At 37.8% G+C, this 72,089-nt stretch overlaps 2 protein-coding genes and 1 long non-coding RNA gene across 4 annotated transcripts; all 3 read left to right on the top strand.

Annotated features, from left to right (window-relative positions):
- The first annotated feature begins 33,714 nt into the window (after positions 1-33,714).
- On the top strand, positions 33,715-45,563 carry LOC133778888 (uncharacterized). The gene is made up of 5 exons (XM_062218902.1): positions 33,715-33,819; positions 40,363-40,422; positions 41,456-41,643; positions 42,574-42,705; positions 43,235-45,563. Exons 1-5 carry the CDS (start codon positions 33,715-33,717, stop codon positions 45,561-45,563), a joined length of 2,814 nt encoding a protein of 937 aa, XP_062074886.1.
- A 7,716-nt stretch (positions 45,564-53,279) lies between these two features.
- LOC133780282 (uncharacterized) lies at positions 53,280-66,679 on the top strand. 2 transcript variants are annotated; one of them, XR_009869206.1, is made up of 3 exons: positions 53,280-53,491; positions 53,621-53,746; positions 66,436-66,679. It is a non-coding gene; the product is annotated as an uncharacterized LOC133780282 (long non-coding RNA). The 2 variants fall into 2 exon arrangements; XR_009869205.1 differs by lacking the exon at positions 66,436-66,679 and having other exon boundaries at positions 53,621-53,908.
- Positions 66,680-69,451: 2,772 nt separating this feature from the next.
- Positions 69,452-71,868, top strand: LOC133834529 (rust resistance kinase Lr10-like). The gene is made up of 3 exons (XM_062264175.1): positions 69,452-70,282; positions 70,542-70,568; positions 70,662-71,868. The coding sequence occupies exons 1-3, from the start codon at positions 69,625-69,627 to the stop codon at positions 71,756-71,758; spliced, it is 1,782 nt and encodes a 593-aa protein (XP_062120159.1). The 5' UTR covers positions 69,452-69,624; the 3' UTR covers positions 71,759-71,868.
- The last annotated feature ends 221 nt before the right edge of the window (positions 71,869-72,089 follow it).

Here is a 72,089-nt window from a genome sequence, read left to right as displayed (position 1 = left end):
GTTAACGACAACGCTGTTGGAGGCATTCCTATAATTTATTTTTGCTTTTGTTTTAATTTTATTTAATTTCATTTTGGAGTTGTAAAGATTCATTTTTATTTTATTTTTATAGTAAGTTGTATTTAGGAACCCTAAAAATCGTGCAAAATGACTAATGACTGAGAAAAAAATCGCTTTGGGGGCAAAGTCGCGACTTTCTTAAGTAGAGTCGCGACTCCTGGGAGTTACAAAATCATAGGAAAAATCAGGAGTTTATGAAGGAATTAAGGTTGTGACTTGCCTTTATAAGTCACGACCCTTGCAAAAGTCAAAGAGCACAGATTAGGAATGGGTAGAGGTGGGTCACGACTTGCCCTTATAGGTTGCAGTGCGCTTAGAAGTCAGAGCCAATATGCTTTTGGAAAAAAAGAGGTGCGCCACGACTTGCTAAAGCTGAGTCACGACCCCTGGGAGTTATACAATCGAAGAAATTTTTTGGAATTTTTGTAGGAATTAGGTCGCGACCTGCCCTTAGAAGTCATGACCCTTGCAAAAGTCAGAGAAAATCCCCTTTTGAATGGGAAGACGCGGGTTGCGACTTGCCCTTATAAGTCGCGACGCGCTTGGAAGTCAGAGACAATCCCTTTTTGGATGAAAGAGGCAGGCCACGACTTGCTACAGCTGAGTTGCGGTGCCTGCAATTAGGAATTTGAAAAAAGATAGGCGGGTCGCGACTTTCTATAGCTGGGTTGCGGCGAGCCTCCATCAGGAAAAGAAAATTCAGTATAAACCCAATGTTTCTTAAAACACAACCCATATTCCGAACATTTCCTCCTTCAAAACCATTTTTTTTTCTTTCAAATTTTCTCCCATTCTCTCATCTTCATCCTCCCTAAAACAACCATAAATGGAAACCCCAAACCTTCATAGATTCATCTTCCATTCCATTCCTTTTTCTAATCAAAACCCTACATAGCCTCACATGTGGCATTGAAGAAATGAGGAGTATTTGAAGATTGTGAGCAATATCAACAAATCAAAGGGAAGTAAGTCTCTAATTTTCTATGTTCTTCAATTTCTGGGATTGAATTAGTTTGGTGATTGGTTGAAAAGAGATTTCATTGGAATTTTGGGACAAATTTCTAGTATATACTGTGTTCTTTAAGTTGGTGTTGTGATTTGCCTAATTCTGGGGTGTTTTTCATTTGAGGGAAGTAAGAAATTTAAGGGGATGTGTTGCTGGATTTTTCTTAAAAACAAGAGTGAAAAAAATTAATTATCATGGGGCCAAGGAAGAACCCAACTAGAGCCGTTTCATCGAAAAAAGCTTCACGACCCTCTTCATCTAGTACCCCACCACCACCAGAAGCACAACCACCTCCACCACCTCAGGAATATGACCCGACTAAGTTTATTAGTATGGATGCTTTTGAGCATTATAAGAGGTTATGTTTATAGTCGATGGTCCAGGAGAGAGGGATGGTGTAACGACCCAAATTTCCCTAATAAGGTTTATGACCTTGATTAGGAGGCCGGGAGGGCCATAATTGATTTATTGTGCTATTATGTGATTATATGCATGATTATGTGGGTCATATTATTATATGATGATAAAGGCATGCATGGGGTTATATACTCTATTGTGAGGGTATTTTGGTAATTTGGCTCATTGAAAGTGTAATTGCATACTTGTGTGTATATTGGTAGGCTAATGTTGAGACCACATTATTATGTGGGTATGTCTGCAGCTTGTGGCTCGAGGCGATCCTATCAAGCGGTATAGCGGGAAAGTCACAGCGGGAATTTATACTCGGCTCGGGGTGAGCTTGGGGATGTATTTGGGAATTTGGAGAAATATAATTGGTAATTAGTTGGGTATTGGAAAGTAAGCGGTAAATATTAAAGACATTAAGGGAATTAGCGGGAATTGGGAGTAATGACCAAAATGCCCTTAGGATGAATTAAAGGTTTAGTTATTATTGGGAGGGCAAGGTGGTCATTTGGCTTATTAAAGGATATACTATATTCTGCTTTATGATATTAGTGGAGGTTGTAGATAAACTCAGAAACTTAAGATAAAGAACAGAAGAAGGAAAGAAAGAAAAACATGACACTTAGTGTTATCTCTCTCTCTCTCATTCGGCTAGGTCATCTCTTCACCATTCTTTGTGAGTTTTGGAGCTGGAATTCCAGAGTAAGATCAAGATTTTAGCTTAGGGCTAAGGACCTTGGTGAATCTAGAAGAACTAGCAGGATTTAGCCAGTCAATTGAGGTAAGTTTTAAGGTTTCCTGATGTGATTTTTTGGGTTTTAATGTGATGGTTTCTAAGTTTGAGTTTTGGATGGAATAAAGGGATATGAACCTGAGGAGTTGAAGGGTTTGAGGTTGGTTGGATGCTAGGAATAACCTAAGGTCGAAATCCTCCATAGAAGGTAACAAGTTCTGGCTTTGATGTTCTAAGTATCTAAGTTTCTAGTTGAATCTTTCAGTTCCTGGGTTCAATGTTTGTTTTTCTAGTTTGATGATGCATGTGGTTAGGTCTTGTGTTATTGAGTTGTATGGGATGAGATATAGGTGATGGTAGACTCAATTTGGTGAGTAATTGAGGGTTGGAAGGGTTCCAAGGGGGTTTTGGTTCAAGGAAAGTGGAACAGGGAAAACAGGGTGCTGCTGGTCTGTGACTAGCGCTGTAGCGCTAGCCTTTGGGCGCTACAGCGCTAGGCTAGGGCTTTCTGGGCGTTTTGGTTATGCTTTTAGAGCTATAGCACCCTCCTTAGAGCGTTGTAGCGCTACCCTGTCTCCAGGAAGGGGTTTTTGAGTTTTTCCTTAGGGTTTTCGCCCGGAGGCTTGGGGTTTGGTTCCACCACCCCGTTTGGTGGAATTAGGGCTTCCCGGGGGGCTCGGGATTGGTCCCGAGGCTAGGTTTTGGATTTTAAGTTTGGTAGTGATTCTGATCTATGGCTGTGACTAGGTACACGCTAAGGTTCAGATGGGATCGTGCTTGAGGATCAATTTGAATGAGCTAGCGAAATCTAAAGGTAAGAAAGTTGCACCTGATTATGTGGTTAGGTTGGGACTAAATGTTCCCTATGTTTATATGCATTGTTATGTGAGTGTGATTAACCATGTGGACACGATGGGACTAAGAGCTCCCTATATTTGTATATCATGTCATGAGATGGTATTATTATGCCATGGGACATGCGATAACCGACCTAAGAGTGTCGGAATCAATATTTGCGCACAGGGCGCGGCTCGGCCACTGGTAGCTGAGGCAGCTTATTTATCACTGAGCTCGGTTAAGCTGGCCGGAGTCAGTGAGTATTACACTGGGGGCGGCCTAAGTGAGTCGAAGACAGTGTATTAAATAGAGGGTGCGGCTTAAGGGCACTGACCCTGAATATTATTTGATTGATGTGATAAACTGTTGATTATGAACGTGAATATTGTGTTATGGATATGATTGGTTGACTGTCGGGATGATAAACTGTTAATCTGCTGAGTGTTATCCCTGATTGGATAAATGTTCTGAATTGTTGAATTCCTGGTTGTGCATTGTGGAATATTTGATTAATGATGTTGATCTTGCTATGATATCACGCTTTCTTGCTGGGCCTCGACTCACGGGTGCTACGTGGTGCAGGTAAAGGCAAGGGTAGGCCGAGTCAACCATGAGTTGGAGAGCTCTGGGGGGAAGGTGTACATTGTCAGCTGCTCGGCCGCCACAGTCGAGGAATTGTACAGGGACGGAAACCTAAAATGTATATTTTTCCATTAGAGTGGCTTGAATTTCTTATAACCTTCGGAATTTGCTGTAACTATGTCATTTAAACCCTGTTTTAGGTTGCCATGTATTAAATTGTCATTTCTAATGAAAATAGCCTGTTTGTAACAAAAATCTTTTATTCCTAATCTGTTGATGACGTTGGATTCACATTTTGTCTAAATGACTTGATTAGCAAGTCTTGCACTATTTAAAACACACAGTGTAACGGTCTTGGTTATCCAGGGCGTTATAGATGGAGTACCAGGATACCCCATACCCTCAATATCCCTATGACCTAATTCGCGCTGAAATTCAACGAAGAAATTGGAAAATTTTTGTAGATAGGAATATGACGAAGGCCAATTGTTCTTTGGTATACGAATTTTATGCTAACTTCCCGGGCCAAGTGAATAAGAAAGTGTTTGTGAGAGGGGTAACGGTGGAATGCGACATTGACAACATCGATAGATTATATTGGGTACCCATGTTGAGAATCAAAGATGATGAATATTATCAGTTGGCTTTTTGTAGTGAGGTTGATTGGGATGATGTGGCTGAAACCTTAGGCATTCTTGGCTCACGGTTTGTTTTCAATGAAGGTGAGCCTAAGTATTTAAAAAGGTATCAAATGAACCAAATGGATAAGGCTTGGACTGTATTTGTGAATGCTCGCTTAATGCCTGATACTCATATTTCCGAGGTTGGCCCCGATCGATGTCTTTTAGTATATGCGATAATGAAAGGTCTTACGATAGGCATTGTTCGGGTGATCCGCACGAGTATCAAGGATTTGTGTAAACTCACCACCACAGCAGGCTTGGGGAATAGTTCCATGATAACTGATTTATGTAAGGTGTGGGAAGTACTCATCTACCCTAGTGATATATGTAGGAAAGCCACGAATCCTATATCTAGAGCTACTTTACATAATTTTTCAGCCACTCTCATTATTGACACAATGAGAAGACCCCGTGAGGCCAGAGAGGCAGGCGATGACTACCAAGACCATGAGCAAGCAAATGTTCAACTAGATGAGCCTCAACAAGAAGAGCAAAGGAAAGCAGAGGAGGGGAGGAGAGAAGCTTACCTTAATTTTTGGCAATTGAGGCACCACCGGATCCACACTTGGCAAAGTTGGATTACATTATCTGGCAAAACCAACACATAGATAACTATTTGGGGGAACTTCACAATTATCATCAAGCCCAAGCAGACCGACAAAATGAGTTGGTTTACCAGTGGTCTAACCAAGAAGCAAACAAACACTATTTTCTGTATCCACCACCATGGCATCCTTTCCAAGACCCGCCTCCGTTTTGACATTCATAGCAAGGTATGTTTTTTTTCTTTTCTTTTTCTTTCACTTTTATTGTAACATTGGGGACAATGATTAGTTTTAGTTTGGGGGGAGAGACTTAAATTTTCTTACAATTTAGTCGTATTAGTTTAATTGGTTTTGTGTTCTATTTTGTGTTTGTTAGTATTGAGTATAATGTGAATCTATTTGGACAATGATTCCTGAAAAAGATAAAATGAATGTTAAGTTGTATAATCCAAAAAAAAATGAATTCATTAAAACCTGTGTGCTTGGTTAGACTCCTTTTGTATTCCACTTTAGTTAGTCAATATCTTTGAATACCTTTTTTATGATCTTTAAATATTGCACTTGAGTTGTTTATGCATATTGAATAGGTTTGTGGACTGTTTTGGTAGAAATTTATAAATTCTAGATCTTGCTTACTTGTTGTTTGAAGCGAAATAATATATTATGATTGCTTAGAAAAATGATTTAGGCCATCAATTGGATCGCTTGCCTTTCTAGCCGACCTTGCATTTGTTTATCCTTTAATTACCATTTTTGAGCCGAAAAATTAAGACCTTTTTATTCTTTGTCATTATCTAAGTCTTAATGAAAAATATTATTAATATATTCATCCCTAATGTATTATAAGCATATGATTTCAAAATAGTTGGTTGAAGAAAAAAAAAAGAATGGAGAGAGTATATAAAAAAATGAAAGAAAAAAGTTCAATCAAGAACTACACTCCCAATTTGAATATTGAAAAGAAATGAGTTTGGGGGAGTGTAGCTACTATTATATATATATATATCTAAAATAAAGAATAAAATAAGAAATTATTGGGTTCCATATTTCAGGATTGACGTCGGGAGTAGTTTGGTCTTATGGTATTTTTGAGCTAAATTTAATTCTTCTCATCTACCCTTACCTAAGGCTAACATTACAAGCTTATAAAGTCCTATTGATTTTTAAGCATGTTTTTTATTTATATTAGTGGAGAATGACAAGTAAGTGAGCATATGGAATAATTGGTCAGTTTGGTTTGTTGGACGAAAATTTGGTATGCATAAATGAGTTAAGCGTTTTATTTGTTGAGCATGACTAGGTAATCTTGGATGTGAATAGTTTAAAGTGGTTTAGAGGAGTAGTTTGATTGAAATTCTGGGTTGTGCATAATGTTTAGTAGTTTTCTGAGAATTATGTGACCTACATTCATGATTTGGCAGTAGTTTTTGTTCATTGGGTTCATGTTAAAAGTGCTGTGCTATTTTTGTGTCATGTGAGTTTGTGTTTTTTTCTCAAGGGAGAGCAAGGATTGAGTTTTGAGGAATTTGATAAGTCTAGTTTATGGTAGTTTTAGAGTATGTTTTAGTCTTAGTTTCGAGTCAAATTGTGAGTTTTGTACAATATTATGCTTATGTTAGTTATTTTTTCAAGTTTTTTCTATGACTTTGAGAGTGGAGAGGAAATGAGCGGATTTGAAGATGAAAATGGATATTTTGGGAGTCTTTGGCCAATTTGTGTGAATTCGGGAGAGCTGGGAATATTTGGATGACTCTGGTCGGAAATGAAGGTGAAAAAGGTGAAATCAAGAAATGTGGAATAAGCAGTCGCGACTTGCCCTTATAAGTCTCGGCTTGCATGAAGACAGGGCGATTCGGTGAACGGGATTAAGGACAAGCGGGTCGCGACTTGGTCTATCAAGTTGCAGTACCTGAGCTTCTAGAGGAGAAAGGAATTCGCAGAAAAGGACATGGGTATCGACTCAGGAAAGGGCAAGTCGCGACCCGCCTCACTAAAATTTGAAAAAAATGTGTTTATGTATGATTTTTTAAAATCATTTATAATCTTGGATTCAGGACTAGTAGCTGTTTGACATTATTGATCTATTTTTCTTCACTTTTCTCTTAGTTTTTAGTAGTTTAATTTTATGTTTCTTAACAATTATTTTATGATTTTAGTCATGTCTGATATGAACTAAACATATATTCTAGGGTTTAATGTAGTCACTTGGATATTTGTTAATTTTCTATGAAGTTTATATAATTTCTTCTTCTTTCATCCTTTATCTAAATGATTTGTGCTTAATGCATGTGGATAATTGATCACTATTTACATGATTTATGATTTTGATTCGAGATCCGAGAGGGGAGAGTTGAATATTCTATAATCATATAGACATAAATTGCATATAGGACGATAGTACCTATAAGGTTTGTGTAGCGTTAGGGTTTCTATGCTTCATGCCTGCTATATGTTAAAACTCATCACATATATGTAGAAAGTTTGCATATAGGTTGAGATCTTTTTATCTTGAAAAAGAATTATGATTGTTTTAGTTAACCTGCTATTAGGATAAAAATTGAAGAATTATATGCGTTGATTAGTAAGATTAACAAGCTGAAAAGTTGATGAAGTTAATACCCTAGATTTTTTAATAATTGAATTAATTTTTATAATTGCATAGTTTATTTCAATTTTTCAGTTTCATCACTCTATTTTTGACAGCTAAATAGAAAGCTAGAATTGGTCATTGGTACTTGATTGATAGTCTCCGTGGGAACGATTCTTATTTACTATCTATATTACTTGAATTGATTGCGTATACTTGCGCATTATATTTTCGCTATCACCTGCGTGCTTGTGGGTAAAATTTGATACTACCCATCTTAGAGGTACCGTATTGGCATGGTACCAACGTGTACGTGGAAAACGAACCTTCACTACCTGGACAGCATTTTGTGCCGAGATCGGTTTGGATTTTGGACCACCCCTCAGCATAACACCATGGTATTGGCAATACGTGATTGACATGCACTTTCAAGCGATCATGGAGATCCGGGGAGAAAGAGACCCTCTTAGAGACTACGAAACTGATACATAATCTAATTCAGACATAGACATGTTGGATGCTTAGGATCGTAGAAGTGTTTTCTTTGAGAACTTTCCCTAACCTCAAACTATGTTATTTGTCAGTTTTTCTGGTGTCTGACTAGGGTAGGTCTGGTAGAAGCCCTAAGTTTTCGAATGGAATTTGATCTCCTTCTTATGAACTTTTTGTAAACTTCTCACAACCTGGCATTCATTGTTTTATAAAATATTTTGGTTTCTATCTATTGATGCTTTAAATTTCTTTATGTTATGTGGTTGTGTTATTAATGTTGTTTGTGGTTGTGTAACGATTGTTGTTATGGTGTGGCTATTTCATAGTTAGCGTTCTATTCTTGATTACTTACTTTGAAACTTGGATAGGTGTAACATATGGCACCTCCGAGGACTAGAGCTGAGCAGGAAGCGAGATAGGCCCCATACTTAGTAGCATAAGTGGCTGAGATTCGTAGAGCACTAGAAGTCAAATTGCTCGTATCGAGCTGGGCAACAAAAGACAAGTAGATTTGGATGCCCGCCAAACAGAGATGTTTCCAATGTTACTCCAATGCCTCCCAGCGACAGGTGGAGTAGCAAACCAAGTTCCATCGGTTAATGAGGCATGAGTGAAACCACGGGTTGAGGCACCGGAGTTGGCTCAATAGAAACCCATTTCTGAACATTTCAGCCGACAAAACCCACCCACTTTCGCCGCTACTACCAACCCTGTAATAGTAGAAGAATGAATAAGTATACTTGAAAGGATCATTGATTTCATTGAAGAGACTGAGTGTGAAAAGGTGGTCTGTGTTGTGTACATGTTAAGAAAAGATGCCTGCATTTGGTGGGACACCACAAAGAAGGGGCGTCAGGTAGCAGCGATGGAGTGGCAGGAGTTCCTTGCTCAGTTTAACGCAAAATACTATAATTGGGCGGTGGTGGACCATAAAGTGATAAAGTTCACCCATTTGAAGCAAGGGACACTGAGTACACAGAATTATGTTCAGAAATTTGCCCTGCTATCTAGATTCACGTCAGACATGATTAGTACCAAATACATAAAACTTTGAAGATTCATGAGGGGTCTACAAGAAGATCTGGCAAAGATGATGGATAGCAGGAAGATAGGTCTGGAGACATATGCTGACGTAGTGGAACAAGCTATCCGCTAAGAGTCTTGGCATGGAGTGGATAGCAAGGAACCCTAGAGCAAGAAGAGAGGAGGTTGACTCCTTCCAACTCAGGACAGTTCCAAACCACTAGGAATGGGCCAAGGGAGAGTTTCACTCTAAGGACGAATTAGAGCTCGGGAAGATCAAACAACCAGGGTGGCTCTAGATGCACCAAGGATGGTAACAATAAGAGAAGATGAGGACCTTATAATTTCCAACCAACTTGCCCTAACAAGCAACTAAGGCATGATTTCGAACAGTGGCCAATCTGTAATAAGTGTGGTCATCGCCATCAGGGGCGATTGTAAAGCTAGATTATGCTACGCCTACGACAAGCTGGGTCACGTAGCCAGGGAATGCCCTAACTCAGGTAGAAGGGGTATGAACAACCAGCTGAAGCAGATAGGAGCCCCGCCACGAGTTTATGCACTGACCCAAGGCAACGAAGGAGCCGGGCCATCTAATATGGTGTCAAGTTAGATCCCTATCACCCAAACCACATCATATGTATTAATGTACACTGGTGCATTACATTCATTTATTGCTGCTTCATTTGTCAAATATATCAATAGAATGCCTGAATCTATGCCAAGTGTATGTGGGGTATATTTGCTTTCGCGGGTTAAATCCGTACCATTTTGGGTTGAATGGTGAGAATTAATAGTTGATTTGTTCATAATAGACTTGCGAAATAATGATGTATTATTCGAAATGGACTAGTTATCTAAGTATGGCGTAGTGGTTAATTGCAAGAAAAAGAAAGTAGTCTTTCATTCGGCAGAAGAGGAACCGTTCACTTTTCAAGGAACATCCAAAGATAAGAGGTTTGTCATGGTCTCAACAATGAAGGCAAGTAAGATGTTGGAGGATGAATGTATTTGATATCTAGCTCACGTTGTGGATATGGACAAGGAGGATAATCTAAGATCGATGGATGTGCCAATCGTATGTAAGCATCCCGAGGTATTTCCTGACGATCTTTCAGGCATTCCACTAGACTGAGAAATAGTTTTCGAGATAGAATCGGTTCCTGGAATGACACCTATCTCAAAGACTACATATCGAATGGCGCCAGCTGAACTTAAGGAATTGCATACCCAACTCCAAGAGCGACTGGATAAGAAATTTATAAGGCCGAGTCATTCTCCATGGGGATCCGAGTTCATTTCATAAAGAAAAAGGAGGGTTCCATAAGAATGTGCATAGGCTATCGAGAAATGAACAAGGTAACAATCAAAACTCGATATTCGCTTCCCAGAATCGATGATATATTCAATAAAATTCAGGGACCATTAGTATTCTCCAAGATATATCTTCGATCAGGATACCACCAGCTTAAAGTTAAGGGGTCAGACATACCCAAGATGACGTTTCGAACTCGTGGTCATGTCGTTTGGACTCACCAATGCACCGAAAAAATTCATGAACCTCATTAACTGAGTATTTAGAGAATTTTGGATAGATTTGTTATTGTGTTTATCGATGACATTTTTATATACTCTAAGAACCAAGAGGAACATGCAGTGCATCTGGAAATGGTCCTCCAACGTTTGAATGAGCATGATGTTAGGAATGAGTTTCCTAATACACAGCGGAATGGTGGTGGGGTTGGCCAGTATACAACAAATTTTTTGTAACATATTTAAACTACCTTTAAATATGCGGATCCATTAATATACATACATTAATCATAAGCAAGTTAGGAATAGAAATCATACATCTTGAAGCCTATCAAGTGTCCTTGCTATCTTTTCGTAATAAGGAGGATCTTCCTATCCAAGTTGCTCCCAGGTACTCACACCAAGATCTTCCACAACATTCTCTACACCGCAAGAAGTGTGTGGGCACTTAGGGAATAAATGATAGTTTATTTGTGATTCTACTTGATGTACTCAACACATGAGATCAAGATAATAGGCATGAGAATTGGTTCTTTATCTTTTCAGGGAGAAAAAAATATCGTTCTATTTTTCACAGAGCGAATGACTGAGTTGTCTGAGTTTTCTGTATATTTTATGATTAGTCATACTTAAAATAAAATATTCAAATTTAAAAAATAAATCTGTAACCAACTTACAATTTATCTTTTAATTAATTAATTATCTTATTAATGAAAATATCCAAAAACTGGCTTTTTGAATTATCCATTAATTAATTAATTAATTAAATAAAATTAAAAAATCTGTTCCTGAAAATAGTTGTGTACCACCCTAATTTTTAGGGATATTTATTTTTCTATTTTTATTTAATTATTTATTTAAACTACTTTGTCAAATAAAAATCTAACAACCTGATAACTAATTCAAATTTAAATTAAATATTTTTTTAACTAATTATCAAATATAATTAATTATTTGAATAAATATCAATCTTTTAAATTCAAATCCAATTTGAACTTATCAGATTATTATCTCCCACTCAAATAAAGATACTTAATTAATCAATTAATTAAATCCAATAATTTTGAAAATTATAATTAATTAATTAATTATTTAATTAAATTTCAAAAATTATTTAATTATTTAATATAATTTAAAAAATTATACAATAATTTAATATTAATTAATTTTGATAATCACAAATAATTTGTAATTAATTCATTAATCACTATCATCATATAATTGCATATTTGGCCCGAAGAACAAATTTCTTCTTAAATATGTTTTTCAACTATTTTTCTTTTTATATCAACTCTTGCCTTGAATAGTGTTGATAGAGCCTCTGTGAGGATTTATGGACCTATAATTCCAAGCTCCAATAAATTTGAGATTATTAATTAAACTCTTTAATTAAATAATCTTAATTTATTAATCTCATGGTTATTCCACTATAAATATGAGATTGCACTCTTGTAAGTATATACATTTAATTTATTGAGTACTTTATAATGATAAAGCGTCCATTGATATAATCATTGCATACAAATTGACCATCTAATAATGGTTCATAATTAATCGGGAATAAAATTACCGTTTTACCCTTTTAATTATCTCTTGTTTCCATAAGTACCATTGACTTTACTAATGAAGGTTAATTCATAACTTAATTATGAATTTGAGCTCAATAACCTTTCAATCCCAAAAGTCAACCATTAAGAGAACCATTATTCAGTCTCTTGCGAGAAGGCATAGATTCCATATCTGTATACTATGTCCCCAGCCATTTACATTAATGAGTTCGCAAAACAAAAGTTTCTAGCCTGATCATTCTGACAGACCCTAACGAGTGAATCAAAGAATTCATATAACATAAACAGGAGTTCATAGTAACTTCAGGATTAAGATCTATTTGTATATGATCACCAGTTGATATATTTAATTAATACTTCGAAACAGTATTTAACTAAGTATTAATAAACATATTTGGTCTAGTTCTATATATTCTCTAATATAAAGCACCTCCACTAAAGTGTCCTATTACACTAGTGATCCGGATCTAGATCACATGTATTCATAATACTAGTGGACTGTACTTGCAGTAATTAATCTAAAGATTCCATAACTTTATTTTACTGCAAAGTATTCAAGTTCATTTATCTCAAACACAATCTTCCCGTACCAATATGTGTTTGAGATCAAATAAATGAACTTAGGAATTTTTCTGATATTTACATAATATTATCACAGAATAACAAAGTCCATAAAATATATGTATAACAAATTCAATTTATTTATTTATTTCATAAAACAATGTTTACTACATATGCTTTCATGGCACAATTCTCAACACATGAGCTTTATGCTAAATTCTCCAAGTGAGAATTTTGGCTAGAAAATGTAAGCTTCTTAGGTCATGTGGTGTCAGAAAAAGGGATATTCGTGGATCCTACCAAGATAGAGGTAGTGAGTCAATGGAAACCCCCAAAAACTGCTCAGGAGGTGAGGAGTTTCCTCGAGTTAGGAGGGTATTAAAGGCAGTTTGTAGAAGGGTTCTCGGAGATAGCTACACCTATGACCACCCTTACCCATACAAATTCTAAGTTTGTATGTACTGAGCAATGTGAAAGGAGTTTCCAAGAGCTGAAAATGAGACTGACCACCACCCTAGTGCTGACTATTCCTAGCGCGACGGAGGGATATGCGATTTACAACGATTCCTCAGGACAAGGATTGGGGGAAATTCTGAAGAAGAATGGCAAGGTGATCGCTTATGCATCGTGACAACTAAAGAATTATGATAAGAACTACCCAACAGATGGCCTAGAACTGGATGTTGTGGTTTTCGCACTAAAAATCTGGAGGCATTATTTCTAAGGGTAACACTGTGATATTTACACCGATAACAAGAGCTTGAAGTACTTCTTCTCTCAAAAGGAACTGAACTTGATGTAGCGTCGATGGTTAGAATTATTCAACGATTATGATTTCAATATTCTATATCATCGAAGAGGCCAATAAGGTGGCAGATGCTTTGAGTCGGTAGCCGACGACATACGTGATGACGGTACGAGAAATGTCATCAGAATTATAAACTGACATCTCTACGTTGGATCTCGACGTGATAGTAGGCAGATTAGCAAATCTTTCGACGCAACACACCATTATGGAAGCCATACAATTAGGGCAGCTATTGGAGCCCTGGTATAAGCATATCGAACATGAAGTGAGTAAGGATATGTGACCAGGGTTCCACATATAGGAACATGTGGTGTTAAGGCAGAATTTGTGTTCCCAATGATGCAGAAATTAAGAAGCAAATATTCTATGAAGTGCATGATGCCCCCTACGCAATGCACCCTGACAACACAAAGATGTACCATGATCTGAAAAAGTACTTCTGATGGCTAAAAATGAAGAAAGAAGTAGCGAAATACGTGGTGCATTGCCTAACTTGTCAACAAACAAAGGCAGAGCATCAACTACCAGTTGGGTGGCTACAACCATTAGAGATTCTAGAATGGAAATGAGATATGACCACGATGGACATTGTCACTGGCCTGCCCACCAACCCAAAAGGTGAAGATACCATTTGGGTCATTGTTGACAGACTGACCAAGTCGGCACACTTTCTGCCAATTAAGATTTCATACTTTGTGGCTAAACTAGCAGATTTGTACATCGCAGAGATCGTGCAACTACATGGAGTACCTATATCTATAGTATCGGACCGAGACAGAAGATTTACCTCAGTATTTTGAAAAAAGTATGCAAGAAGGTTTGGGACCCAGCTTAAGTTTAGTACTGCTTTCCATCCCCAAACCGACGGTTATAGTGAACAGACGATCCAGACATTGGAAGATATAGTGAGAGCCCGTGTGCTCGATTTTTCAGGTACATGGAATGCAAAGCTGCCATTTATAGAGTTTTCTTATGCCAACAATTATCGCGACTCCATTAAGATGGTGCCATATGAAGTCGTGTACAGGAGAAAGTGTCAATCGCCAATTCATTGGCACAAAGTAGGTGAGAGACGATTCGTGGGACTAGATGAAGTCGATTAGGTTACAGAGGATATCAAGAAGATACGGTAAAGATTAAAAATCGCAGTTGACCGACAACGCAAATATGCAGATCGACGTCGGAGACCTTTAGTGTTTGAGGTTGGATATAAATTATTCCTAAAGGTAGCCCCTTTAAGGGGAGCCCTTCTGTAACGCCCCAAACTCCAGGGACCGTTACGGTGTGCCTTATAAATAGTGCTAAACTCGCTAATTGAGTCATTTGGCCAAAATCGTGTAGCTAAGTATGATTAGCGGTTTAGGGATTAAAATTTTTGGTTAAGATATAACGTTTGATTAGAACATTTACTGTATACATTGGGATCCCAAAAATATAATTTATAGGTCTATTACAAGAAAATATTTACAACAGGCTGATCTAAGCGGCAAACAGGGTTTAACCTTAGTTCCTCTTTCAACCCTCGGCCAGGTCGAGCAGCCGCATATGTACACATCGTCACCTAAGCTCTCCAGCTCAAGGATGGTCCAGCTTTCTTTTGCCTTTACCTGCACCACATAGCACTCGTGAGCCGAAACCTAGCAAGAAAACTTAATATGCTCATGATCAGTAATAACATGTCATCAAATCATAAGGCACAAATCAGGCAAACAAATTCACGTAATGATGGGTATCCAGGATAAGGAATCCTGCTCTCCTGAGTGGATGACTATCAAATCAATCTCAATCAGATAAGTGATTTAACACTACTGGTTCCGGTAACCATACCGGGCTGATAGCCTTAAATAGAAGAGTGACAGTTGTAATAGCCACTAAGGTGGGTTCCGTTCCCAATAGCCATGTGACGATAGGATCATCAGGGCTTTATAGATAAGTGAACCTTTCACTAGCTTAAACAGGATAGGTGCATGATGACTAGTCACCAACATAACCTTCCCTATGACCATAGAGTCATAACCATGGGATACTGCTCCCTAGCCATGTGACAAGCTGCCACCTAGGCCTTTGGCCTTGGCTCTGAGTAACTAGTCTTAGACTAGACAAGTGCTTATAATTTTCATCGAACTTAAGGTCGGTCAAGCATTAATGCTCCTAGAGTCATTCAATGTTGATATCGATCAGATCTAATCTTTTATCGACCCTACGTTCATGACGCTTATGCCGTTCTCGGCTCCTAGGTTAGTGATACGCGACCAGTGCCGTTCCTGACTAGTCAGTGCCATACACAAGTAAGCAATGCTACCAAACATATATCATATGTCAAATATCCAACACAGGGCATTCAACATGCTTACTTAACAATTGCTAGCACAATTAGGATCATGCATAATTACAGAGGCTCAAGCTCTGACCAATCTCATATTCAATATTCATGGCATGCCCTAATCTCATGTTTCTTGTGCATTACATGCATTACATTTAAACATCCAACATGCATCATGAATGACCATGCATGTTACATATACACTGGGTGCAGTTTTCTTACCTCTGGTTCTAGGAAGAATTTAAACAAGAACGACCCATGAGAACGATCGATCCTTAATCCTTTAGCGGTCTCCTAGTCATAACCAAATACAATCTCCGATTGATGAAAATCAACAAAGATAGGGTCTTGATCTACACGCCACTCTCGGGACCCCGAAATGTACCCACACAGTGAGTAGATTTAATCCCGGTCCTTAAGGATTGAAACCCCGAGCCGAAAACCCTTAAAAACACTTAAAATGGGGTTATGAAGAAACAGGGTAGCGCTGTAGCGCTACCCTCTTAGCGCCCCAGCACTCTTCACATAGCCAAACCGCCCCAGCACCCTCTTCAGGTAGCGTTGTAGCGCCCCATACTGGGCGCTATAGCGCTACCTCCAGCCAGACACTACCCAGAAAATTCTTCCTTCGATTCCACCATTTCTAACCCAAACCAAAAGCTTCCAAACATCAAATTAAGTTCCAAATGAACCCAAATACCATCTCCACATGTCCTAGGCACCTCAACCCCAAGAACCCTAGCTAAAACTCTAATCAATTCCCAACTTTCCAACTCAAAAAACCAGCTGGAACTCAACTAAGAAAACAGAGCAAAAGCAAGAGTTCCAATGGATAAAAACTCACCTCAATCTTAGCAACACACCCTCTTCAATGGTGGAGCATAACCCTAGCTTATCACAGCATGGTTCCTTGGCTTGGTTCCTCAAAAAGGACTTGAAAATTCAAAGAAAAATGAAGGAGAAAACCATCGGGAGAGAAGGAGGATGCAACACTTTGTTTTTGGTAAGCTTCTACAGCCTTAATGGTTGATATAAATCTTTAAGGGTGAAAAGACCTAAATGCCCTCAAGTCTAAAATAAACCTTAATAGCCACCATGGGCAAAATCGTCCTTTCGCACCTATTTCGTTAATCATAATTGACACCCTCCAACTCTCTCTATTCTCAATATTCTCAATTACCAATAAATCATATCCTGTTACCCTTTAATTCCTGGCAACACTCTAATCATTAAAATCACCCCGAGACTCACCCCGAGCCTCGAACATAAACCCGTTATGACCAGACCGAACACTTTCATTTCATGATCGTCTCATGCTGAAAGGCTCGAACAAATCCACATATAATGTGGTACCATTCATTACTCACCCACATGCACGAAAATACACAATCACGCCCTCAACGGGCCAAATTACCAAAATGCCCTTATAATTAAAATAAACCCATATCCATGCATTTATCATCATATAATAATATAATTCACATAAACATGCATATGATTGCTTAATAACATAATAAATCAATTATGGCCCTCCCGGACTCCTAATCAAGGTCCTCAACCTTATTAGGATATTTGGGGCATTACAACTATCCCATCCTTACAGAAATTTCGTCCTCAAAATTTATCTATACAGCCCAGAAAAAAAAGGTTCCGCACAATTGATTCCAGTTTCCCAGGTCGCTTCCTCGACCTCACTGTTTCAGCAACATACCTTAATTGAAGGTACACTTTGTTCCTCAGAACTTTATTACTTCTGTTACAATATGAACTGGCTACTCCTTACCAGAATACTTAACCTTAACCTTCAGATTCTTATGACTCAACTCATGAGTTCCTTTAACCCATGTCCCCTGCATAGAAATACATAACACACTATATTCAACCGAAAGTGCCAACGATGAGGCTGATCCAAAGTCAACCTAATCAGTCCTATCCAGGACTCAACTGCCAAGATAATCTAGGGTTTAGCTTGCCCTTAACTCCTCACCCCTTTCCATGGTGATACCTTAAGGAAGATACACTCTTCTACTTGGAACTCCATGTTCCTACTTTTCACTTCAGTAAAACTTTTCCATTTATTCTGAGAAGTGAGCATCCAAGCTATATCCTATAACAATCTCAATGGTCCCCTGAACCATCTCATGATCCATAATCCACACCTCACCATTCCCTTCCAATGAACTGGTACTAAGCATTCTCAAACATACCTTATCTCATAAGGTACCTTTCTAATACTGGATAACTTTCTTTCTTTCTTTCTCTCTCTGATTTACCATCAGTCTGAGGAGAATAAACTGTACTGAATTCCATCTATATGCATTCATCCCCTTCTTTAACCCTTCCAAGACCTGGAAGTAACAAAAGAGTCTTCATCTGATAAGATAGACCTTGAATTCTATGAAGGCGCACTATCTCTCTCACATAGAGATATAAATTCTGATCAGCTGTGTTATTCATCCCTGCTGACAAAATAAACTTACTTAAGACACTGGTCCATAATGACCCAATCCAAATCACGCTGACCCCTTAACCTGGGCAACCCCACCGCGAAATCCATCGCGATGTTTCCTTCTTTCCATTATAAAATAATCAAAACTTGCAATGACCTTGCTGATTCCTGATACTCTGTCTTGACCTATTAACAGGTTAAGAAATTTATCATGCATTCCATTATGCCCCTCTCCGTCTCAGGCCACCACTATAAAGTTTTCAACGTTTGATGTACTATCACAATGCCTGAATGAAGAGAATAGGAGAATAACACGAGACTCATCCAGAATCTCCCAATTAATCCCAGTGTCCATCGGATCCCAAATCTGATCCTTATACCATAATAAACCCATATCCGACAATGCTTAATCCTTAGCTAATCCAGCTAAGACTTTGTGCTTCACTTAATCATCTTTTCCTTTGATCTTCCCTGAGATGGTAATCTCAAACATAAATCTGGCCACCTGGCCCACCAGAAACTCTACTCTAGTTCTGGTCAGATCCTTTAACCAACATATTACATAGACAATCACTTTTCTCTGCCACTGAGGTGTCATAAAGACCCCTGAATTTATTTTGATCTGCAAGAAGACTCAGAATTAATTCCCAAGGCACCTGAAATATCTTTACCACCCAAGGAACTCCTGCCCCTAAGGTGTTCCTTGACCTTGGCAAATCTCCACAGAGAAAACACTACAATACCATCATCCAAGACGATCACAATTCCCATTCAAATAAACCTTTGAATGCTTTATTCATCTAATTCACAAACACTTGGCATTAAACAATTTCCCAAATTATAACTCAGCACTCCCAGTGCCCTTATCTGTTATAACAGCAGACTTCTGCATAATCTTTTCCTTGATCTCTAACTGGTACTAATAAGATCCAAGATTCACCTTAGAGAATACCATGTTACTCACTATTTGAGCCTTTAATTCTTACAACTCTGCTAAGCCATTCAAAACAGTGCCCTAAAACCTGAATCCATCCCTGGCACCAATCCAATCACCATACTATCTCTCCATATAAAAGGAATCCTGGTAACCCCCTGGAAGCCCATCCAGAACTCACAGAATAATCCAGTATGTTCTAATCCCACTGGCACAATCTATATGGTATCCACCACACTAGCTAAGAGTTTCATGCATCTCTTTGTCATAAAACTCTAGCTCTCAATACAGATGTCATAAACATATCAAATCCATGCACAGTGCCAATTGTCACATGACTTTCTGCTCTCAAGCCCAAGAAATACTATTCTTTCCTTGCAATTTAAAATTGCCTCACATTTACTTAACTAATCCATATCCTGGATTAAACCCAAAACTAGTCAGTCATAACCAACTCATCGAAACCACCGATGAGTCCTTTCTACAATAATTCACCTGATCTCTTAAATTACCAATACAGTAACACTTTTCATCATAACATAACCATATGACCTGTATAGCAACTTTATGCCTCTCTATATGAAATAAATAAAGAACACCATGGCACCAAATTAGTTAGCACAAAATAAATATCAGGACGAAAAGCTAACGTGCCACCCCCGAGGAACTAGTCTCAGTCTCAGACTCTGACTGCCTCGGAATAAACACTCGAGTTGGAATCGAGCTGTCTATCCCCTTTTGCTCACCCTCTCTTAGCCTTGCGCAATTCTTCTTACGATGTCCAAACATTTTACATGAGAAACATGCTCTTGCTTGGCATTCTCCTGGAATATGCCTTTTACATCGAGCGCATATTGGATAAGTCTTCCGGCTTTCACTCCTGCTTGCTCCAATAAGTTGAAGTACCTCTATCTGAGCTCTGTGCTCCCTAGCACTCTTCTTCTCATCTCTTATGCTCTCAACAGCAAGAGCCTTCTCTACCACCTGAGCATAGGTAAAGACTTCATACACTGGGAAACTCTAATGCCCTGAGCTATTCCAGGGTTCAATCCCTGAAAAAAAATTTCTTTCTGAGCCATATCTGTGGGTACCAACTCTAAAGCAAACTTGGCCAACCCATCAAATCTGCAAACATACTCAGCTACTGTCGCCTTTCCCCGAACGAGACTCATAAACTCATTCTTCTTAGCAGTCTTAGCTGAGTCATAGTAATATATTTCATTGAACAGCTGCCTAAATTCTTTCCAGTCCATCACAGTTGTATCCCGTGTCTGGGATACTATTTCCCACCACGTTCAGGCATCATCCCGCAATACATATGTCGCACAGATCACACTATCGTGACCTACCAGTCCCATACTATCAAGAATGGAACTAATCATGCCCATCCATTGCTCAGCTCCGAATGGATCTAGGCCTCCCTCGAAGACTGGAGGGTAATACTCCTGGAATCTTCCACAAAGAAATTCCCATCTGTTCTTAACCCTAGGCTGAGCCAAAGCTGGTGCCACTCCTAGCATAACAAAGGAAGAGGTGCTCCCCAATAGATTCCACTGTTGATTCAAACACCTAATATCTTCCTCATGCCTCTGCAACCTTGATTGCAAATCTGTGAACATCTGCTGAAAATTCATAGGAGCAGGTGAAGAACTGAAACCCCGGCTGTAACTCCCAGCCTCTGTATAACCACCACCAGGCCTCATTATTTACCTTGAATATAAACCTACTGATTGAATTTGTAGTCAATGACTTGACCCATTAATCATGATGAGCATATCAAGAGCTTTCCCCACATAATAAATCTTACCACACCACATTCATTAACCACCTGCAGTGCTATAAACATGCCCATGGCATTCATACATCAATCATGATCCCTGCTCTTTGAACATTCACACCATGCCTCCAACTCAACCATGCAAATATTACAATTATATATATTCATGGAGTAGGTAATCATATGATCACATTCATATAAATATATTCACGGAGCATATAATCATATAGTCAAGAGCCAGGCTCTATCAGAATCTCATGCTCCCTAATACAATGTGCAAGTAAAGCATTTACATTCTATTTAAGAAATTAAGCACATAACTAAAGAAATAGTTACCATTCCATGAGTGAAGCTATCTTCAGTGACGGGTGTACATGCCCGGCTTGTCTTCAGGAACCATAAACCTTGGCTCACTCTGATACCAAAGTTGTAACGCACCGAACTCCAGGGATCGTTACAGTGTGCCTTATAAACAGTGCTAAACTCACTAATCGAGTCATTTGGCCAAAATCGTGTAACTAAGTATGATTAGCGATTTAGGGAGTAAAATTTTTGGTTAAGATATAACGTTTCATTAGAATGTTTACTGTATACATTGGGATCCCAAAAATATAATTTATAGGTCTATTGTAGGAAAATATTTACAACGGGCCGATCTAAGCGGCAAACAAGGTTTAACCCTAGTTCCTCTTTCAACCCTCGGCCATGGCGGTCGAGCAGCCGTATATGTACACATCGTCACCTAAGCTCTCCAGCTCAAGGATGGTCCAGCTTTCTTTTGCCTTTACTTGCACCACATAGCACTCGTGAGCTGAAGCCCAGTAAGAAAACTTAATATGCTCATGATCAGTAATAACATGTCATCAAATCATAAGGCACACACCTAGCAGATATAGCCCTAATCAATCAGGCAGACAAATTCACGTAATGATGGGTATCCAGGATAAGGAATCGTGCCCTCTTGAGTGGATGACTATCAAATGAATCTCAATCAGATAAGTGATTTAACACTGGTGGTTCCGGTAACCATACCAGGCTGATTGCCCTAAATAGAAGAGTGACGGTTGTAATAGTCACTAAGGTGGGTTCCGTTCCCAATATCCATGTGACGATAGGATCACCGGGGATTTATAGATAAGTGAACCTTTCACTAGCTTAAACAGGATAGGTGCATGATGACTAGTCACCAACATAACCTTCCCCATGACCATAGAGTCATAACCATGGGATACTGCTCCTTATCCATGTGACAAGCTGTCACCTAGGCCTTTGGCCCTGGCTCTGAGTTACTAGTCTTAGACTAGACAAGCACTTATAATTTTCATCGAACTTAAGGTCGGTCCAGCATTAATGCTCCTAGAGTCATTCAACGTTGATATTGATCAGATCTAATCTTTTATCAGCCCTGCGTTCATGACGCTTATGCCGTTCTCGGTGCCATCCCTGACTTGTCAGTGCCATACACAAGTAAGCAATGCTACCAAACATTTATCGTATGTCAAATATCCAACACAGGGCATTCAGCATGCTTACTTAACAATTCTTAGCACAATTAGGATCATGCATAAACAGAGAGGCTCAAGCTCTGACCAATCTCATATTCAATATTCACGGCATGCCCTAATCACATGTTTCTTGTGCATTACATTTAAACATCCAACATGCATCACGAATAACCATCCATGTCACATATACACAGGGTGCAGTTTTCTTACCTTTGGTTCGAGCAAGAATTAGAACAAGAACGACCCTTGAGAACGATCGATCCTTAATCCTTTAGCAGTCACTTAGTCATAACCAAATACAATCTCCGATTAATGAAAATAAAAAAAGATAGGGTCTTGATCTAAACCCCACTGTCGGGACCCCGAAATGTACCCACACGGTGAGTATATTCGATCCCGGGCCTTAAGGAATGAAACTTCAAGCCAAAAACCCTTAAAAACACTTAAAACGGGGTTCTGAAGAAACAGGGTAGCGCTGTAGCACTGCCCTCCTAGCGCTGTAGCGCTACCCTCCTAGCGCCCCAACGCTCTTCATAGAGCCAAACTACCCCAGAACCCCCTTTAGGTAGCGCTGTAGCGCTACCTCCAACTAGACACTGCCCAGAAAATTCCTCCTTCGATTCACCCATTTCTAACCCAAACCAAAAGCTTCCAAACATCAAATTAAGTTCCAAATGAACCCAAATACCATCTCCACATGTCCTAGGCACCTCAACCCCAAGAACCCTAGCTAAAACTCCAATCAATTCCCAACTTTCCAACTCAAAAAACCAGCTGGAACTCAACTAAGAAAACAGAGCAAAAGCAAGAGTTCTAATGGCTAAAAACTCACCTCAATCTCAGCAACACACCCTCTTTAATGGTGGAGCATAACCCTAGCTTATCACAGTTTGGTTCCTCAAAAAGGACTTGAAAATTCAAAGAAAAATGGAGGAGAAAACCATCGGGAGAGGAGGAAGCAATACTCTATTTTTGGTAAGCTTCTACAGCCTTAATGGCTGATATAAATCTTTAAGGGTGAAAAGACCTAAATGCCCTCAAGTCTAAAATAAACCTTAATAGCCACCAAGGGAAAAATCATCCTTTCGCACCTATTTTGTTAATCATAATTAATACCCTCCAATTCCCGCTATTCTCAATATTCTCAATTACCAATAAATCATATCCCGTTACCCTTTAATTCCCTGCAATGCTCTAATCATTAAAATCACCCCAAGACTCACCCGTTATGACCAGACCAAACACTTGCATTTCATGATCGTCTCATGCCGAAAGGCTCGAATAAATCCACATACAATGTGGTACCATTCATAACTCACCCACATGCACGAAAATACACAATCACGCTCTCAACGGGCCAAATTACCAAAATGCCCTTATAATTAAAATAAACCCATATGCATGCATTTATCATCATATAATAATACAATTCACATAAACATGCATATGAACACTTAATAACATAATAAATCAATTATGACCCTCCCGGCCTCCTAATCAAGGTCCTCAACCTTATTTGGAAATTTGGGGCATTACACTTCCGGTTTGGGTAGAAATGGAAACTAAATCTGAGATTCATTGGATCGTTCGAAATATTGGAAAGAATTAGAGAAGTAGCGTACCGATTAGCTCTTCCACCCGTTTTGGCTTGGGTGCATGACGTATTTCACGTGTCTATGTTAAGGAAAGAAGTGGAAAATCCTACTCATGTACCCACTTAAGAACAATTGGATGTAGATCCGAAGTTATGGTATGAGGAAAAGTCGAGTGTGCTTTTGGATCGGAAAGACAAGGTGTTACACAATAAGACTATTCCATTGGTTAAGGTACAGCGGTGAAACCATGGAGTAGAAGAAGTAGCCTAGGAACCGGAGGAGAAGATAAAAGATTATACCCACAATTTTTTTAAGTTTCGAGGATGAAACTTGTATAAATTGTAGGTATTGTAATGCCCCGCATTTAGGGCACCGGGTATAACTCTCGTTTACAGGATTTGTTATTCTCGGGAAATTTTATTTCCATGTATTTTGATACTTGTAAGAAATATGGTATGTCTTGTATGTAAATTAGTTATGTGTTTAAATATTAATTATTATGTGATAAGTTTGGTTTTGCAATCAACTAAGACTGCTGCCGCGAACCAACTTAAAATCCCTAATCGGGTGGAAATCTCAGATTTAAAATATTCTCCAATAATTATGGAAAAAAATTAAGTTGAGCATAAAATAATTATGAATAAGGGAAAACAATGAATCTTAATGAATTTTCCAGGAAAATTAAATATGTGCAAGCTATGGGAAAATACTTTATTCTGGTTAAGTTGGAATTAAGACCAAAGGAAATTACAAAAGTAAAATTATGTAATATTTATTTTAGGAAGTTTAATGTCATCAAACTATTTTGGTAACATTTAATCAAATTAATTTTATCCTAGGTCTCTAAGTTAAAACTATGGGAATTTCATATATGTAAGATGACTTCTCTAACCTTGGGGAGTTAGTAACTTTACTTTTTTTTAAAATAAAAATGGGATATGGTGTCTTTTCCATAGGGGGAGATTGACTTGGGGTAGAGGTTAAGGGGTACTCATTTCTTTTCTTCATTTACCAAGTTTTCTTCAAAACCACTCAAGAAAAACCGAAGGTCTCACCTTCTATATTCTTTCCTTCTCCCACACTCCTAGCTCACTCTTTCTCCATTCATTTTTTTTCATTTTTTTTTGGTATACAACAAGAGAAGCTCTCCCTTCTCTCTAAAATGTTTGAAAATCCTTCCCTTTCTCTCAATAAAAACTCCATTGTAGCTTTGGGATAATAGCTTAAAGAACTAAAGATTTAAAGGTAAGTTGGCATCTTTTTGTTCTCCTTTTTTTCTTCTCTATGGTAAAGCCCTAAAGGATTGTCCCTCTATATTTTGGCTAGGATCTCATTCATTCAAGCTCACTTGATCATCAATTTAGAGCTTAGAAGAGTTGCATGCAAGATCAAGTACATGCAAGCCACTTTCTTTGAAGACTAAGGTAAGTTTGTTATACCCATTTTTTGGGCATTTATGACATTTAAAATATAGCAATTATGAAGGGATGATGAACATTACACTTTGCCTTCCTATTCTCACACAGTGTAAAATGGCTCATGTTTTCACATAGTGCAAAATGGTTCTTGTTCACATGTAGTGCAAAATGGTTCCTATTCTCATGCAGTGCAAAATGGTTCCTATTCTCATGTAGTGCAAATTGGTTCCAGTTCTCACGCAATGCAAAATGGTTCCTGTTCTCACACAGTGTAAAATGGATCCTGTTCTCAGAAAGTAAAAAGTACTTCCTGTTCTCATGAAGCACAAAGTACTTCCTGTTCTCATAGAGTACAAAGTACTTCCTGTACTCGCAGAGTACAAAGCAGACTACCAAGCGCTAACATAAGGGATTTGGTTGCGTAGCCGCATTCCTCAACCTCTGTTCGCACAAGGCAAGTTATTTCACCTATGTTCGCACAAGGCAAACCATTACACGCTAACAGGAGGATCATGTTCGTTCAACACACAACATCCATGCTAACAGAGTTAACAAAGGAGTACAAAGTTTCCATTTATAAAAATATAACTGTATTTTTGTGGTAATGTATTATTTGCGGGCGAAACCCAATAACTTAGGCCCATGATCTAATTGTAACCCTAAAACTCCTCACTATAAATAAGAGGAGATGGGATAGAAATAAGGGGAGGCAGTTGATAATTCCAAATGATCATTCTTGTAAGCACAATCCTTATGTAATGTAAAGTGAAGGAGGACTATGGAACAAACGGCGACGCAAGTTCGCCAGAAAATATGTTTTTTCAAGCTTAAATATTAATAAAAGTGACTAAGTGGACGTAGGTCATCTTTTTGGGGCTGAACCACTATAAAATATAGTGTTACTTATTTGATTATATCTCTATTCTTGAATCCATGATCTTATGTTCTCAAGTTGACGAAAAACATCGTCAACAGTTTGGTGCTTTCATTGAGAGAGAAAATTCAAGATAAAGAGGTTCGATCTAACGAAGTCTTTGAATAAAGAATATGATGAAATCATCTCCAAAAGACTCCATACGTCGTCAAGGGGCTAGATCAGTCACCTGTTCATTTTTATCCAGGCCATCTGCGGAGTGATTGTAAGTTGTATGAAAGCACCATATTCGTTGAGACAAATCAAAGATCTATGTGAAAAATAATTTCACTTAATTGCGTCCAAATTAGGGCACAATGCTAAAATTAAAAATTCAGTGATTCCGAGTTACAAGGTGGAGCAATCACGGCGATTCAAGGATACATCCACTTATGGCGCGCGGCTTGTTCAAGTTATGAACAGTGATAAAACCATTGCTTGTAACCCTATTTACATTTATGCATTTATGGAATCGATGGATATCACAACAATTCTTGTAAACTTAGAAAAGATCTCCTATTCGTTCACTTGTATACAACACAGGAGAACAGAAGGTGCAACCTGATCGCCTATGAGTATAAACCACAAATCCTCAAAAAATAGTTGTGAACTCATGCATACATTCCAAAGGTGAACAAGGAGTAGGCATCTCAACTATCCAAAGAGAGAAATATGCCCCCCATAATGGAGTGGTGGGCTAGGAAAATAGGAAGTTAGGAAGGCTTGAAATCCTCACAAGGATAGTGTATGGAATTTTACTTGCTTCTATGTTTTTATTAGGGGCAAGAGCAACCATAGAAGGATTGGAATAACATGCCAGAAGCATGTAAAGAACCTATTCATTTCTATGTTTCCACACGGAAAGAGAACCTGTTCGCCCATAGTAGCCTATACTAGGCGAACAGGAATGTAAAGATATGTTTAAAATTCTCCCAAGTTGTTAAGAGAATCCTATTCTCGCACCTAAGGAAGCTCTGTTCTCACGCTTAAGAGAATCCTGTTCTCACACCTAAGGGAGCTCTGTTCTCACGCTTAAGAGAATCATGTTCTCGCACCTAAGGGGGCTTTGTTCTCATGCTTAAGAGAATTATGTTCTGACACCTAAGGGAGCTCTGTTCTCATGCTTGAGAGAATCTTGTTCTCATGCCTAAGAGAATCATGTTCTCATGCCTATGTACAAGAATTCTGTTCACCCTATATCACAGGCAATTCCAAGATGACGAATACGAGCTATCAAGGACATTAACTCGTAAGCTTCATAACACCCGATGTCAAATGTGCGCTCTCATGGAAAATAGGGTCTGTCAGCTCGCTTATAAGCCTTTAAAACTATTAGGAGATAACAGAGCTTCAAAATCATTAGTGAAAATTCTGAGGTCGGAGACATTCGAGCTATAGACAGAATTTATCTTCGAAGTTGATTTATATGTACCCCTCGAGCCAACTCATATAAGTCGTTCGAGCTAATCACCCCTCTGTGCAAGCTATGTGAGCGGTATCTAGTACTCACACCCGAGCTAGTCATCACTCCACAAAATTCATTCGAGCCATAAACAGAGTTCGTCTCCAAGCTAAACCACTGTTTGGAACTAAGTTGGGGACATAGTTCATCTCCGAGACTGTAATCACCTGAGCTGAAACTACAACATAAATTTATGTGATCAACCGTACTTATTTTTGAGACAGTGATCAGACTAGCAATTTCGTGGATTATTTGAGATGACATGGATTTCGAGGTCCTATCCGTTCATTAAAAGCTCATGTTGCGCGACCATAAGGGAACTAAGCTCGAAGTATAAGGCTCGAGACCATTTCAAGGTCACATTAAAACCCTGCTTGTACAAATAAGGGATAGCTTGGCATAGCCCTTTAATGAAACCTGTTCTCCCTTGCATTCTTAGAAGGGGCGAACAGGAATAAGGGATCACATCTCGAAAGATTATGCTCGAACCAGTTCGGGGTTAAAAAAGAGTTGGAGACATCTCAAAAAATTTCCTGTTCGTTTGATCCTTGAATGAAATTCGTTCGTCCATGCATCCACACATAGGGCGAACAGGGTATATCAAAGGCATTCTGAGGAAAAGCATGTGATATTTGCTGATTAGTTTTCGAGCTTAGCGATACACATTATCAAGATAACTTCCGAGCTAATTTGAATAAGTTATATTCAAATAACATGTACATGATGCTAACACATGGAACAAACAAGACGAACCTGTTAGCACGAACTTGACTATGTAACGAATCTGGATTAACCAACTAAAATAAATTGATATAAGTATAAAGTTGGAATTCTAGATTAACCAAAGATATTAATAAATCGATACAGTTGGAATTTTTTTCAAAATAGTTTCAACCTCGCAACCTTGAGAGCATACTCGAGGATGAGGAAAAGTTACTATCAATATGCAAGAAATAACTAGATTAACGAGACTACACGAACATAACACTAACTGTTTGCACACAAGTAGGTTGGAGCAAGGAGAGGATTTTAGGGCTCACTTCAGAGTCATGACCACACCAACCCAAAGACGAGCCTGTTCGCCTAACTATGTATATATTCCATTTATGATATACGTAGAGAATGAACAGGAATGAAGGATAATCCTGCTTGCTTATGGTATGGAAAAATTCTGTTCGACAGTCATAAACAGAGTTTGATCGCTTGTGTGCCTTAGCAAGGAACCAGCTGATACTCCAACCCTGTTTGTTTACCTCTGGTGCTAACAAGCTAATGGAGTAAGGGAAATAAGTAACTTGTTCGCCCGGTATTATTTCCACGATACGAACGAGGATCAAAAATGACAAAGCATGCTTTAAAAACTCTCTTAGCATTATCTCTATATAGCTCGGTAAATCACGAGCTGGAGAAAGGTGGCGGGTGGGAGATGTTAAGAGAATAAATGGAGATGTTCCTCAGAGATCAATTCGTGAGCTGAACACTAAAGATAGGCCTTAAGCAGTATTCTGGTCGCCTACCCGGTGTAACCAAACCTGCTAGGATTATGAACAAAGATTCTTCTCAGAGGAAACACTATTAAAGGTTGCTTTATAAAGTGATCGCAATCAGAAAAGAAGATAACCTTGAATCCCGGTTGTAATCATGAAAGAGGACAACTTCGAATTTTGATCATTATCAGAAAGGAAGATAACCTCGAATTTGGATTAATCATGAGAGAGGAAAACTTCGAATTCTGATCGTTGAGAAAAGAAGATAACCTCGAAAGAGGATAACTTTGAATTTCGCACTATAAAATCAGCCCAAACCCGAGGAGAAAGTAATCCAAGACTTGTAACTTGGTTACTTGGGGGGCAATTGATAGTCCCGAATGATCATTCTTGTATACACAGTCCTTATGTAATGTAAAGCGAAGGAGGACTATAGAACAATCGGCGACGCAAGTTCGCCGGAAACTATGGTTTTTCAAGCTTAAATATTAATAAAAGAGACTAATTTGACGTAGGTCATCTTTTTGGGGCCGAACCACTATAAAATATGGTGTTATTTATTTGATTATATCTCTATTCTTGAATCCATGCTCTTATGTTCTCAAGTTGACGAATCTTATGGGGGGCATAAAGCTGTCTAGACATAACCAGACTATCAAAACTACAAGTGTATGGATTACAAAACAGACACGAGCTTAATAAGTTTGGAACAAATCAGCTAAAACTAATCGACAGAAAGTTGGAATATAAATAAACCTACTTCAAGTTCGAGGCTAGAATATTTTGCAAAAAAGATAGTTTCGACCTCACAACCTTGGGGAGCTACTCAAGGAAGAAAGATATAACTAAACTACTAAACTTACATGCCATATAAGTACTTTCGAGTGCATGGTGAAAGTAAGGTCCGACCTTGACAAATAGTGAGATCGAACATGGATATATTGGGTAAGTTGTGCATGAATGCATTGAAACTCGAGCTTAAATCCAATATATGTATTTGTAGGGATAAACAAATATAAAGGCAAGTTTTTAATATAACATGCTCAAAATATTTTGACCCTGAAATGTAAAGCATAATATTAAAATGAAAAGCTGAAAGTAAAATCAAATGAATAAAAGATTTTCGAGCTAGAAGATTGTATGCATCGAAGATTAACATTGCTATGTAAAAAATAGCTCTAAGTCGAGCTAAGAATTGTTGGATATAACCACACCACTAGCTCAGAAAAAATCTATACATCTTTTAAATAAAAAAGTTGTCTTGAACTTTTGGAAAAATGAGAAAGTATAGAGATGACCGAGCATAAAAGGAAAAATATTACAAATGTTTTGTGCAACAAAATTTTGAGTGATATTCTAACTTATCATGCTTCTATGGATAAAGGAGTATGAGATCCAAGCAGTTATAAGCTCATCATAATTATATGTTTAAATAAGTATGCACTGTGATTGTGACAATAAACGAAACAAGTAGACGTACTTGAAAGTTTAAATAATGCAATCAAGCTTTGATGTTTCAGGTTAGTATAAAAGTGAAATTTGGAAATAAAAATCGAGCTGGAACATCAGCTCGGATTGTCAAAGTTTTTCCAAATAAAACTTAATAAACTAATATGAAAAACCAAAGTTATCAAATCTTTGTCCTAACTAGGAATAAGGCCTGAATACTAACAGGTAACTATTAAGCAAATATTTAAACCTGGCTGAACCAGGTTCGAACCGAGTGATGCACGAACTCGGAAGCATTTTCAGAAGAGAAGAAAACCTTTTACTTTGATCAAGGATAACTTCAAATTCTGCTAGTTTGAAAGATAACCTCATAACCTAATCGTTGTTAGGAAAGAGGAAAACTTTTAAACCATGATTGATCACAATTAATGGACAACCTCCAGTTTTGGTCGCCTACCAGTTTGAGGAGTAACCTTTAGTGACCTGATTGCATAACATGGCGTGTTCGACTATGTTTATATACATGAAACAAACAAAATGATTATGTTGGCCTATGGTGACGAAAAATGAATTCTACTATCAAGTGATCAAGGACCAAGACTCCTCAATCACTTGGGGGGCATATGGGGTGTAAGAACACGCAAGGAAAAAATGTGCATGCTCATGTCCTGTTCGTAAGAACACGCAAGGAAAAAATGTGCATACTCATATCCTGTTCGTTCTACTCAAAAAGGCAAAAATGTGCATGCACATGTCTTGTTCGTTCTACCCACAAAGGAAAAATTCTATCTACTCGCCTGCGCCTAAAAGTGAGACAAACACAAGCCATGAAAAGAGAGAATGCAGATATAAAAATACACAAGTTGTTCGTACCATTCACAAAAGGCGACTAATATGTTCGCACTAAGAACAAAGGGAAAAACGGTTTGTTCGTTGACATGCAAGTACAAAATAATCCAACATAAGGAGCGCTAGAGACTAAGCTATTAGGACTCTAGCTCAAGGGTCCGGTCTCCCGAGGCAGCTAAGGGGTCAGCAGAAGTGTGAGTAGCGAGATCTTCAGGCCTTGAAACATCACCATTCGCCAATTGTGCTAAGGAGGTACGAGCAAAGGAGTTTTCTTCATCAACAAGTCTCTGTGCCTCTAGTAGGGATTTCTCTCCGCCATTCAGAAATGTTAAATCAATACTGTGGTTGTGTTTCCAGACCTGAAAAAACATGTTATTTAGGATCTCTCCTTCTTCTTCAAGGGCCTGAAGGTGATCAGCTTTCGCATCAGCTTTAAGATGCTCAACCTCAATAGTATGAGACTTCTGAAGACAGTCAATCTTGGCCTTTAGTTGATTGATCTCGGTACAAGAAAAACTTTTGAGTTGCTCGAGCTCGGTCTTATAACTGTTCCTCTCCCCACGAACAGTGTCTATCTCAGACATGAGGGCACGACATGTATCTTCCTTATCCTTCTTCAACTGCTCGATAGATTTAGATAGGTTGGTCAAGGTGATCATTGTCTGTGAAGGAAAAAAATAGATCAATACAAAAATTCAAGCGAAAAGATAAACAAGTACGATAATAAGAGAAGAACCATACCTGAACAGTGTTGGCAATAGAATGGCGAACGATCTCGTTGGGGACGCAAACTCCAAAGAAGGACCATTCTTCCCGTATCTGGTCACTCTAGATGACCTCTTCAAATCTAGGTACCACCATTTGAACACAAGAAGGTAATATAGGTGATAAGGACTGGGTCATGGGAACCACACTAGCAGTCGAAGCAAGGGCCTGCAGTGTTACCCCAACTGGAGGTCGACTTTGACCTCAATGAACAGAAGACGACTCTGCAAGGGTCCTCTTATTCTGCACCTAAAACCTCAGGGCCATTGAACAAAGCTCGAGCATTCATGTCTCCTGCCAAAAGAGAAATGGTCAGATAAGATACAAAAAATGTATATGTCATAATGCGATCAAGAAAAAATAGTATACCAAAAGGACTGTCAGTACAAGTTTCTTCTGGAAAGTATTCATTTAACCAATGAGGGAGGGGAAGTTCCTTATTTCTAGGGGATAGACCCAAACCTCCCACGCCACTAAAAGTTTCAGAAGGGAGAGGCACTTGCGATAAGTCAAACTCTGAACAGTTGGGAAACATAGAACAAAGACTGCTTGGGGAAGAGCAAGTAGATGAAACTTCAAAGTGAACTGACCCAGGCTTGTTGCAAACAACAAAAATATCTTATGATCGCCTCTTGCGTATAGACTCTCGAGCCTCAGAAAAGGGAACGTAGTCAAACTCCGGAGGCGACGGTAGATGATCTAATGACTAGTGTGGTTCGAGTAGACCGACCAATCGTAGATTGTCATCATTGATAAAGAAGGATACATTCCTATACTTTCCATCCAACCCACGTAACTGTGGAAGGCGCTCTCATATCTCAGAGGTTGGATTTGGTCGCCTATAACGACCTAAAACAACAAATTAGGTGAGCAGAATAAGCTTAATGTGAAGGAAGCAAATATAAAACTATTGAAAGGGAAATGATCAGATACTTACCAATATCACAGAATGACCTATGTTTGGACTGGAGGGCATTGGTAAAAAAGTATTGACTAAAGTAGCGACCAGGGTTGAAAACGGCACTCCTAAGGACTTCCCCACTAGAGTAGCTACACAAGTGGTAAAATCCTTCATAACCCGATACACAGTTGGACTTGAGATTGAACAGAAAGTGAACCTCCAAAGCATTAAGGGGTGGCCAATCTAACACTTTATAGAGAATACGCAACAGTACCAATAGTCTGTAGTTGTTCGGTGTTAGTTGGAATGGAGCTATCCCATAGCAATCGCATATTTCCACAAAGTACGAATGGAGTGGAAGGAAGGCCCCTACTTGGCAATGCATGGGACTCTAAGCGGTATACTCTTCGGGTGGGGAGCCTGCTTTCTCGTCATTAGTAGGGACTTTAAGCCCAAGCTCGCCAATGAGTCCATATTTATCTATGAAATGGGACAAGTCACTTGTAGAAAAGGCAGATCTCGATGTCACAAAACCATCAGAGCTAAAGTTTTCTCCAAGCTCTTTTTCGGTATAATCGACTTTTTTCCTCTTCCTTAATGTTCTTGATTTCTTGGGAGGCATGGACTTGGTCTTAGATCAAAAGCAAATAGGGATGAACAGATCCCTATAAACTTCGAAGAAAGAGGCCTAACTGGATTGTAAAAGAAACTGGACTCCTCAAAGACCAAGCAAAACCCAGTACTTGAAAATGAGAGGAAATAGTAAGATTCTATTCACACATACACAATATGAGGCCTGTTCGCCCATAAGTGTATAGCTAGGGCGAACATAACCGAAAAGGTACTAAAACACATGGATAAGCTAGCTTGCAAAAGAATCTATACTTGGAGGAGAACAAGGAAACTCGCTCATAAAATGAGTTCAAGCAACCTGTTCGTTTAATGGGTTAGTTCAAGCATCCTGTTCGTTTATGGGTTAGTTCAAGAAACTTGTTCGTTTAAAGGCTAGTTCAAGCATCTTGTTCGTTTAAAGGCTAGTTCAAGCATCCTGTTCGTTTGGGGGTTAGTTCAAGAAACCTATTCGTTTATGGGTTAGTTCAAGAAACCTGTTCGTTTATGGGCTAGTTCTAGAATCTTGTTCGTTTATGGGTTGATTCAAACATCCTGTTTACAAGACTACCAAATTCGACTTAAGGAAAAGACATGTGATGTCTGTTCGAGTAATTGAGTAGTAGTTGCTAAGTGTGTGCATGCACTTATTGGCAAGAGGAGTACCTGCTCGTTTTTATTCATAAAAGCTGGATTAGACCGAGACTTAGGCGGGGTTGTTCTCATATTAAAAAATGTGACCTATTCACCTAATGCTTTAGAGGAAAAACTTATTTGACTGCCTATACTATAAATGGTGTGAATAAAAGGTAAATGTTGTGAATCATAGAGCCCTGTTCGTTTGCATTACTATATTCGAATCGTTCAATGATTGGGCGAACAAGCAACAAATTAGATGGGTTATAAGGACCTATTTGCATAAGGAAACATGGAGTTATTTAGGTTTATGTTCGCCTCTTCTCATTCATTGGTGCTAAGCAAATAATTTCAACCACTACTAGTGTTATACTAGGATTACGAATTTTCTATGCCAGCAAAACAGAATGATAAGCAAGGGTACCAATTCGCTCAAATACATGTGTATGTCGCAAGAATGCCCTTTCCCATATGTTCGTCAGATGCAGTCTACTCGCCTTGGGGATCATGTAAAAAGTGAGCAGAACCTATTTCAAGAATACGAACAGAAGAGAACACATGCTTGAAGAGCAAGCAAGGCCCGTGAATGATTATGGGTTTTATTCGCCCATGATTATATAAGAATAGCGAATAGAGATCGTGACAGGGCTCACCTTAAGTGATACATCTAAGGTAGATGACAATAAGGCATTTGTTCGTTCCCATAGAGTGTGAAGAGCAGGGGTAGTCGTTCACCTATTTTCGTATAAAGTGGGCAAATTACATAACCTTATTCGCAAACATGAATTTGAACACTAATTATACTCACAGATGCTTACGTACATCATGCGAATAGAATTTGTAAAGGCTATAACGGAGCATTCTCACTTGGTATTCAACGAAACTCAACAAGGACAACTCAGATAATTGAAGGCTCAAAGGGAAGAGAATCAACTCTGAAAATTGTGTTCGCTCGAGCCTCCTTTTCAAGAGAAATCTCGCTTGTCCCTATTTGATACAAGCTATATACATTGTGCGAAGAGAATGAACTTATGGATTGCTCATATATGTCTATACAAGGAAAATAAGACCCATTTCAACTCAGGATTTTTATAGCAAGAATTCAAGTTGACAAATAAATATATTTGGTATACCTAGTTTGTTAGAAGAACAAGATGAGCCCCAAAGTTACGACCCTAAGCTGTGATTTTGTAAGCGAATCAAGTCAAGAAAAATTTGGAGAGCCTACTGCAAGTTTTATTCTGACAAGTTGACATAGTAAAATACACAGAGGCATGAAGGAAGAGAAGGGGTTGGTAGCGTTCCTCCCACTCCAGCAATACTTCTTCCCCCACTGGCAACGTCGGCGTTACTCCGGCTAGCAAAAGGAAGTGCTTCAGCCACGTTTGTTGTCCTTTGGGCATGGGGTTGGAGACAGCTGGTTCTTGCATCCTTGGTTCACTCTCTAAGAGAACAATAAGTCTTTGGGCTTAGGGTTTGCAAAGTTTGGGCCTAAAATTATAGCAAAATATTTGGCCTATAACCCATTTGAGGAGTGCAACATAATACAAGCCCAACAAGTTGCTCTCAAATAAAATGCCTTTGGAATGATTAGAGAAGTGATCGTGAATATTTTATTTAAATGTATTTTAAAATTCATAACCAAAAAAGAATGGGGAAATTGTTCACATAACTAAGTCAGATTTGTGCAAAGCACGAAAACTGACTTGGGGGGCAAATGTTATACCCATTTTTTGGGGCATTTATGACATTTAAAAAATAGCACTTATGAAGGGATGATGAACATAACACTTTGCCTTCCTATTCTCACGCAGTGTAAAATGGTTCTTGTTCTCAGGAAGTACAAAGTACTTCCTGTTCTCACGAAGCACTAAGTACTTCCTGTTCTCACAGAGTACAAAGTACTTCCTGTTCTCGCAGAGTACTAAGCAGACTACCAAGCGCTAACAGAAGGGATTTGGTCACTTAGCCACATTCCTCAACCTCTGTTCGCACAAGGCAAGTTATTTCACCTCTGTTCACACAAGGCAAACCATTACACGCTAACAAGAGGATCTTGTTCGTTCAACACACAACATCCATGCTAACAGAGTTAGCAAAGGAGTACAAAGTTGCCATTTATCAAAATATAACTTTATTTTTGTGGTAATGTATTATTTGTGGGCCAATCCCAATAACTTAGGCCCATGATCTAATTGTAACCCTAAAACTCCTCACTATAAATAAGAGGAGATGGGATAGAAATAAGGGCAGGCACTTGATAATGCCAAATGATCATTCTTGTAAGCACAATCCTTATGTAATGTAAAGCGAAGGAGGACTATGGAACAACCGGCGACGCAAGTTCGCTGGAAACTATGGTTTTTCAAGATTAAATATTAATAAAAGTGACTAAGTGGACATGGGTCATCTTTTTGGGGCCGAACTACTATAAAATATAATGTTACTTATTTGATTATATCTCTATTCTTGAATCCATGCTCTTATGTTCTCAAGTTGACGAAAAACAGCGTCAACAAAGTTTAATTAGGGTTTTGGAAACCCTAGCTCCACTCTCTTTTCTCACTAATTTTCTTCTTCCTTTTGTTTGAATCTAATCATGGGGACTTTGGGATGAGTGTTAAGGTGCTAAGAGGATAGAGCGAGGAGTGGTTCGAAAAGCTCTAGTAACCAAAAGAAATAAAATCTAGAACATCCAAGGTAAAATATCTTGTGTTTTGGTAATAGTTTATGTCTAATCTTCAAATCTATGATTTTGAGATGCTTGAAAGGTTTTTGATCTATTGTCTATGTTGTAATAAGGTGTGTGATAGTGTAATGTCCTACTAATCCAAGACCGTTACACTGTGTGTATAAAATAGTGCTTAACTCGTTAAGTGAGTCATTTGGACTTAAATGTGTGATTAAAGTTAACTAATGGTTAGGTATTAAAAATTTTGGTCAAAGAAGTAGTACTTTTCATTAAAAAGTTTAAGTTTATACACGGGATCCCAAAAAGAGTTTATAAGTTGATTACAAATGTGAACAAAGTACAAAAGTGGCCGTCCTAAGCGGCAAAACAAGGTAAAATCCTAGTTTCTCAAGAGAAATCCCGGCCGTGGCGGTCAGGCATGCTGCATATGTACACATCACTCCTACAACTTTCCAACTCATGGTTGATCCAACTTTTCATTCTCTTTAAATGCATCACATAGCACCCATGAGCCAAGACCCAGCAAGATAACTCAATTAAGTAAAAATAGTTATAACTTGCTTCGCAATTATAACCAAACTTGAACAATCATATAATTCATTTATGCTGCATCTATGTCGAACGAGCGCATATCGCACCCCTAGAGTGGCCTAGCCATAATGGTCTGCATTCCACATGCTATTGCTGACCACAACATATAGGCCGAGCTTTCCAGACAAATGGAAACATATATGCATTTCAGGTATTACACAATTAAAAAATGTCCAAAGACATTCATATTCAAACATGCATTTACACTACACCAAATACCTCTTGGGACGTAGGCAGGGAATAAAGGTTGACGATGATGGGATGCAGTGGTGCTTTGGTGGTGAGGGCTAGATTAGTGTATGTAACGACCTAAATTCGCTAATAAGGCTTAAGGGCCTTGATTAGTGTGCCAGGAGGGCATTAATGGAATAATTGTGATTTAATGAATAATTATGTGCTTAATACCGTTTATATGACAATTGATTGTATTATGTGGTAATATGATATGTGATACATGTGAGAACCACATTATTATGTGGACAGGTTCGTCGAGCACGACTCAAGACGATTCTAGGGTCGGATAGTGGGAAAAGTCACAATGGGGTTTAAGTTATGACTTTGGAGAAGTCGGGGACGTTATTAGATAGCGGATAGTGAATTGGGTTACCGGGACATGGAAATAAATATATGGAGATATATTTGAGGTTAGAATGTCTAGGCGGGAATAATGGGAGATTTTACAATTTTGGGCTCGGGGACGGTTCCGGCACCCCGAGCCTCGAGATTAACTTAACAGATAAGTTAGACTTGAGGAAGCTTTTAGAAAACATAAACCGACTAACACTTAGGCTCTCTCTCTCTTACTCATGTTCAAGGAAACACAGAGAAAAACACAAAGGAAACCAAGGGAACTAGCTGGGATTTCTGTGATTTGAGATGAGGAATTGAAGGTCTAACTCAAGGATTTATCAAGCATTAGAACAGGGATTAAGGTAAGTATTTAACTCTGTTTTCTGTGGTTGAATTATGAGATTTTCCTGGGTTTTAGTTAAGTGCTGAAACAAGTTTAGTTGTGATGTTTAAGGCAGAATTAAAGAGGGGAATTTGGGGACTTGACTTGGCTATAGCTTGGTGAAGTGGTTCCACAGCAGAGGTGAGTTTTAACTTCTGGTTTGGAGGTTTTAGATTGAATTTGGTGGCTGGTTTGTGTGTGTTTAAGCATTTGGGTTGCAGAAATTGGAAGGAAGGGATTGGAGTAGGTTAGGCTATGTTTTCTTGGGAGTTATGCTGTTTAGATCATGTTAAAAAGGCTGGGAATTGATTGGTTAAAAGTTGGAGAGTTTTGGGATGGATTAAGGTAAGGTTTTGAGCTCTAGAATGGTGAAAAAACTGGGTTCGAAGAGGAGGGCCGCGGCTCTGTTCTAGAGTGCCGCGGCCCTAGCATGCAAAGAAGGCAAGGAGGTTCGGCCAAGGGGGCGCGGCGCGGCACCCAAGGCAAGGGCCGCGGCGCGTGTGTGATTCATTGAGGGAATGGGTTCTGTTTTGGGGAAGGGCCGCGGCTAGGCTTTGGGGGCCGCAGCCCTTGGTTGTACACTTGGGATTTTGAGGGTTTTAAGCGTGGGAGAGTGGTCTTGGGTGCTCGGGTTTGGTTTCACCACCGCGCTTGGTGGAATTAGGAGTCCCGAGAGTTAGTTTTGTAATTGGGAACCTATATTTGATTATTTATGAAACTCTATGCTTTGGTTGTGGCTAGGTGATTAAAGCTTAGGCTCGGGAACGAATCGTGCTTGAGGGGTGTTGCTCGTAATTCGATAACCATACAAACTAAAGGTAAGAAAACTGCACCCGGTTGAATATATGTGACGGGACTAAGGGCTCCCTATTGTAGATGCTTGAAAAGGTGGTATCATGCCATGCAAGCCATTTAGTGAACCAATGGCCTAAGGGTGCCAAGGGTCTCACTAGCGCACAGGGCGCGGCTCGGACACTGGTATCCGAGGACAGCTTATTATGCACTGAGCTTGGTTTAAGCGGGCCAGAGTCAGTGGGTTAAACAGAGGGTGCGGCCTAAGTCGTCGGCCCTGAGTATTATAAGATATGAATGATATACGAGATAGAATGTGTCTTGGATTGGATTGTATATGCTGATTATCTGATGAGTATACATGCTTACTGAGCTATTTGTCTGTTGTTATGATTTGAGTTATCTGTGATGTTTTCTTGCTGGGCCTTGGCTCACGGGTGCTACGTGGTGCAGGTAAAGGCAAGGGCAAGCTTGATCAGCCCTGACTGGAGAGCTCAGTGAGCGGAATGTACATAGCCAGGAGCTCGACCGCCACGGTTGAGATCTAAGCAAGGACATGAAACCTGATGACCGCTTGTTTTGGCCTTAGTATGGTTAGTGATTCTTCATGTATTTTTGGGAGTCTGTAAACTTTCTTTTAACTTCGTTTTTGTATGGGATCCCATGTTACTACAGTTTATATATGCTAAATGAGTCTTTTGAGACCAAACCCTTTTTAGCCCTAGCTCTTACATGTTCAGTGACACGATTTCAAATTAATGACTTGATTAGCAAGTCTTGCACATTTATAAACACACAGTGTAGCGGTCTTGGCTATCCAGGGCGTTACAGTGTAGGTAGTGGTCGACTGTGTCTGTTGCAAAGGTCGGGGACAGACGTGGACTGAAGGGTGACGAATGGGTAAGATTTTTTCTTACCTGTTTTTTTTTTTAATATCTCGATTGAAAACAGAGATATTGAATATGATATTTGTGTATTTATTTTGTGTTATGAGATCTTTTTATATATCTGGGTTGAAGATAGATTCAAATCATTAGATTAATCATTTTCCTCTATTTGTGTGAGTGTTTGTTCTTATGTGAGATTTAATGGCTAGAACCCGATTCAATACCCTCATCATCTCTGTCCCTCTTTCGTCTTATGGCGGTTATAGGGAGGACATTAGTTCATTTATTTGTGCGCATACCTTTTTTCTCTTGATTTCCTTATTGTAAACTTACATGCCCCCCTCTCTTTCCCTACTTCCTTTGGGGTTTGAAAAAGCTATCTTAAAAGTCACCTTTTACATTATATTAGCTATTTGTTTCTTTGGATATAAAAAATATCTCTGAATATTGTTGCTAAGAAACTCTGAGAAAGTAAGACAGAGTGCTACTATAACTGAAATTAGTGAATTATAAGCAGCCCCGCTTTAAGGTAGTGACAGAATCCCAGATTAAGTGGGAAAAAAATTTCAAGTTCGCATGAAATGTCTTCAAGCAGCCTCATTTGCATCTAAATACCAATTTATCTTTTTCCAGATGTAGCACTAGTCACATCTTTAAGGGGCGGTATAAATCTTGTCAGTTATGAGCTTGTAGCATGCCAAGATTCAAAGAGAGGAGTCTTGATTCTTAGGGACGTAATTTCTGGGGACTTTCATGTCTACTCACACTTTATTTTTATTTTATTTTTAACCATGAAAATGTGTCATTTTATATTATATGGCAAACATCTGAAAGGGGATAATATAAGAAAAAAGGATGAGATCTTTTTCCTACAGAATAAATTATTAGGAGAGTTAAGATTGTGCAGTTTATGTACTTGTTTTTCTTTTCCTGCAACATCTCAAAGAAGGGGGAAGACAATAATAACAAACCCATCTAGTGAGATTAGCAGTGAAATCGTTGATTGTATAGATCTTGCTTTTTGATACTTGTGATTTATTTTGCAGTTTGCTGGTGCTGCACAATCTCTAGGTGCAGGAGCCATTCTAGTGAACCCGTGGAACATCACTGAAGTTGCTAATGCTATTGGCCAAGCTTTGGATATGGAACCTGAGAAAAGAGAGAAGCGACATAATCACAACTGTTTGCATGTGACTACAAACACTGCACAAGAATGGGCGGAGACTTTTGTGAGGTATACATGCATAAGTTTTATAACATTGTCATAAATATGAAAATAAGATAGCATTGTAAAACCTTTTGACTCCTGTCTTAAATGCATTCTGTTTAATTGAACATTTATATTTGAAGGCAGAATAGAAGCTCTCCATAGCATGCAAACTCTTTTTGTGTTGTTATCTTGAATTTCATACAAAGAAATAAAGGGATTAGTACTATTCCGTGAATTTTGTTATTATCGGGCAAAATGCATGTCGGCGCATTTGGTTCAAGTCTTAAATATTTTCAGTTAACCACCCAAAACGGTTGTGCTTTAACAACATTGAAGTACAAGTCTTGTGTATGTTAGAGTAGTAGATAAAAAAAACTAGACTAATAGATAATTGTTTCCTGAGGTACATGACAGGGAGATATTTAATATATTTGTTATTAGTTTTAGAAAGATCCCATACTTGTATTTGAGAAGTTATAGATGGACTATAATGAAATTTTATTTTTGTTCAATGAACTAAATGATACTGTTGTTGAGGCGAAAATACGAATTCGAGATGCAACACCTGATTTTCCTAGTAATGATGCAATTAAAGGCTATTTGCACTCTAATAATCGATTTCTCATACTGGTATGCTTTTATATGAAACTTCATTGTAGTGGAATTTGTAAGGACCAATATTTTGTGCATGACAAATTAGGTTCAGTTGCGTCTGGAATGGACTCTTGTTATGTCTGGAGTATATTAGTTTCTAGTTAGAGTCCACGTCAGCATGTGTGTAAAGCAAATCTGTTAGTGAGTTACAGCTATTAGTTAGTTCGAGATTATACCTAATTGCAGCCAAGGTTATATAATGGGCTGGGCAATTAGTTATAACTAACTCTCTTCGTTTGAAAGCTTTGATTGGGGTTTTTGCTCTGTTTTCTTTCTTCTTCTTGTATTGATTTTTTGCAGGTGTTTTTCAAGAAACTCCATTGAAGATAGCTGGAGGTTTCTGTGCAAGCTCCTGGTTCAAGCCGTAGTTGCTGAAGGAGTTCAGCTGGGTCTTGAAGGTGTAGATCTGAAGGTTTTCAGATTTGAGAAAGTGTTGAAGGGAGTTCAACATTGAAGCAAGGGGATCTTGCATTAATAACCAAGAGATTTGGTTGATTAGGGTAATAGCTTCATTGTATATTGAGATAGTTTGTATTGATTTTACATATTGAGTCTTGAACTGGTTTATGTAAAATTACATCTGAATATAGTGAAAGTTCTTACCCTGGTTCAGGGAACCCAAGCACTAGTCGGCTGAAATGTGTTTTCAGTGCAGATGAAGCTTGTAATTCTTGTGTGTCAATTCTTATAATTGTTCAGTTAATATACAAGCTGAAATCAAGATAAAGATAGTAAATCTGAAAAGATAGGCTAAAACTTAGGTTTTTCAATTGGTATCAGAGCCAGGTTCCTTTAATTTCTTTCGATCCTCCTATCTTTTCTGTACTGAGATTGAGTTTTGATTTATTTTCGTGTAACTCGCATTTTTGTTTTTTCTGGATTCTCCAGTTGACACTGACCCCCTCTGAGTTCCGACTCTGGGAGCATATTGTATCTTGTTTTTGTTAAATTGTGTGTACAGAATGGAGATGTTCAGAGAAGGAGGTTCTACATCTCGACCCCCAATGCTTGAAGGGGCAAATTATCCTTACTGGAAGACCAAAATGCGTGCATTCTTGAAAGCTGTAGATGAACGAGTGTGGATGGTTGTTGAAGATGGATGGAAGTGTCCAACGATTGTTGAAAATGAGGTTGCTAAGCCTAAACAAATGAGTCTGTGGACTGCAGAAGAGATAGAAAGGGCCAATTTTAATTCAAAGGCTATGCATGCTCTCTTCAATGCTGTTTCTCCAAATCAGCTGAAAGTCATAGCAAATTGCGAAATTGCCAAAGAAGCTTGGGAGAAACTGAGAATAAAGAATGAAGGAACTGATGCTGTAAAGAAATCCAGACTAAGGGCTTTGGCAAAATCATTTGAAAATCTGTCTATGGAAGAAGAAGAAACTGTAGCGGAGTTCCATGCCAAATTGTGTGATATCTCAAATGAATCATATGCACTTGGAAAGACTTATTCGAATGCAAAACTGGTTCGCAAGGTTCTTGGTGTTTTGCCTCGGAAGTTCATGTCAAAGGTTACATCTATTGAAGAAATGAGAAATGTCGAGGAACTTGATCTTGATGAGTTAATTGGGTCCTTGCAGAACTATGAACTGAGTCTCACACGATGGAAGAAAGGCAAAAAGCAGAAAGATTCTGAAAAAGAAAAAGTTGATAATAGTCTTGCATTTGTGCATAAAGAGGAAAAGAAGTTGATCTCAGGTGCATCTGAGGGGTTCACTGATGAAACCTTAGCACTGCTGACCCAGAACTATGCTAAGTTCTTGAAGAAGAATTACAAGAAAAACTTTCCAGGAGGAAAAGAGAATGGTCTCCGAAGAAACTTTGGTGGAAACAATAAGCAAACTCAGCAATTTGGCGACAAGAAAAACAGGGGAATACGGTGTCGTGAATGTGACGGATTTGGACATATTCAAGCTGAGTGTGCCAACACTCTTAAGAAAAAGAAAGCCTTAGCAGCTACATGGAGTGATAGTGATGAAGAGAAGAGCTCCACCTCAAGTGACAAGTCTGATGAAGAGAAACAAGTGGTGGCTTTTGTGGCAAAGAGTCATCAATCAATGTGTTCAGAGGAAGACGAAAACTCAAGCTCAACAGATGAGGACAGCGATGGGAGACAGCATGCATATGAGGAAATGTTCGCTCAATGGGAGTATATGGCTAAACAAATCAAAGGTCTCACTAGTGCAAAACAACAACTTGAATCTGAGAAGGAGGAGTTGGAGGACACTGTTAAGAAGCTCACAAAACAGCTTGATGGGAAGGACAGTGAGATCTACAAACTGACTGCAGAATTAATAAGGGCTAAACAATCTCTTGAGTTTATCCCTCCAGGAACTGCTGCAATTAACCACACCCTGCAGTTACAAAAACCTTATGGAGATCGCACATCCATTGGTTACAAAATGCTTTACAAGAAAGGGGAGAATTTAGGAATTAAAGATCCCTCTTCGTCCAAGAACAAGGAAGACAAGACTCCTGATGACTCTGTGCACAATACTCTCTGTCCTGGTTTCCCAGATTCCACTAATCGGATCAGTGTCTCATCTGGACCCACCAAGTTGAATTTCGAAGGAAGGAAGCCTATCCTGAATGGTCAGATTCAACAAGAAAGGTTTGTTCCTGTTTGTCATTTTTGTAACAAAAGAGGACATATTAGACCCAGATGCTACAAGTTGCAAGCATATTTGCAAGCTATGATCGATCGTCCGAATAGCTTTCCGCAATTGAATCGATTTCTAGGAAGGTTGTCATCTAGTGAGTGGAGACCCAAGTCTGATCTTAACAAGAGTGTTTCATTAGTTGCCCACACCTCTCTTTCAGCGTTTCAAGAGGACCAATGGTACTTCGACAGTGGATGTTCTCGCCATATGACCGGCAATAGAAATGTGTTGGTAAACTATAAAAAAGGAAAGGAGGGAGCTGTGACTTTTGGTGATGGGAACAAGGGTCGGATTTTTGGAAAAGGTGATCTGGTGCTAAACGGAGTCGCTCCATTGACTGAGGTGTTGTATGTCAAAGGGCTGAAGGCAAATCTTATCAGCATCAGCCAACTCTGTGACATGGACTTCACTGTAAGTTTCTCTAAAACTCACTGTTTTGTTGTCACTAATGGGTGCTCAGTTTTGACAGGCAATAGAACCAATGACAACTGCTATGCACTCAGCAATCAAGTCGTATGCAACAGATCTTTCCTTGATAAGCCAGACCTGTGGCACTATAGACTGGGGCATTTGAATTTTAGAGACTTGAAACGTATTGTGAAATTACAAGCTGTTCGCGGGATCCCATAGATGAAAGTCACCAAAGACAGACTATGTGGTCCTTGCCAACTGGGAAAACAGATAAAAGCATCACATCCTCCTATAAACATGCTTCTCACTTCTCGTGTGCTGGAGTTGATTCATGTGGATTTAATGGGACCTATGCAGAATGAAAGTCTCAGTGGTAAACGATTTGTCATGGTTCTTGTTGATGATTACTCTAGGTACACTTGGGTCGATTTCCTCAAAGAAAAGTCAGACACTTTTGGTCTTTTTTCAGCCTTGGTTCTCAGACTCCAAAATGAGAAGGAATCTAAAATTGGGAAAGTGTATCGTCTTCGTAGTGACCATGGAAAGGAGTTTGAAAACACTGTGTTCTCCGATTTTTGCGATCAGTTAGGAATAAAACATGAGTTTTCAGCTCCAAAAACCCCTCAACAGAATGGGGTTGTTGAGAGGAAGAACAGGACCCTACAGGAAATGGCTCGGGTAATGATGCAGGCTAAGGACATTTCTAAGCGTTTTTGGGCTGAAGCAATTAATACAGCCTGTTATATCTGCAATCGGGTCCATCTGCGAACTGGCACGATACAGACTGCCTATGAGCTTTGGAAAGGAAGGACTCCTAATGTCAGTCATATGCACATTTTTGGGTGTGTGTGCTATGTCCTCAATGATCGAGAACATTTAGGAAAATTTGATCCAAGGAGTGATGAAGGAGTTTTTCTTGGGTATTCGCTTAACAGTCGTGCCTATCGTGTGTTCAACAAAAGAACTCATTCAGTGGTTGAGTCCATCAATGTGCGATTTGATGACTTGGAACATTCTGAAGAACCATTGGCCGATGATGACACCCCAGTCTTAACTACACCTGTTCCAGTCACAGCTAGCCAAAGTCAAATGGTTCCTGATCCTCCATCTGGGTCCATTCATACCGATCCAACTGCATCAGAGGAACACGCAGCCGGTCCTAGCGACTCACAGTGTGATGAGGAAGCTACTAGTGTTCTGGAAAAGGAATCTCAACATGCAAAACTATATAAAAATGGACCCCCTGCCTGGATTCAGAAGGCTCATCCCCCTGATATTGTTATTGGAAATCCAAATGCTACCATGGTCACCAGAAGAAAATTACAAAATCTGATTGCTTTCGCCTGTTACTTATCTCAGATTGAACCAAAAAGTGCCAAGGATGCTCTTTCAGATGAGTTCTGGCTTGCTGCCATGCAAGATGAACTGTTCCAATTCAAACGAAATGATGTGTGGACCCTAGTTCCCTTACCTGAAGGAGCTAATGTTGTTGGAACTAAATGGATTTTCAAGAACAAATCAGATGAGTTTGGCACTGTCATCAGAAATAAGGCAAGGTTAGTTGCACAAGGCTACAATCAGGTGGAAGGAGTGGATTTTGAAGAAACCTTTGCCCCGGTTGCTCGGTTGGAATCTATTCGGTTACTTCTTGCAATTGCATGCCATTTGAGGATCAAATTACATCAAATGGATATAAAAAGTGCTTTTCTGAATGGTATTCTCCAAGCGGAAGTTTATGTGAGACAACCTCAAGGTTTTGAGGATCCTCAGTTCCCTGACTATGTTTTCCACCTGAAAAAGGCCCTCTATGGGTTAAAGCAAGCTCCTCGCGCATGGTACGACAGACTTACTGCCTATCTTCTGTCCAATGGTTTCACCCGTGGTAGTGCAGATAATACACTCTTTATCTGGTATCTCACTGATGGAATATTTGTTGCACAGATATATGTGGATGACATAATTTTTGGGTCAACTTGTGAGAGTGAGGTCACTAGGTTTGTAGATCTTATGAAAAGTGAGTTTGAAATGAGTCTAATCGGAGATCTATCTTATTTTCTAGGTCTTCAGATTAAGCAATCTGTTCAGGGAATGTTTATTTCTCAGTCTAAGTATACAAAGTCCATGTTAGAAAAATTTGGTTTCACTCAGGTCAAACATGCACGCACTCCTATAGGCACTACTTCAAAACTCAACAAAGATGAATCTGGAGACCCGATAGATCCAACCTTGTACCGTAGCATGATAGGAAGCCTGTTGTATCTCACAGCTAGTCGTCCTGACATTTCCTTTAGTGTTGGTCTATGTGCCCGTTATCAAGCCAATCCTAAACAATCTCATCTTACAGCTGTCAAACGTATTTTTAAATATCTTGCAGGGACTGTCGATTTTGGTTTATGGTATTCATGTGATACAACTCTGTCCCTGGTAGGGTATAGTGACTCTGATTGGGCAGGATCTCTAGATGATAGGACAAGTACTTCTGGGGGTTGTTTCTATATTGGGAACAATTTGGTGTCTTGGTTCAGCAAGAAACAACATTCTATCTCACTCTCTACTGCTGAAGCAGAGTACATTGCGGCTGGCAGCTGTTGTACTCAGCTCATCTGGCTCAATAAGATGCTCACTGATTATGGTTATCCCCAAAAGTCATTGACCCTCTTTTCTGATAGCACAAGTTCCATTAACATTTCCAAAAACCCAGTTCAACATTCAAGGACCAAACACATTGACATACGTTATCATTTCTTTAGAAACATGGTTGAGTCTAAATTGCTAACAATTTCTCATGTTTCCACTAATGGCCAGTTAGCATATTTGTTTACAAAAGCTCTTGATGCTCAAACCTATGCACATCTCCGAACCAGCATTGGTCTCTGTATCATCTGAGAGGTTCGGTGTTTTGTCTGGTCACATTTTTTTTCTTTCATGCCTTACCAAATTTTTTTTCTAAGTCTGTGTGTCGTGCTTGTGTCTTGGTCACTGCTTTTTACTCACACTATTGTTTTTCCAAGATTCAGAATTGAGCCCTTATTTTCTCCAGCTCAAAAGGCTACCATTATTGGATGCAATGGGAAGAGCTTCCTTTGTACCATCTTCTTCCCTGAGGAGTTTGCTCCTTCTCTTGGTGTTTGATGAGAAAAATAAACATAAAAGGAGACGGCTACATCTCTGATGATGAGTGAAAGCCAGTGTTGGGTATTCAAAAAACTTAGAGTGTTTGTTGTCAAAAGAGGATATATAACAAAAAAAAAGGGGTATCGTTTTCCTTTCATGATTGAGTGAGTGGTCATCAAATGATTTTGGTCCACATGAGGTCTTTTTGCACACACATATGAAAATACTGGCTCAAATCTCTTGTTAAGAAAAACTTTGTGTGTTTAGGCAGTGTTTTCTTCATCATACATATTTCACACACTTTTCACATTTTTTTTGGTAAGCATGATGTGCATATTTTGATCAGATATTTTAATTCATGTTGAGCCTATCAGAGTTGTTGTTCATAAATCTGTTCTGTCATTTCAGTGTGCATATTTTTGTTGTTGGCTGTTTGGATTTTATTCCTATTTTTAAACAAAAAATTCAAAAATCAAAAAATGTCATTTTTGGTCCTTCATATAAGTGTGGGTTATTTTTTAAATGGGCTTTGTCATTATTTATGCATGGTCAATTTCTTTTAAGGGAATTTCTAACGTTTTTTTCTATAAATATAACATCCCTTGAGCATTGTGTGAGTTGTGTTTACAGTGGTCCATTTGCTGAAACCCTAACCATTCGGCATTATGAAGCAAAGAGCTAATCTCCGTCGTTCCCGTCTCCGGTCTACCCCTGTCCCGGTTTCTCCTCCTCCGGAGGTGGCTGTCTCATCCTCTGTGGATGCGTCTGTGACATCTGCAGTCGCCACATCACACAGTCATGTTCTTGATTCTCGTATGGATTTGGCTATTGTTCCGGCTCTGTCTACCATCCCTGAGTCTTCTCCGTCGCCATCCATTCCCGAGGAGGTGTCTAGGTCTGTTCCTAACGTCAGTTCCACCGTCCATGCCCGTCCGCCTTCCTCTATTGGTAAGTCTCCTAAACGCTTTACTCGTTCCTCTGCTGAGTCTGCGTCCTCCCCTGTTCCATCCTCACCAATGCCAGTCTCAACCACACCATCTCCTTCTTCTCTTAAGTCGCCTGTTAAGAAGTCCTCATCCAAAACACCCAAGGCTCGGTCTGTCTCCATACCTGCCACTTCCCATAAATCCGCACCTCCACCTCAACCCGCACCTCCACCACCACCAGCACCCTCACCCCAATCCACCCCTTATTCACAATCCACACCAACACCCCCTCCAAAAACTCACCCACCGCCTCTTACTAAGTCCAATTCTCCTGTGAGGTCCAAAGGATCAGCTCAAATGCCTGAGTCTTCGTTTCTCCCTAAGCCATCTGCTCCCAAGCGTAAACCTAAGCAAACCCCGGTTGCCCCATCTCCTAAAAAGTCTAAGCTTAGCACTAGTTCTAAGGCTTCTGAGTTTGTTGATCCATCTTCCATTCAATATTTTGTTGATGCAACCAAAGCTTCGCACTATCAGCGGTGGTTTACTGTGCGCGAAGTGTGGCCTGAATATCTTGTTGTTTTAGACGATTTCCCTGAATTGGTTGCCCTTTTACAGAATAGGCAGTGGGTTCATACAGTGTCTAAATTGATGTCCCCTCATCCCATTCTCGTGAGGGAATTTTATGCAAATTTAGATAAGTCAGTTGTAGATGGGAAAAATGAAAATTGTCTTACTGCTTTTGTTAGGGGTTGTCGTATAAAATTTGCTACATCCACTATATCTCATGTACTTAAGATTCCTAAAGTTCTGAAACCTTTTTATAATAAGTCATATCGTCCTGATCAATCTACAATGGGTCATGTTCTAACTGGCCGGCCTGATTATATGTGGGGGAACCATGAGATTCCAGTCACTCAATTGACTCCGTTCTATCGGATTTTGCATCGAGTAGCTCTTTATAATTGGTTTCCCAATTCTCATCTATCATCAATTACTCTTGAGATTGGCAAATTTTTATATGCTGTGGGTACAGGCGTCTCCATTGATTTGGGCACTTTAATTTTTGATCGCATTGTTGATGTTGCCTCTTCCATTGGTACCCGAAACAAGTTACCATTTCCGAGCCTAATTCAGCAGATTATTCAGTCTGCCAAGCCCCCGCTGACTATTCATGACTTTCAGGTTCCCAATCCCATTTTGAGTAAAGGATTTCTGGCCACTCTTAAAAGGAAAGTTTCCACTACTGCTCCTTCTTTTGCACAGCAGTCTAAGCCTCCAGCTCCAATGTTTCGAGGTTTGTCAGACTCCAGTTGGCAGGTTCAGATGTATACTGAGTTCAAGGCCTTTACTACACAGTACAATAAAGATCAAAAGAGGCAAAAGGCCTTTGAAGCGTCGATGTATAAGCTCCTTCATGTGGTCAAGGATCTTGTAGTTCAGACTGAATATGGCTCCCAGTTATCGCCATCAATAGATGTCTCTTCTCCACCATTTCATCGGGCTTCCTTTGGTGAGTCTTCAGTGCCTTCGGCACCTGTTCAGGGGGAGTTCACTACTCCAGTTGCATCTCCTGTGCCTCCAGTTTCCTCTCTAGTGCCTCCGGCTGATGCAGTGATTGACCAATCTGTTGCCCCAATGCGTCCTGATGCCTCTGATCAGGCTCCTGCTTCGAATGCACCTATCCAAGGGGAGAAATAAGCTACTGCTTTCAATTACATTTGCTGGAAGATTATGATCAATGAAGGGGGAGATTATCTTCTGTTTTTTTTATATTGTTGTTTTGATCAAGTCCTACTCTTTGTTATTTTGATTGTCTAAAACTCTGTTTACTGCTTTTACACACTCCTTTATATTTGGTTTGTAGTTTGGTTGTTTAAGACTCTCTTTACTGTTTGATCAAACTATTGTCGGTTGCATACTTAATCTTTTGTTTTTGTCATTGACCATAATTTGTCAAGGGGGAGAATGTAAGGACCAATATTTTGTGCATGACAAATTAGGTTCAGTTGCGTCTGGAATGGACTCTTGTTATGTCTGGAGTATATTAGTTTTTAGTTAGAGTCCACGTCAGCATGTGTGTAAAGCAAATCTGTTAGTGAGTTACAGCTATTAGTTAGTTCGGGATTATACCTAATTGCAGCCAAGGTTATATAATGGGTTGGGCAATTAGTTATAACTAACTCTCTTCGTTCGAAAGCTTTGATTGGGGTTTTTGCTCTGTTTTCTTTCTTCTTCTTGTATTGATTTTTTGCAGGTGTTTTTCAAGAAACTCCATTGAAGATAGCTGGAGGTTTCTGTGCAAGCTCCTGGTTCAAGCCGTAGTTGCTGAAGGAGTTCAGCTGGGTCTTGAAGGTGTAGATCTGAAGGTTTTCAGATTTGAGAAAGTGTTGAAGGGAGTTCAACATTGAGGCAAGGGGATCTTGCATTAATAACCAAGGGATTTGGTTGATTAGGGTAATAGCTTCATTGTATATTGAGATAGTTTGTATTGATTTTACATATTGAGTCTTGAACTGGTTTATGTAAAATTACATCTGAATATAGTGAAAGTTCTTACCCTGGTTCAGGGAACCCAAGCACTAGTCGGCTGAAATGTGTTTTCAGTGCAGATGAAGCTTGTAATTCTTGTGTGTCAATTCTTATAATTGTTCAGTTAATATACAAGTTGAAATCAAGATAAAGATAGTAAATCTGAAAAGATAGGCTAAAACTTAGGTTTTTCAGAATTGTTACTCTCGGATACATTCACTCTCTATATTTATAGCATATGTACTTTACTGGTTAGTGGTTACAAATCGTTTTTGGAGAGAAAATAATTAACTTTTTTCTACCCTTGAAGCCCAAGACCTTGATCAATTGTGTATTTGTCCATTACTGTACAATTTTGTCTACAAAGACAGCAGTTATGCTTTGGGAAAAGCTGTCCTGGCTACTAAAACAGACATGCTGCAAATTAGTTTTTTCTTCTTAATAATTTATATAACCAAATTTTGTATTTATTATTTTGTCTTTTCTTTTGCTTATGTTTGTTTCTTTATTTTGCACTTGTGTTTGCTTCTAGAATATTAGTTTAACAAGGTCTATTTAATGCCTTTTAGATTTATGTTTGTATTTATATTCAAATTTCTTTCAATATTTAACTGTAGTTGGAAGTACTGGCTACACTAAGGACCTTGATAGCGAAGCCAAAGGGGTTGCACAAACTTTTGCTTGAAAATGTTATTGTTTTTTATTTGTAATATCATTAACTTGCATCCTAATTATGATGGTGGGAATAAACAAGTTAGGTTGAGAATTGCAAAACCAAACTATAATTTAGTTAGCAATTTAATTATTTAGATTTTTTTGTCTTTCTGTTTTGAACTAACACTACCAATTTAATTATAGAACTTCTATTTTTTTCTCTTGCATAATTTCCCAAGCAAATGATTAGATTCTATTGAGGGGTTTTTATTAGTGCCGTGGCACCCACTATTTTAATTTATTGAGTCATACCAAATACCTGATAGTACTTCATGTTTATAATTTTCTCCATTTGATTTCTATAGCTGATTTTTCTGTTTGATGATATATATTTTTTTTGAATAAAATGTCCAAAGATTTACTGCTTTCTTGTGCTCAAATAACCTCATCATAATTGATACCATTATTAGTAAAACATCGAATAATACAACATGTGTATGCATTAAGAAAATGAGCACACTAAAATAGAATGGAATTATGCAGAAATTGTTGATGGTGGTGTTGTTATTATTCTTACTGCATCTGTTCACCTTGCCATGTCCAAACAATGTCTTTTAAAGCTGGTCTTATATCCTTTTTCATTATTATTTTGTATTCCAATGTATCACCACTGGACTTGCTTACTTCAACCAGGTGAAAGGAGGGTGTGAATTCATATATCTCAGCTTGAATTGAAATTGGTCCTTTTCTACCTTTGATCCCTCCACTTTCAGGGACCCCCTGTCCTTTTCTGTTTGATGATATTTGAAAGAAAATGGTGATTTGGTGGCTGTTAAAGTGCAAAGGCCCTTTGTTCTTGAGGTTGTAACAGTTGATTTGTTTGTCATATGAAATTTGGGACTGGTTCTTCGCAAGTTTCCCCAGGTAGTTTTCTCATGTAATGGATTTAGTATTAACCTGCTCTTTCAAATACTTGCTTTCAAAGGGGTGAACGTAGTGTTAATAAAAGATTTTTTCCTCCCAATCTCCATTCTTTCTGTTAATTCATTTCAGATCTCTGTAGATGTTGTTGGACTGGTTGATGAATGGGCAGCCCGTTTCTTTGAGGAGCTAGATTATGTTAATGAGGGTGAAAATGGAATGTGTTTTGCTGAAATGATGAAAAAAGACCTTCCACAGGTGACTTTGATAACCTTTCCTTTTTTGTACGTGAATTCTTGTTTATTCTGAAGCTGTAAGTTTTGTTTGATGCTATGATTATTAAACTACATTTCACCACGAGCTAACTTCTAGCGTGCTAAACAAATGTTTAGTTATGTGAAAGTTTAATTTTCTGAAAAATAGGCGCTGCTAATAATTTGATGAATAAGACTTGTTTACTAATGATAGCCTTTTATTTTATTTATACTTAAAAGAAATGTAGAATGTTTTCGTAGTTTATATTTATCTATTTAAAAGTCAATGATAACAGAGAATTATTGTAAAAACAAGTCTTTCTTTCCTTTTCCTCCATACTATTCTGTAAGCCCCTCTTAGTTTTTATTTAATTCCATTAAAGGGAATTCAATAAATTGCTACTGTATTGAATAAATCAAACAAAATTTTTTAAGAGTACATAAGATAATTTGGAAGATTTTTTTTAAACTTCTTACCATAACAAACGCAAGGCACATTACTTTCATGTTTTTTTGGCTTTGGTAAACTGAATAAATCTTTCGAATGCAAGAAAACAACATATACACACAAATGCATTGATCTTAAAGTGCAGTTGGTATCTTGTAGAGTAGTTAACTAAAAAGTAGTTGAACATTAGACAATGAGTTCTTTCATTTCATAGTCATACAATTATTTGGCTCCCTGAGTACAAGCCCTGGTGGTATAAGTTCACCATCCAACTATTCTGTTACTTGGAAATTTTGAGTCTATAATTTATTGTTGCTCCATGAATGGCGTCCAATAACTAAGTTTATATAGCTTATGTCTGAAGGAAGTAAAAGGGGGTTTTCAATAAATTAAGGATATACATACATAAATATATATATATGTATATATGTTTGAGTTTTCAATAACAGCCACTAGTATTCTTTGTGCTTATCCTAATTCCTGTGTTTTTTGGACCCTTTTCTTCTTCTTCTTTTTTTCTCCAACGTACACTATACACACATGCTTTTACTTTTCTATTGAATTTTTCATGGTGGCAAGTCTAGAAGAGACATAAAACATTGACAAAGATTGTCAATGCAAATTTGATAGGGAATACAAAAAAGAGCCAATTAACTCACTCTTTTAGAGGTGAGAGGTAGGTATTAAGGAATGTATATTAGTCCCAATATTAATTCCATTCAGCCCCAATAGTTTTCTGTTAAGTTTGTTACAGAGTTTGTTAGTCGGTTAGCAGTGGTTGGCTTTCTTGGCCATAGGACCATAGGATCTCTATATATAGTCCTCTGTTTCTCTCTGTATATTCATTCAGTTTTTCAATCAATAAAGTTTTTTTTCTTCTCTCTCGTTCTCTTTTCATGTTTCTCAATATGGTATCACAGCAGGAAGGTTAAGCTTTCCTTTCCGATTTTGGTTTCCGGCCAAGCTACGTCTGTTCTCCGGCGAGGTTGTGCAACTCACGTCTTCCGCAACTCTTTTCTTTTCTTCCTCTTGATCTTCTTCTTCTCGTGCTTTCATCTTCTTGGAGAAAGGTGCGATGTCTTCAGACGATCAAGAGCGTCCAACTACAGTTCAAACCACAGATCAATCGACAGCTCAGACTGCCATTGGAGGATCACAGCATTCCTCTACTCAAAATAATCAGCATCTGCAAGTTCTTGCATCAAGGAGTCTGATCGAAGATCCTGCAAACCCATATTATCTCCATCATGGAGACAATCCAGGAAATACTCTTGTGTCTCAACTCCTCACTGGACAGGACAACTATGTATCATGGAGCAGGGCGATGCAGCTTGCAATTTCAGTCAAAAACAAGCTCGGCTTCCTAGGGGGTTCAATCCCTAAACCCTTATCTTCTGATCCAATTCTTTATAATGCCTGGTTAAGAAATAACAACATTGTCATATCTTGGATATTGAATTCGGTTTCAAAAGAAATATCATCTAGCATTCTTTATGATGAATCTGCTTCGGCTATATGGAATGATCTTAAAACTCGTTTTCATCAAAGAAATGGTCCTCATATTTTCAATCTTAGAAAGGATTTAATGAACCTAAAACAAGAAAATCAAACCATAAGTTTGTATTTCACTAAACTCAAAACAATTTGGGAAGAATTAAACAATTACAGGCCCTCGTGTACCTGCAATGGTTGCACGTGTGGAGGAGTCAAGAGGCTCCAAGATCATTACCATATGGAATATATCATGTCATTTCTTATGGGACTTTCTGAGTCTTATTCCCAAGTTCGTGGGAGCATTCTGCTTATGGATCCCTTACCTGAAGTAAATAGGGTGTTTCATCTGGTTACACAAGATGAAAATCAAAGAAGTTCTACATCCCTCAGTAGTGATCCCAATCCTGCTATGGCTTTTGCCTTCCAAGGTGATAAGAACACCAACCAGAAGAGTGACAATCAACCTCAAAAGAACTACCCCCAAGAAGAAATAGGCCTTTTTGCACTCACTGTAATGTTCTAGGACATACAATCGAAAGGTGTTACAAGATCCATGGATACCCTTCTGGCTTTAACAAGAACAATAAACCTAAGGATGCTAGTGCAAACCAGATTCAGACAAGTGAAGAAAACAACTGCAACCCTGGAGAAAGCCATGCTCTGCTTCCTCAGTTGACAACAATGCAGTACCAACAATTACTCAACCTACTTGCATCTCAACAATCTGGTATGAACCTTTCAGAACCTAGCACCTCGACAGGTAATACAGGTATTGTTATGTCACATATTTCCAAGCTTCCTTTAAATGATTCTTGGATCATTGACTCTGGAGCTACTTGACACATCTGTTCTAACATCAAATTATTTCAATTTATATGTAAGATACCTCCCACTAAACTCATCTTACCTAATAATGAACACTTTTTTGTGCATCAAAGTGGAACTGTTGTTATTAATGAAAGCATCATCTTAACTGATGTTCTTTATGCACCAAACTTCAAATATAATATCATCTCAGTAAGCCATTTAACTGAGAATGATTCTGTTTCTATACTCTTTACCTCAAATATGTTCATTATGCAGGACAAGGCCAGCAAGAGGATGATTGGAAGAGGTAGGACTGTCAATGATCTCTACATTCTTGACCCTACACCAGAATCTCCTCATGTCTGCAATGTCACTGCTGAAACATGGCACTCACGGCTTGGACATTTATCTCATAAACGTTTAGATTTGCTCAAACACATTTTACATTGTAACACTTCCACTTTACTCAAGACTGATCCTTGTTATGTGTCTCCTTTGGCTAAACAAAGGAAACTTCCCTTTCCAAATAATAATACTTTTGCTGAACAAAACTTTGATCTTATACATTGTGACATTTGGGGTCCATATCATGCTCCTTCACACACCAATCACAAGTATTTTCTAACTCTCGTTGATGATCATTCCAGATTTACATGGATTTATTTACTTCAACAAAAATCTGATGCTCTTGTTATAATTCCTCAATTTCTTGCTTATGTTCAAACTCAGTTTGGGTGTATTTTCAAAACCTTTAGGTCTGATAACGCTCCTGAGTTAGTGTTTAAAGAACTGTTCTCTAAATATGGCATTATGCATGATTTTTCTTGTGTTGAAACTCCAAAACAAAATGTTATAGCTGAGAGAAAACATCAGCATCTGTTAAATGTGGCTCGGGCACTTTTTTTTCAAGCCAAAATGCCAATTAAATTTTGGACTGAATGTGTTCTTACTGCCACATACTTGATTAACAGGATTCCTACACCCCTTTTGCATAACAAAACCCCTTATGAATTAATTTTTCATGAAGCACCACAGTATGATCACTTGAGATCATTTGGCTGCCTTGTTTTTGCTTCTACCACTACTACAAAAAAGGGTTTTTAGGACACTTTTTTATGACACTCACATATATGTGAGTCCTAAAAACAACTTCTGGACATTTTAGGACTCGCAATCTCTGTGTCCTAAAAAAGTTTGATTTTGGGTTTTAAAAAAACACCTCCTGGACTTTTTAGGACTTGCGTTGCGAGTCCTTAAAAAATATCTTTTAGGACTCGCGTTGCGAGTCCAAAAAAAGTTTGATTTTGGGTTTTAAAAAAACACCTCCTGGCCTTTTTCGGACTCGCGTTGCGAGTCCTAAAAAAGTTTGATTTTGGGTTTTAAAAAAACACCTCCTGGACTTTTTAGGACTCGCATTGCGAGTCCTAAAACCTTATATGTCTCCTAAAAACTTGAATTTTAAAAAATCACAAATTCCCTCCAATCTCCTGGACTTTTTAGGACTCGCGTTGAGAGTCCTTAAAGAATTTCTTTTAGGACTCGCAACGCGAGTCCTAAAAACTAATGCGTGTCCTAAAAAAAATTAAAGTTTTATAAATAACTAAATTAAAAAAAACAAACCCACACTTATCAGCCCCTCTTCTTTCTCTCTCCTCTCTCTCTCTCCTTCCCTCTCTCGCCTAAAAGTTTGCCGAGCTCGACCGTCGCCTTCCCCGCCGCCACCTACAACACGCGCCGGCCAGGGAGCTTCGGAGGCCACCGAAGCTTCGACCCCCGCGAGCTCGAGCCCTCACGCGCCTCCTAAGACCGACAACAGAGAAGATCGGTTTTGGGTTTTCCCAAAGTTTCCGACGAGATTTCGACCACCTTGGGTCGTTGTGAGTCGAGCCACCACCACCATCGTACTCAAAACTTTCATGCGAGCAAAACCCAACCAAGGATTGGGTTAGAAGTCGCCAGATTTCATTTTTGGTGTTCGTCGGAATCTATGGAGTCCGAAACTTTTTGCCTCAAATCCGGCCACTACATTCCGTTCCACGAAGAACCACCACCACCACGACGTTCCCTGAGCCTTAGGCTTCGAAAGCCAATTATTGTTTTCTCGAACCACCGTCGCCGGTGGTGGCGCCGCCGTTATTGCCGGAGCTCCGGCGGGAGCTTTGGCCACCAATTCATTTTTTAAAAATTAATAATAAAACTTTTTAGGACTCGCAATGCGAGTCCTAAAAAGCCCCAGTTTTTAAGGGCTCTCAAATAGAGGACTCGTGCCCCGCGAGTCCTAAAAACCCTTTTTTGTAGTAGTGTACTTTGTCTGCTCACAGGAACAAATTTTCCCCTCGTGCACGAACCTGTGTACTCATGGGGTTTCCCAAAGGAGTCAAGGGTTACAGGCTTTATGATATCAACAACCATCAATTTTTCATTTCGAGAAATGTGGTATTCCATGAAAACATATTTCCTTTTCATACCTTAAACACAGATGGTTGCACTACTGATCCTTTTTCTCAAATAGTCATTCCTAATCATAATGTCTCTAACACCCCTGTTACTGATTATCCATTAGACAATGCAGATACATCGACCACTAACTCACAGGTACAAGAGTTGACTTGTGAAGTCAACATTGAACACGAACCAGATGAATCTGCATCCATCTCAGATAACTCCAACCTGCAACAGAATGATCCACCTCCAATTGTTCCACGGAGATCCACCAGAATTTCACATCCTCCCAGTCACCTGCGTGATTTCGAGTGTTATTCTACAATACAGGACACATCTTCTACCCCACACTTCATTGACAAATTTATCTCTTATTCTAGTCTTTCAGAAACTCACAAAGCCTTTATTTTTGCAGTTTCTTCTCACAAAGAACCTCAGACATATCAACAGGCAATTCAAGTCATACATTGGCTCAATGCCATGCAATTCGAACTTAAAGCTCTTATCGACAACAAGACATGGACTATTATTCCTCTACCACCCAACAAAAGAGCTATTGGATGTCGTTGGGTATACAAAATAAAGTATAATAGTGACGGGACCATCGAACGGTACAAGGCCCGTCTTGTTGCTCAAGGATACACGCAACAAGAAGGACTTGATTTCTTTGACACTTTTTCTCCCGTTGCTAAAATGGTTACCTTGAAATTTCTATTGGCTATATCTTCTATTAAAAACTGGCATACCCTATAGATAGATATAAATAATGCCTTCTTAAATGGAGACCTCAATGAGAAGGTCTACATGACTCTACCAAAAGGCCTAATCCTTCCTTCTTCTCTTTCTGCAGAAACTAACCGTGTCTGCAAATTACACAAGTCAATCTATGGTTTAAAGCAGTCTTCACGACAATGGTACAAAAAGCTATCGGATGCTCTCCTACATGAAGGATTCAAACAGTCACAAGCTGACTACACTCTCTTTACAAGAGGAGCCAATGACACCTTTATTGCCTTACTCGTTTATGTCGATGACATAATCATAACAGGCCCCAACATCTCCATTGTACACGACTTACAAACCTCCTTGCACCAGCAGTTCAAACTCAAGACTCTTGGGACTCTCAAATACTTCCTAGGATTCGAGATTGCACGAGCCAAAAATGGACTTTTCCTCTCTCAACACAAATACACTCTTCAACTCTTAGAGGACACTGGTTACATCGGCAGTAAACCCAGCAAAACTCCTATGGATCCTAAAACCAAACTAGACAATGAGACAGGAGAACCACTTGACAACCCCTCTTCTTATCGCCAGTTAGTTGGTCGACTGCTCTATTTGACACACTCTAGGCCTGATATCACTTACGTTGTCAACTGCTTGAGTCAATTCATGGCTTCACCTCGAACCTCACACTTACAAGCCGTCCATCATCTCCTGCGATATCTCAAGGGTAGTCCTGGTCAAGGATTGCTATACTCATCACATTCTTCCTTACACCTGAGGGGCTTCTCGGACTCAGATTGGGCCTCTTGCCCAATCACTCGCCGTTCAACCACAAGGTTCTGCATTTTTATTGGTGATTCCCTCATATCATAGCGCACCAAAAAGCAACCCACCATATCTAAAAGTTCAGCTGAAGCTGAATACAGAGCATTGGCAGCCACAACAAGCAAACTCACTTGGATTAAATACCTTCTTACTGATCTTCATATACCACAAACTACACCAACATTCATATATTGTGACAACCAGTTTGCTATCCACATTGCCAATAATCCTACTTTCCACGAATGCACCAAACATATAGAGCTTGATTGTCATTTTGTCCAAGGAAAAATCAACAATTCCACCATCAGACTTGCTCACGTCTCCAGTACACTCCAATTGGCTGATACATTCACAAAGCCATTGTCTTCTCCAGCTCTTCAATCTCACATTGGCAAGATGTCCGTATATGATATATACGCTCCACCTTGAGGAGGGGTATTAAGGAATGTATATTAGTCCCAATATTAGTTCCATTCAGCCCCAATAGTTTTCTGTTAAGTTTGTTACAGAGTTTGTTAGTCGGTTAGCAGTGGTTGGCTTTCTTGGCCATAAGACCATAGGATCTCTATATATAGTCCCCTGTTTCTCTCTGTATATTCATTCAGTTTTTCAATCAATAAGGTTTTTTTTCCTCTCTCTCGTTCTCTTTCATGTTTCTCAATAGTAGGGAAAACAGAGAGATACCTACCTCACCTACAAAAAGGAGAATATTCAATAATATTATGCAATATTCTTCTCGATAGGGGATGATGGACCACCTATATATATTGCTTGATCTGTCAAAATCTTATTCCCCTAATATCCAAAGTCTTGAAGAAAATGATGGTCAAACTTTTTGTATTTCATATATTCTTCTTTTCGCTAATTAATTAAATATTGGGATTATTGTTTCTTTGCTAATTTAATCATCACTTGGCCTCACCACCATGCATGATGTTATGGAAATATAATTATTTAGGACTTGCTAGGTCCATCATTCCTGATGCTATTCCAATAAATTTCTGACCATTAGTGAATAATAATCAACCAAAGAAGATTTTTCTGCTTACAAAGTTGTTTGCATGTGATTGTGTGTAGTACAATATTTTTTTTCTTTTTGTCTCTACAGAAAAATTAATCACGGAAACATGTAAGTGTAAAGATTTAATTACAATGGTAATTAAGTAAGTAACATTCTGAGTGCATAATCAATTGCTGATTTTATGTCTATTACTTTTAAGCTTTTTCATGTAACTCTTTCTTCTTCTTTTTTATTATTATTATTCATCTCTATCTACCCTTAATTAACTAGCTTGCTTAGTTTAAGTGGAATAATGATGAAGCTAATGTAACTTGTGGCTTACATTTATTCATCTTTCTAGTAAGCATATAAACACAAACCATTATTATTAACATACGAGAAACTTTTTGCATGCCTTGAATATATAATATAATTAGACACACACACACACAAAATATGTCTAAATAAAAAAAGCCCTTAAAGAGTTTATTAGACAAATAATAGCTTGATACAAGTGTGACTTGTAAAAGAATATACAAGTATGTATGCATATATTTGTTGTGTTGATTTTAACCTTTTTAAAAGAGCATGTCAACATCTGACCTTTTTTTTTATAATGTTGGTTAAAATGAATATGTTAATATTTTGATTGGTCTTAAAGCATTGGATTGGTAGCTAATTGCAAGAGGTATTTTGTATTTGATTTAGTTTAAAAGATTTCAATATTTTACAATTTTGAATGATAACTGTATTACTTTAGTGGAGTTTGAATATCTTAGATCTTCATCCGTAGTGAAGTAGATTATGAGAATTATGTATGCTGTGGTGATAACGGAATGTTGAAAACTTGCATGTCTTAGTGAAGTAGTTTATGAGAATTTTGTGTGTTGCGGTGATATATGGATGAAAACATGTGTGTTGTTTGATTTGTTTGACATGTTGGTGTTGATTGTGACAGATGGCTAGGCTAGCAAATTAGGGGATATGTTTTTTGATTTTGTTAATTGAACCCCTCATCCTTATTTTTATCCTTTGTTTGATTTTTGCTAACCCAAATCTGAGTTGCTTTTAGAGGTTTATTGTTTCTGTCCAATGGTATAATATAAAACAGTCATGGAATATTTTTTTTTGCAAGTCAAAATTTAGTGAAGTCTTATCTTGTCAATACTCTGCTTTTTAAGAGTCATTTTGGAGTGTAGTTCATAAATTATTTAATTGTTTGTCTTATTGATATTGCATTTCACTTACTTTTATTTCTGTAATTATTATAGTCTTAGGTATTTTATTTAATCTGATCTTGCTCTTATTTATTAATAGGTAAATGTATATATGTATTTTGTTCATTTTGGCTTGAGGTGGTTTTGATGTCATAGTTGTTTTAAAAATAATAGTGGTATCGATGTCTAAAATAAAAAACAAAAAAGAAGCAGCAAATTCCTACTTTCTTTCTCTATATGTATAAGTTTCTATTTATTATTAACTTGCTTTATCTATGGTTATTGTAAAAGATTCCCAAATGAGCCTGTTCTGATGAATCACCTCCTCTGTGTCTACTTGGTCTGATCATCTTGAGCCTCAAAGTACTACTATTACTGATAAATTTGAAACATCTTTTCCACCCTTTATTTCGTTTCCATTTTTTTTACCTTTTTTTCCCCTTCTTCTTCTTCAAATAATGTGAATATAATATGAAATGATTTTATAACATAATTAAGACCCAAAGAGGGGCTGCTACCTAAAAAGAAACTGTTACAAGTAGTGGAACACTACAACAAAATAGCGGTTTTATGACTTTATTTGGGAGACATTGGAAGTCTACAATGTCTCCCAATTGGGGAGACGTTGCTGCTAGGGTTATTGTAGGTATATATCCCACGTCTCCCATTGGGAGAGGTTGAAAGTCAAACGTTGACTTTCAACCTCTCCCATTGGGAGACGTGGGAAGTGACTCACCTCTCCCAATGGGAGACGTGGGAAGTCCCTGGGAGACTTTCAATGTCTCCCATTGGGAGAGGTGGGAGACTTCCCACGTCTCCCAATGAGAGACATTGAAAGTCTCCCACATTTAAAAAAAATAAATTAAATAAATTTATAATTAATATTATTTTAATTTGATTTAATAATTAATTAAATTTAAATAATATTAATTTAAATTGAGATTATTTTAATTTAAATTGAAATGATTTTAATCTAAATTTAAATTGATTTAATAATCAATTAAATTGAAAGAAAAAAATAAATTTGTTAGACATATACAAGAAATACAATATTTGTTAGACATATTCAAAATGAACAAATATTGCATTGTGTATGAAGAAAGAGTTAAAAAAAAAAAACCTATCAACGAGGTCGGTAACTTTGGATTATCGGCAACATATATGTCGCTTATTATTGTCGTAACTCATCAATTTGTGCCTCTGTATATGATGTGCTTGTTAGCTACAAGAAATATAAAGTAAAATATATTAATTAATTATTTGATTACATTTATAGTTTCAAAAATAATTTGTAAATTTTAATTAATAATACCGTTCTCAAGTAATGCCCGGGACTCGCATGTTCAATCAAGTAATGCCCGTTCTCAACTAATCGTTTATTATCCTAAATAATATCGGGCATCATTTCCCCTATAATAGTGACATGTGAATAGAAAAACAAACAATTCAAACAACATACAATAAGTTTCTTCCTTATAGAATGCCTATATAAAATTAATTGTTTATTATCCTAGATAAAATCGGGCAGCATTTCTCCTATAATAGTGACCTAACCATCTACATGTGAAAAGCAAAACAAACAATTCAAACAACATACAATAAGTTTCTTCCTTATAACTCCGCAGCACACAGTCAAATTTCTCAGAACCTACTTCACTAATACACACAAGTTCTCAACCTTCCGTTATCACCGCAGCACACAATTTTAATCTCAGAACCTACTTCACTATGGATGAATATTTAAGATATTCAAACTCTAACATTTGTTTAATAATATTAAAAGTAGAAGTAAGAGAATATATATTTACCTCTTGCAATTAATAATCCAAAAGCTAGCAAAATTACTTCAAGTAGTAATCGAATTCGCTATTAAATCCACAAACCAATATAAATAAATTAATAAATAATAAATAAAATATCACTAAATATCTAGCAATATATAACTTATTATTATAATTTTAGAAACTTAATTACCTCAAATGTGTGATTGATAGATATAGAAGTTTTGATGCAAAGTACTCTCTAAAATCTCACCACCAAAATCACAACCTACGAAATTAAATTAATTAATATGTTAAACATTACTAAACAAATATCACTAAATTCCTAATAAGTAAATGATTGGTAAACAAATAAAAAAAAACTCCAATGAGCCACTAATTATAACCTAAACAAAAAATCAATAAAAAATTTCATAACCTAAAATCTCAATAATCAACAAAAACATAAATTTTTTCATATATTTATATTTTTAAAATTATTTAATAAATTTATTTTAACATAATAACTATATATATATATATAACAAAATAGTTAGAATTAAAAAAAAAAAGAAGTTTAAATATACATACAAAAATATATCTAAATTTCGAAATAAATAATGATAAAAATTAAAAAAAATCATGACCATATATATTATAATGAAATATATACAATGTGATAGGTTAAATTAAGAAAAAAACTATGAAATCTTAAATCTATAAAAGACCTCCATGGAAAAACAAATAAATCTAACAATGTATAGAAAAAAATGCATAAAAATGTAAAACTAACACAAAATCATGTATATTACTCATCCTAATGCTAAACCTATGATTTTTTATCAAAATAATTAACTAAAATTCATAAAAATTAAAAAAAAACTAACCTTGAAAACCCTAAAATCGCAGCCCCCTTTCGTGCTCTCTGTTTGGTGTTATGAGGAAGAAGAAGACCCAAAATTCATTAAATGGCCAGGGGGACATCCAACGTCTCCCACTGGGAGACGTGGGACACGTGGCACGTCTCCCACTGGGAGACATTGAATGTATAGAGGGGTACATCCAACGTCTCCCACTGGGAGACGTGCCACGTGTCCCACGTCTCCCAGTGGGAGACGTTGGATGTACCCCTCTATACATTCAATGTCTCCCAGTGGGAGACGTGCCACGTGTCCCACGTCTCCCAGTGGGAGACATTAGATGTCCCCCTGGCCACTTCTCAACCTATTTCCAACGTCTTCCACCATTTTTAATGTCTTCCAATTGTAGTCATTAATAAAAACTTTCAATGTCTTACACCATTAGACATTTAAAACCCCTAATAAGTTTTAATGTCTTACACCATTGAAATTGTAGGGAGTCATTGTATATAAAATTTGTTGTAGTGGAATCTCATATCGCTAGTATAGCCAAAAGGCTTACACTCAATGGCTTTTAGGAAAAAGAAAAATTTGATGAGGTGTAATTAAGACGGGAAGATAAACTAAAGGAATATAACAAACAACAAAACAAAATTATCTCATATTCCATTTTAAGTACACTTTTAACTAGCTTATGTCTTGCATAGAAACACTATCATGTTGGAATATACATATCAATATGTATGTTATACATTATTCTCTGCCTTTATTTTTTGAATTTATAATTAATTCATAGCTTGCTTACCTAATTATATTTTATAATATTTGATTGGTATTAATTAGTAGCTTAGCTAATCTCTGCCTCTTTTTTGGGCATTGAAATATTTTTCTTATGCAATTGAGATTTTTGTTGTGGATTTTTTTAAGTGGTAGTCTCTCTTTTTTTCTTTGGAAACATTGACCTAACTGATTAATTAGTTTAAATCCTTTTGAGTCAAATATTTGTAGCTTTGTGTGTTTTTTATTTTTTACTAATTTGCTATTTTCATTTTTTATTTTGGAATGCTAGTACTGGATCTAATTTTCACCGCTGCTTTTGTCTTTTCTTGTGTAGGTGTATAAAATTTTCTTAAAATGATATATATTGGTTTGCTAAAGTTACCTGAATGGAGTAACTGAATGAGATATGATTGATAATTCCCTGAATAGTTATTTATGTTGGTGATGGTCATTCATTTTATGGTTTTGCTTATTGGTTTTATTGAAGATATGAGACTATTCTAAGTATGAGGCTGCTCTTGCTTTTTCTTGGTCTACTCTCCCTAATAAATCAGTTTTGTGGGATGTCTTTGCCTCTTTTAGTGGCCAGTTCAAACATTATACATGTAAGCATGACTTCTATTTCTAACATTTTGTAATTGATTGATTGTTCATAAGCTAGTCTTTGACAAGTCTAATGTTTTTAATGATTAAAGGACTTTTTTTTTGGCAATGTGCAGGTATATTGAGATGTCTTTCTTTGGAGCAATGCTAGACAAAGTTTGCGGTTAAAGTTTTTAGAATTAAAGAATGTATTTTACCAACTTTGTATACATTTCCTAAATTGTACCAGTCCTCAAAAATATATTTGTACAATTTTAAGGGTGTTTTGAGTATATTAAATGAAGCGGGTTTGAATTAAAGCAATAAAACTTAATTATCATGTACAATGTTATATAATAATAATTCAAGCTTATCCAAATATTATAATAATAGAAAAAAGTGTTATTGTATCTTTTACAATAACACTGGTTTATAAGCATAAAATTATGCTATGTAAACTATTTTCTAAACTGCAGAAAATGTGTTATTATAAAGTGTATCATAACACTACTTTACAAGAACAAAAAATTGTTATATGATCTATTTATAAATAGCATAATGAAATACTTATCTAATTATTAAAATAACACAACAAAAGTGTTATCGTAGGCTATACCATAACACATGTCTATAACTATGGAAAAGTGTTATGCAAAGTGCTTCCACCTACTATAACACTGCTTTCCTTAACACATCAAAAAGTGTTATGGTATATATTTGATAATACTTTTTCGGTCTTATTGAAAGCAGTTTTTCTTGTAGTGTTAAAGTGTGGTTATACCAACGTTCAAAAACCGGGGCTAATGCTTTAATCTCAGTGCAAGTGCAGTTTTCTAACCTCAAGTCCTACGCGAAAGATGAAACAACCCCAAGTGCAATCACTGTTCAAAGCCTAGCGGAACCCTAGTCACAATGCAAGTATACACTTATCAAGAACCAAAACAAGATTTTGAGTTCCAATTCAAACCCTAACTATTGGAACAATTATTTCCAGTTAACGAGGTGACGGAAAAAATCCCTGAGCCACCAAGTGGGCCCCCAAATAGATTCTCGACCCTTAATACCAAACTTTAGAAAAACACACATTTGAGGCACTTGGTACGGTCGCGCCCACCAAAACTTTGGGGTTTCTAGGGCACTGGCGGGGTCGTACCCCTAGTCTTGAAACCCCAAATTGGAAATAAATTCCTAAGGTTCAAGGACCCTAGCATGGTCGCGCTAGGTCTCTAGAAACCCAAAACGACCCCAGAATCAAAGTGTTCTTCCCCAAACTATAAACACAAGATTTTCCTACATAAACAGACCCAGAAATCGACCCAAAGCAGGTTTTTTTTCCACAAAACAACCCTCAAAATAGCTAGCATAACCAATATACTACACAAAGATGTCACAAAATATACACCAAAAACATATCAAAACCCAAAATTGCAATTAGAGTTTCAAACTCTAACTTTATCCCCAAAATCTGAAAATCCCAAGTATACACATAAATTCAACACCAAACTGAGACATTAAAGCAATTATGAATTCATTCCTAAGCTAAGTCTAACACAAAAATAGCCTAGCGTCCACAATTTCTCAAAATTGGACATTAAATCCCCATTTCCACCTAGAACACCATAGTAAAGGAAGAACACCAAAATTATAGTTTACCTCTCTAAATTCGAAATCTCAGGTTTGTGATGACCTTAGCAGCTCCTAATCCCACTTTCAAACTCAATTCCTCCAGAAGTCTTCAAAATTCAGCTTGATCCAACTAGGGTGCTCTTGGTTCTTGGGTGAGTTTGTGAAGAAAGAAGAGTCCAAAAACCAAATGTAGCCTTGAACGTATGTGTTTCATACTCTGCTCCCTTTGCCAAATTTCCACTAATCAACAGGTCAAATGACAAAATTACCCCTCCATTCACTTAACCCCCAAACTATCCTCAAGGGTAAAATGGTCATTTAGCTTAAAATTTCCACTAAAACTCAAATTCCCAATTAAATCCTCTAATCCCCCAAACACTAAATTTTTCCTCAACAATGTTCCAATAATTCCCAACATACACAAAATTACCAAAATAACATTTGGCTCACCCCGAGCCAGGCCAGGTATAAATCCTCGTTGTGACTTTTTCTACTAAATTGCTCAAAATGATCGACTCGTGTCAACATAATAATGTGGTCTTAATCACATAACATATAAAATTATAAATATACCCTCAACGGACCAAAATTAAAAAAAAAAAAAATTTAACAAAAATAAATCTTTCAACACATTTAATACACATACATAAATAATTATATCATAATATAACTCATATATTCCACATAGTCACATACATATAATTAAATTCACATAATTCATTTAATTAACACATAATCATCCCACATGTCCCTCCCAGGCTAATCTAATCCATTAATTTTATTCTATTAGAGATTTCACGAACCCTACTCTTACCCTAAAACACACACGCCCCCTTCCAACTATTTGGGCTAAGTAGCAAGACTAATGAGAAATCATATTAGTTTTTTTTTATATAATAAATTATTATAATTTTTTTTTCACTTCACTTTTTATATTTTTTTCCCTTACTAATTAATTGACTTTGGAAAAATAGATTTGTAAAGTTTGTAGTATTGAATTTTTTTGATGGGAAGAAAAGTCAGAATAATTAGAGAAGAGGCTGATATATCAAATTGACGAGGCCCACCACCTCGCCTGTGTAATTTCGTCAGTACTTACCTTGGTCACCTCAAGATGCATAATGCATACATTGACCAGCATTTTCTTCTGACTGGCAGCAGTTTCCCCATTTCGATAACCCCAAGAGTCACAGTGCATAAAAGATTATATACAGATAGAAAGAAAAGAAAAGGTTATATATATATTAGACAGAGAGAGATCTGCCATAGAGCTAGAAATTATATTATAGATACTACAAATTGAAATTGGTCAATCATGTATTGGTCAAGCACGCTGTTGTTGGTGCTGGCGTTGTTGGTGGAGGTTGGAGGAGCTACGTGTGGAAGGAAAGGCCCAAGTATCAGATTCCCCTTTGGACTCAAACATGACAAAAATCACTCTGCCTACCCTGGGTTCGAGTTGTCTTGCAGCGGCAAACACACAGTTCTGGAGCTCCCAAAATTATCTTTGAAGTTCTTCGTAGGCCACATTAATTATAAAGCTCAAGTAATTGATCTGCACGACCCTGATAATTGCCTTAGGAGACAGGTTATACAAATCCACAACTTGCCTTCAATTTCTCCATTTCGTTTCGCCCAGGATGACCTCTTCAATTATACCTTGTTCAATTGTTCTACCAAAGGAGAAGGATATAGTGATACTTATGGATTCACATCCATCCCTTGCCTTGCTGGCCCCGGGTATCAAATTTATTTATCTCTCTCTGGCGGTGCAATTGAGTACTTGCCCTTATATTGTACCAAGTTGAATAACACTTCACCCCTTCCACATACAAGATACTGGTCTAGTACACTACGTTTGAAATGGCTTGAACCGAATTGTGGTCATTGTGAAGCAAAAGGGCAGAGGTGTCATCTCAATAAAGACAATAATGCCACAAATCTCGAAATGATTGAATGTTTTCATCGCAAAGGTAACACTATTTAATGCTTTTCATTTCTCGTTCTCTAGTTCAACATCTGCCGCTTGCTTTTATTATAATTTTTTAATGTAATCAAGCATGTTTTAGCCTCTTCAAAAACTTCCGGGACAAAATTATGGTATCGTGATCATGTCGGAGACCATTTCCATGTGATCTCTTAGATTTACTTCGTTTAATAATATGTCAAGGGTCCTGTTAATTTATCTCTTAAACATTTTCTTATCTTAGTTCTGTACTTATGCTTTTTCAGGTGACAACAAGAAATTTGTGGCTATTGGTGAGTTGTATTATTGGAACATTAATATCTTTGATTTAGTAGACTGATATCATGGATCTTCATAACTGCTATTCTTCTTTTCTCTTTCTATAGGTTCTACCTTTGGTGCGGCAGCTCTGACAGTGGTGCTTATTCTAGTTTATCGTGCTTACAATTCTAATAAACAGGGAAAGGAGCATAAGCTGAGAATAGAGAGATTTTTGGAGGATTACAAGGCTCTAAAGCCAAGCAGGTACACATATGCAGATATCAAGCAAATTACAAGTCAGTTCTTGGAAAAATTGGGAGAAGGAGCTTATGGAACTGTTTACAAAGGAAAGCTCTCTGCTGATTTTTTCGTTGCGGTAAAAATCCTCAACAGTTCAAAAGGCAATGGAGACGAGTTTATAAATGAAGTTGGAACAATAGGTCGAATCCACCATGTTAACGTGGTTCGCTTGGTTGGCTATTGTGCGGATGGAGCTAGAAGAGCTCTCGTTTATGAGTTCTCACCAAATGGGTCATTGCAACAATACATATCCTCACCAGACTCTGAACACTTCCTTGGGTGGGAAAAGTTGAAAGATATCACGCTAGGCATAGCCAAAGGAATTGAATATCTCCACCAAGGGTGTGATCAACGAATTCTTCATTTTGATATAAAACCTCATAATGTCTTGCTAGACCAAAACTTCATTCCAAAAATTTCAGACTTTGGTTTGGCCAAGTTGTGTTCCAAGGATCAAAGTATAGTGTCAATGACTACAGCTAGAGGGACTATGGGGTATATTGCTCCTGAAGTTTTCTCTAGAAACTTTGGAATTGTTTCATATAAGTCAGATATCTATAGTTTTGGAATGATGTTGCTCGAAATGGTTGGAGGGAAGAAGATTACTGATGTGAAAGAGGAAGTTTACTACCCAGAATGGATCTATAACCTCTTAGAAGAAGGAGAAGACCTACGAATCCATATTGACAAAGAAGAAGATGCTAAGATTGCACAAATGTTAGCAATTGTAGGACTGTGGTGCATTCAATGGCATCCTACAGATCGTCCTTCTATGAAAGTTGTGGTTCAAATGCTTGAAGGAGAAGAAAAGTTGACTTTGCCACCTAATCCTTTTGCCTCTACAGAATCAATGAAAACAAGAGTTGATATGCCAGGAAGGCGGATGAACCTAGAATTAGAAACCATAACCGAGTTGGAGTGAATATGAGATAGGTGGCAAGTTTTTCTTTTACTTTGTAAACATCTAAATTTATGCATTTTCAGTGTAAGCAATAGTATTGTTAAACATCTTAATATAATTACATTTTCATATATTTTAAGTTAATCTATATATGTTGAATAATATATATTTCATTTATTAATTTTGGTGTAATAACTACTTGCTTTTATACAAAGGTTTTAATAATGTCACATGAAAAGAAATGAAGAAGCACTACTCAAATTGATTCACTAAGAGCACCAATAAAGGAACTATATTGAACGTGGACAAACTTCATTCTATTTATACAGTTGATGTAGCGTCTCAAATTTGC

This window comes from Humulus lupulus, chromosome 5 (assembly GCF_963169125.1).
Source record: "Humulus lupulus chromosome 5, drHumLupu1.1, whole genome shotgun sequence".
Lineage (NCBI taxonomy): Eukaryota > Viridiplantae > Streptophyta > Magnoliopsida > Rosales > Cannabaceae > Humulus > Humulus lupulus.
The sequence above is the reverse complement of the archived record's forward strand: the minus strand, read 5'-3'. Positions and strand labels throughout refer to the sequence as shown.

Excerpts from the sequence above, each read along its gene's own strand:
- LOC133778888 (XM_062218902.1), top strand. The coding sequence starts at position 33,715 with ATGAGTCCATATTTATCTATGAAATGGGACAAGTCACTTGTAGAAAAG. Across the intron at positions 33,820-40,362 it reads TTTCTCCAAGCTCTTTTTCG|TGGTCGACTGTGTCTGTTGC; the intron begins GTATAATCGACT and ends CAGTGTAGGTAG. Across the intron at positions 40,423-41,455 it reads GACTGAAGGGTGACGAATGG|TTTGCTGGTGCTGCACAATC; the intron begins GTAAGATTTTTT and ends TTTATTTTGCAG.
- LOC133834529 (XM_062264175.1), top strand. The coding sequence starts at position 69,625 with ATGTATTGGTCAAGCACGCTGTTGTTGGTGCTGGCGTTGTTGGTGGAG. Across the intron at positions 70,283-70,541 it reads TGAATGTTTTCATCGCAAAG|GTGACAACAAGAAATTTGTG; the intron begins GTAACACTATTT and ends ATGCTTTTTCAG. Across the intron at positions 70,569-70,661 it reads CAAGAAATTTGTGGCTATTG|GTTCTACCTTTGGTGCGGCA; the intron begins GTGAGTTGTATT and ends CTCTTTCTATAG.